The following is a 71,756-nucleotide window of genomic DNA, read 5'->3' as shown; positions in this document are numbered from 1 at the left end:
TTGCAATAGTCCAATCGAGATATAATAAGAGCATGTACTAACATTTTGGTTGTGTCATGGGAGAGAAAAGGTCGGATACGTGCTATGTTTTTCAGTTGGAAATGGCAGGAGCTGGTTAGGGAGTTAATGTGAGGAGTAAATGAGAGAGAAGAATCAAATATTACCCCCAAGCACCGTGCTTTGGGAACTGATGTTATAGACATGTTGTTAACATTTATTGTAATATCAGGCAAAGGGGTGGACAGGGATGGTAGAAACTCTTATCAAAAAAGTGCGCTCAATAGTGCAATAATTCCGCCCTCTGTTCAATCAAGGACCTTTATCATATCTATTACCAAAAAACCCCCCTTAAGGTGTCTGTGCACCTCCAGTCAAATGTCCACCTGTAAATACATTCTCTGAAATAAAGTCCACCTGTAAAAAAAAACCACATTAAAATCCTGTATTGGATCGCAGTCCTCTTGCACCAAACATACAAGTGTACCAATCTTATCTTCCCACGGACACTGCGCTCTCAATGGATTCCCAAAATTTTCCAATCCTCTGTGCTTTTATGCTCCAATTCTTGAGCATAGAAAAAATAAACAAATAAACATAGCGTGACTCTGTAATTAACATATGAATCCACCACGTGTTTTGAAATTCTCATGTGATGCCACCACAAACAGGTATCACAGCTCCTCACCCTCTATAGTGGCTGTCAACCCACAAACAGCTTAAGCGTTTAATTCTCCAGTGATTTTAAAGCCTTTCACCTTCCACCGCTTTGTGCTGCGTAAACATCACTAAGATCTCCAGCCTCTCACCTTATATAGTTGCTGCCAAACTATAGGTCAGCTATAGCGCTTAAGGAGTTCCACTCCCGTTGTTTCCACACCAGTTTCTATCTCCTTTCCAACAGTGATCCATCAAGTTTACACCTATTGACTAAAAGGAGTCTCCATAGCGTAAAACTGTTTCTTTAATTTAAAAAGTTTAAAAACAATTGCACTCACATGCTCCCATAAAGTTATGCGCATATAAGATCCAAGACGAGCTGTAGTCCAGTCCACGTCCTTAAGCTCCGCCCAGACTCCTTTTAGTCAATAGGTGTAAACTTGATGGATCACTGTTGGAAAGGAGATAGAAACTGGTGTGGAAACAACGGGAGTGGAACTCATTAAGCGCTATAGCTGACCTATAGTTTGGCAGCAACTATATAAGGTGAGAGGCTGGAGATCTTAGTGATGTTTACGCAGCACAAAGCGGTGGAAGGTGAAAGGCTTTAAAATCACTGGAGAATTAAACGCTTAAGCTGTTTGTGGGTTGACAGCCACTATAGAGGGTGAGGAGCTGTGATACCTGTTTGTGGTGGCATCACATGAGAATTTCAAAACACGTGGTGGATTCATATGTTAATTACAGAGTCACGCTATGTTTATTTGTTTATTTTTTCTATGTTCACGAATTGGAGCATAAAAGCACAGAGGATTGGAAAATTTTGGGAATCCATTGAGAGCGCAGTGTCCGTGGGAAGATAAGGGATGGTAGAAAGACTATTAGTTCAGTTTTATTCATATTAAGTTTTAAGAAGCGAGAGGACATGAAAGAGGAAATAGCGGACAGGCAGTCGGGAACCCGTGTGAGGAGGGAGTTAAGGTCTGGGGCCGAGAGGTAGTTGTGTATTGTCTGCATATAGGTGGTATCGGAAACCAAATGAGCTGATTAAGTTACCAAGACCGTGCATGTAGATGGAGAAGAGGAGGGGACCGAGGACAGAGCCTTGAGGTACCCCTACAGACAGACAGAGGATGTGAAGAGGAGGCCTGATCTGAATAAGAAACAGTGAAAGACCTTCCAGAGAGGTAGGAAGATATTCAGGAGAGAGAGAGGTCCTTTATTCCTATAGATGAAAGGATCTGTAGGAGTAGAGTGTGGTCGACAGTGTCGATGTGAGGAAACGCGGAAAAGCCGCCGTCTCTCATAGTGAGGCGGCTGTTTCCGCGTCCAGCAGGGCGTCACAACGCTGAAAAACCGCCGCGTGCCGCTTAGGCAGAGCGACGGAATCCGCATTGGGAACGGCGGAATCCGCATTGAGAACGGCGGAATCCGCATTGGAGGCGGCCCTCCTGAGGCTTTACATGCTTTTGCCACCCTGAAGGGCCTATTCTGTTCAGCACCCATCCTCAGACATGTGGATACGTCTTTCCCGTTCATTGTGGAGGTGGATGCCTCGGAGGTTGGGGTGGGGGCTGTGCTGTCTCAGCGGTCAGGCTTGCAGGGTAGAATGCACCCGTGTGCTTATTTCTCTCGCAGGTTCTCGCCTGCAGAGAGGAATTACGATATTGGCAACAGGGAGCTCCTGGCCATTAAATTGGCTTTCGAGGAATGGCGACATTGGTTAGAGGGAGCTGAGCATACCATCACGGTTTACACCGATCACAAAAACTTAGAGTACATCGAGGGGGCTAAGAGGTTGAGCCCTCGTCAGGCTCGATGGTCGTTATTCTTCTCCAGGTTCAGTTTCATTATTACGTACACCCCGGGGAGCAAGAATGTTAAGGCGGATGCTTTATCCAGATGTTTTGAGTCAGAGACAGCACAGCCCTCCGTTCCAGAGACCATTATTCATTAGAGGTTGATACTGGCGGCCACTGGAACTTGGGAGGATTGGAGGGAGACGTTGGCTCCCTTTCAGCAGGACATCCCGGAAGGGAAGCCCGCAGGGGTCCTGTTCGTTCCTCTGCCATTTCGCCTCCAGGTTCTTGAGATGTTCCATGCGCATAAGAATGCAGGGCATCCTGGGGCATCTAGAACACAGGATCTGGTAGCCAGATGCGCCTGGTGGCCTTCCTTGGCAGTGGATTGCAAGGAATACGTGAAGGAGTGTGTGATATGTGCCAAGAGTAAACCCTCCCGGCTGGCACCTGTCGGTACTTTGCAGCCTTTGCCCACCCCGAGTGAGCCGTGGACCCACCTGTCCATGGATTTTGTGGGTGAGCTTCCCAGATCTGAAGGTATGGCGGTCATTTGGGTGATAGTCGACCGCTTTAGCAAAATGGCCCATTTTGTGCCTTTGAAAGGACTCCCCCCCCGCTCAGGAATTGGCCGAGTTGTTCATCACTCATGTCTTCCAATTACACGGCATTCCCGAAGACATAGTTTCAGACAGGGGAGTCCAATTTGTCTCACGATTTTGGAAAGCTTTTTGCCAGCTCATGGGCATAAAGCTGTCTTTCTCATCTGGCTATCACCCACAGACCAATGGCCAGACTGAGAGGATAAATCAGTCTTTAGAGCAGTTTTTAAGGTGTTATGTGGCAGAGGCGCAGGACGATTGGGTCAGATTCCTGCCCTTCGCAGAATTTGCCCAAAATAATTTAAAAAACTCGTCCTCCGGATTCTCTCCTTTTCAGGTAGTGACGGGAAGATCACCCAAATTTTCCCCATTACCTATAGCCTCCACTCCGTTCCCAGCCCTGGAGGCCTGGCAAAGGTCATTTAAGGACCTTTGGGGGACGGTAAGAAGTAACCTGGAGAAGGCCTTTTTGAGTCAGAAGGGTCAGGCTGACAAGAGACAGTCGTTGGAGTGGAGGTTCCGACCAGGAGACTTGGTCTGGGTGTCCACACGTCACTTGACCCTAAGACAACCTTCTAATAAGCTTGGTCCCAGGTTTGTGGGTCCATTCCCAGTTGCCAAGAAAATCAACGATGTTACTTATACCGTCGATCTTCCCACTAGCATGCGGGGGGTAAGGTCCTTCCACGTATCCCTTCTTAAACCAGCAGTCCAGGTGGGTCCCACTCCTCCTCCTCCTGTCTTGGTAGACTGTCTTGGTAGATGCCCAACCCGAATATGAGGTGGAAAAGATTCTAGATTCACGCTCTGTACAAAACTCGGTACAATATCTCGTACACTGGAAAGGGTACGGCATTGAGGAGAGGCAATGGGTACCGGGGACGCGCATGCATGCAGACGAATTAAGGAGAGAATTTCATGCCTTACATCCCGAGAAACCTGGTGGGAGTTGTCCGGAGTCCACTCCTCGGGGGGGGGGTACTGTGAGGAAACGCGGAAAAGCCGCCGTCTCTCATAGTGAGGCGGCTGTTTCCGCGTCCAGCAGGGCGTCACAACGCGGAAAAACTGCCGCATGCCGCTTAGGCAGAGCGGCGGAATCCGCATTGGGAACGGCGGAATCCGCATTGGAGGCGGCCCCCGCAAGCGGTTCACAAGATACATTGCAAGACAGTACTGGTGTGGCTGGGACTGATAGTCCACCAAGATTCAGAGTGACGCGCGCGCGCACAGAGGCTGAGTTTAAATAACAGCCAGAAGTGAGTCAGCTGACCAGGAGGGTCAGCTGACATTTTCCACAACTCTCATTGGTCCAGCAATTAGGGAGGTCCTGGAAAGGTCCTTGTGTATATATACTGCTGGCTGTTCACTTGCTCTTTGTCTGGCGTTGCGATCACATACGTGGGAGCACCCAGATCCGTAGTCAGATCCGCAAGTGTGCCGGAACCAGCTGGAGCTGTAATCCTACACTTAGCTCGATTCTGTTGATAGCTAAAGTACTAGTTTGATTGTGATTATCTGTTATGACCTTTGCCTGCCTTGACTATCCCCCTGAACTCTGATCTTGTACCTCGATACTTCTGATACTCTGTTGCCGAACCCCGACTCATTCATAGACTCCGCTTCTGCCTCCTGATTCTGTACCTCGATATATCTGATACCCCGTTGCCGAACCCCGCCTGTATTTAGACTCCGCCTTTGTCTTCTGATCTTGTACTGTATCTGTCCGTGTGTGTACTACCTGGCTTGTCCGACCTCGAGAACCGACCTTACTATTGGAGGCGGTTCCCCGTCCTGTCAGTGACACCTCCTCCTGAGTGTCACTTTCAGACCATCCTTCCTACTGTCAGTCTGACTCCTCCCGTCTTGGAGAGCTCAGGTCTGCGGAAGGAATCTGTGCAGTACTCCTTGCTGCACTGAGGCCTAGTCCTCTAAACGTTACTGTTACACCAAACACTACACTCTAATCAGGTGAACAGAGGTTAGCTAGTATATCGGATTATCGGTGATACTGCAGATCACGTATAATCTGGTATACATCTGTATTCCCAGTGATACTGCAGATCACCGGTAATCAGATCCTCTCTGTGCTCACCGATCGTTACAATCGAATGCTGATGACAGATCTAGAAGGAGGAGTATGGAATAATAGCCTTTGGATTTAGCTGTGAGGAGATCATTAGCTACTTTGGTGAGGGCTGTTTCTGTGAAATGGTTTGGCCGGAAGCCAGATTGGAACTGATCAAGCAAGGAATTTGCAGATAAATACTGACTTAGTTCAGCATGAATGTGGCGTTCAAGTAATTTAGATGCAAATGGAAGAAGTGACACTGGGCGGTAGTTAGCAAGTTCGGTGGGGTCTAGAGATTGTTTTTTAAGTAGTGGTGTTACAACAGCCCTCTTGAGTGAGGATGGAAAAATTCCGGTGGAGAGGGATAGGTTACACAGCAATGTTAGGGCAGGGATGAGGGATGTGGATAGCTGTGGAATGAGATGTGATGGGATAGGATCCAAAGAACAGGTGGTCAGATGGGATTTGGAGATAAGGGAAGAGAGCGAATGTTCGGAGAGTGGAGAGAAACTGGAAAGAGAACAGTCAACAAGAGGAGTGGAGATGGAGTTTGATGTCTGCGTGGAAAACACACTACGGATTTTTGCAATTTTATCTGTAAAGTATGTTGCAAATTCTTCAGCTGATAAGCATGAAGGAGGAGGGGGTGGTCGGAGAAGGGAGTTGAAAGTACTGAACAGGCGCTTTGGATTGTGCAAGTGGGAGGATATGAGGGAGGAGAAGTATGATTGTTTTGCAGAAGAGAGAGCGGTTTTAAACTTGTTCAACTCTTTTTTGTAAGTAATGAAATCCTCATTAGTATTAGTTTTTCTCCAACGGCGTTCAGCTACCCTAGAGCACCCCTTTAACTGTTTAGTAGCTTTGGTCAGCCAAGGTTGGCGACTGGCACGGTGTGGGCGGACATTGGTGAGGGGTGTGATTTCATCCATGACTTGCGTGATTGAGCAGTGATCTTGGAAGAAAACCTCTTGGAGTCTGCAAAAGACTTGAGACTGGGGCAGAGGTTCACCTTCCAGCAGGACAACCCTAAACATAAAGCCAGGGCAACAATGGAATGGTTTAAAACAGAACATATCCATGTGTTAGAGTGGCCCAGTCAAAGTCCAGATTTAAATCCAATCGAGAATCTGTGGGCAAGATCTGAAAACTGCTGTTCACAAACGCTGTCCATCTAATCTGAATGAGCTGGAGCTGTTTTGCAAAGAAGAATGGGCAAGGATTTCAGTCTCTAGATGTGCAAAGCTGGTAGACACATACCCTAAAAGACTGGCAGCTGTAATTGCAGAAAAAGGTGGTTCTACAAAATATTGACTCAGGGGGCTGAATAATTATGCACAGCCCACTTTGCAGTTATTGATTTGTAAAAAAATGTTTGGAATAATGTATGATTTTTGTTCCACTTCTCACGTGTACACCACTTTGTATTGGTCTTTCACATGGAATTCCAATAAAATTGATTCATGTTTGTGGCAGTAATGTGACAAAATGTGGAAAACTTCAAGGGGGCCGAATACTTTTGCAAGCCACTGTATGTATTACAACAGTTTGTATAAAAATACAAAACAGAAATTTGTCTTCTTAAAGGGACTCCGAGCAGTGCAGAAACTATGGAAAGATGCACATCATTTTAAAGCTCTCTTTCTCCTCTTTCCAATGATATATAAACCGCTGCCCTACGCCTTTTAGTTTTTGCTATTTTCGCGATTGAAATTGCCGCGGCCGCGATTTCGATCGCGAAAATAGAGAAAACTAAAAGGCGTAGGGCAACGATGTAGGTGTCGTCAGAAAGAGGAGAAAGAGAGCTTTAAAATGATATCCATCAAGCCATAGTTATATTGTATTACACAGGCCGACTTTTTGTCAAAGTCAGCAGCTGCATTCAGCAGAATGGAGCTGCTGACACTGGGGAAAGTGTCGTCCTGTGTAATACAATATAACTATGGCTTGATGGATATCATTTTAAAGCTCTCTTTCTCCTCTTTCTGACGACACCTAAATCGTTTCCCTACACCTTTTAGTTTTCTCTATTTTCGCGATCGAAATCGCGGTCGCGGCAATTTCAATCGCGAAAATAGCGAAAACTAAAAGATGTAGGGTGGTGGTTTATATATCATTGAAAAGAGGAGAAAGAGAGCTTTAAAATGATGTGCATCTTTCCATAGTTTCTGCACTGCTCGGAGTCCCTTTAAAACAGTAGGTACCGCTGATTATTCAGTTTGGAGTAAGCATGTGAGGTTGCATCATTGCTGAATATGCATGCCCCCAGAACCACTGGAATGCAGTAATGCATTGTGGGAGAACCCATGTTCACTCCAACCTGAATAATTGCAAATACCGTATATACTCGCAAGCAGGCCGACCCGCATATAAGCCGACCCTCCAACTTTTGCCTAAAAAAAAAAAAAAAACACAGGAAAAAAATGATTGACCCTCATATAAGCCGGGGGGTAGGAAATGCTGGCCGCATAATCCCCCACAGTGTGTCCCAGTATAGCGCCTCAGTATAGTTAGTACCGTGCCCACGATAGCTAGTACCGTGCCCACGATAGCTAGTATAGTGCCTAGTATAGTGCCCAGGATAGCTAGTATAGTGCCCAGGATAGCTAGTATAGTGCCCAGGATAGCTAGTATAGTGCCCAGGATAGCTAGTATAGTGCCCAGGATAGCTAGTATAGTGCCCAGATAGCTAGGATAGCTAGTTTAGCGTGTCCCCCTCCGCGGCCGCTATTACCTTAGCTCCGCGGCTTCCTATTCCCCTGTCCTGCTCTTAAACAGCAGCTCGCCCCACGGTGGCTGCTGCGTGATGACGGAGGAAGTCGCAGAGAGCGGCTTCCTGGTTACTATGGGAACCTCTCTCTGCACTTCCTCCGTCATCACGCAGCAGCCACTGTGGGGCGAGCTGCTGTTTAATTAAGAGCAGGACAGGGGAATAGGTAGCCGCGGAGCTAAGGTAATAGCAGCGGCCGCGGGGGGAGCGGGTGGGAGAGGGCGGGGGAGTGAGGGGGGACGACCCTCAGGCACATCACTCGCAAGCAAGCCGACCCCCCAACTTTTGACCCACTTATTGTGGGTCCAAAATTCGGCTTGCTTGTGAGTATATACGGTACCTTCTGTTTTTAAAAAGCAAAATTTCTGTTTTGCATAGCATTTTTAGTAAGAGAGCCTTTGGGTCCTTTTAAAGAGGAACTCCAGTGAAAATAACGTAATGAACAAAAGTGCTTAATTTTTACAATAATGTATAAATGATTTAGTTAGCGTTTGCCCATTGTAAAATCTTTCCTCTCCCTGATTTACATTCTGACATCATATGGTGACATTTTTACTACTGGCAGGTGATGTCAGTGGAAGTAGCTGCTACTTGCTTTTTTTGCAGTTGGAAACAGCTATTTAAAGTGAACCTTAAGTCTAGGAAAAAAAAATGAGATTTACTCACCTGGGGCTTCCCTCAACCCCCTGCAGCCGATCGGTGCCCTCGCAGCCCCGCTCCGGCGCTCCAGGACACGCCGGCGAACACCTGAAGTGTTTGCCGGCGTGTTCTGGAGCATCGGAGCGGGGCTGCGAGGGCACCGATCGGCTGCAGGGGGCAGAGGGAAGCCCCAGGTGAGTAAATCTCATTTTTTTCCCCTAGACTTAAGGATCACTTTAAGACCATCGGTCTACCCTTAAGGCCACCTGTCCACCAGCTGAAACTCAGCAGAAGATTTGTGTTATTTCCCACAAGGCTCCCACAGTGTGATTTCTGCACCATGGTCTTGACATCACACTGTGGGAGGGGATTCATCACAATATCAGCCATACAGAGCCCCTGATGATCAGTTTTAGAAAAGGAAAAGATTTCTCATGTAAAAGGGGGTATCAGTTGATTGGGATGAAGTTCAATACTTGGTCACGGTTTCTCTTTAAGTGCCTAATGCCGGGCATACCCGGTGAGATTTATGCGCCAGATCGAGCTGCTGGCTCGATCACGGCGGGACCCCGTTCGTCCCCACCGGCGCCTGGATCGATCCCCGCTTGTCCCCACGGGCGCTCCCCATCTTCCGCTCGTTTTCTTCCCATTGTCGAGCGGGGATTCATCACAATATCAGCCATACAGAGCCCCTGATGATCAGTTTTAGAAAAGGAAAAGATTTCTCATGTAAAAGGGGGTATCAGTTGATTGGGATGAAGTTCAATACTTGGTCACGGTTTCTCTTTAAGTGCCTAATGCCGGGCATACCCGGTGAGATTTATGCGCCAGATCGAGCTGCTGGCTCGATCACGGCGGGACCCCGTTCGTCCCCACCGGCGCCTGGATCGATCCCCGCTTGTCCCCACGGGCGCTCCCCATCTTCCGCTCGTTTTCTTCCCATTGTCGAGCGGGGAATAGAGCGCCTCGCTGATCGAACCTGTCGGAAATCATCAATTGAGCCATCAGCGGTTCGATTGATAAGAAGAAAAAAAGGCCGCGTATGCCCAGCACAACACACTCCTAAAGTTGCCCATACATCTAGCAATGATGGGCAGATTTGACCAAAAAAAAAAAAAAAAAAAAATCTGTCAGCTGCCCATACACCTCTGGCCGATACCCGATCAATTTCAGCATGAAATCTCAGCAGAGTCCGCTGCCCCCCCTCCCCACAGGTGTGCATTTATACATTACCTGTCCTGTGCTGCCCACCTTTCAGTAGTGCTTATACATACCACCGGTGCATAAGTCACACACGAGCCACGTGCTGTACGCTGGTGGTGTGTATAGTGCTAACATAAAAGCGGGGGGTTTCCGAAGACAAATGGGCATCGCGCGCGGGGGGGGTTGGTTAAGGGGTGCGACACAGGACAAGTAATATATAAATGCACACGGGGGCCACATTTATACATTGGGAAACAGAGCCAGGGGTTTTGTCTCAGACGCTCATCATTACAGCTGCTAACCTGATCGATCACAACGGCCCATCATCTTGCACCGATACATGCAACCACTTTCGGCCTGAAATTGTTCAGTGTTGATTGGGCATGCTCTTGGCAGCACAGATTTTCATCTGGTTCGATAATCAAATCAAATGGTCGTTCTGCTGCCAAGTTGAGAGAAATATGGCCACCTCAAGAGTTGTGGTTCACCATGTGCTTGCTGGGCAGTCTGTAACTATAGTAATACAACAGGGATGTGGAGTCGGAGTCAGGGAGTCTGAGTAATTTTGGGTACCTGGAGTCGGAGTTAGTGGTTTCATAAACTGAGGAGTTGGATGATTTTTGTACCATACCTACAGCCCTGATAAGTATTAGACTAAGGAGTCGGAACCATTTTGGGTAACTGGAGTCGGAGGTTTCATAAACGGATGATTTTTGTACCAACTCCATAGCTAATGGTTACTTGGGTTTACTCTAAATATGTTCAGTACTGCATTCTCATTAAACTGTAAATATATACAAACATATACAATTTGAAAGTAGTATACTATAAATATAAAAACTTTATTAAGCAATTCAAAAAAAACAAAAAATATGTAAAAATAATGACTACAAATGGGTTTACAACAATTTCTCAGACACAAGATAATTCACTGGTTCAACAAATTCTAAACCAAGCACTTCCAAAACCATAGGGCTAGGTTCGCAGTGGTGAGTTGCTTAACCCAGGCATTATAATGAGCTTGAGGGCTACAACCCACTACATTTTTTGAGCGTTTAGGAAGCAATTCAAAACACTAGCGATTTCCCTAAACGCTCAGCTAATGTTAATGGATGGGCCAAATTCCACTGGAGCGATTGCGATTCGCAAAATCGCTAATGCAGGACATTGAGCATTGGCGTTTCTGCAAAGTCTATAAACGCTAGCGCAATTGCTCATGAATCGCTATACAGAGCGATTTGCTAGCGTTTTTAAATTACTGCACACTGTAAAATTGTACTTTAATTGAAAGGACCAATCAGAATTAAAAACACTAATGGCAAATCACTGCACAATCACTGGCAAAAAGCTTACACTTTTTAAAATTGCTACGGAAATCGGCAGAAAACGCTCATGAAATCGCTTACAAAATGCTCATTAAAAACGCTAGCGATTGCTATAGCGATTTGCGCTTTGTAGTGGGTTCCAGGTCTAAACTACTGCGGAGACTGGGCATAGACTTTAAAGCAAAGCCTGCCTGCCTGCAGTGAGTTAGAATAACGCGATCAGTTACAACACAGTACTGTGAACAGGCTCATAGAATTGTATGGGCAGTGAGATGACATGCAGATTTATTTTGCAATGGAACTGAGCACTGTGAACTAGGCCTTATAGTTTGTTTGCAGGGGTGTAAAGGATAATCATAGGAGCGTTTTTGAAAATTATAGAAGTCCATCATATTCATTTTCCTGTATAGAAAAAAATAAAAACTGCACACATATCTTTTACCTCTATTTGAAATGAGGGTTTTTTTTTTTTTTTTTTTTTAGCTGAGGGAAAAAACACAATTGCTTGTCTGGAAAAACTTTTTAACCAAGGATGGAGCAGAGTCCCCTTTTAAATTTTTATGTATCACGTGCATGGAAGAAATATTTTCATCAAGCTGCCTGGATGCTTTATGCAGGTGAGTGACTCAGAAACAACAAACATATGAAAGAGTCAGCAACCAGGCATTAGTTTGTTTAAAAAGGAGAAAACTTTTATAATTTAAAAAATTACATTACATGGACATATTTTCTGCAGTGCTTCACATAGAGCACTGCATCATTTGAAGTCATATCCCCAACTTTGGTAGTTTACATAACACAGGATCTTAAGATTTAAACTGCAACTTTGTATTTCTGATATACAACCAAATATTTTCTACCCTTATGTTTCAGAGGAGAGGTCAAAACCGATTAGCAGCTATAGTGAATTACTCACAATGCCAGACACAACCAATCACTAACCTCTCTGTTTAAAGTCAAGTTTTATTAAACAAAATAAAACGTTCTTCGCTAGTGATTTTTTTACACAGTAAAAAGCTGCAACAGAATGCCACATCCTTAGCGGACATGTTACATGCAAATGTTATCTTCTGTGAAGTTGTTTACAGTTGAAGGAAAAATGGAATGTTCTTCCAACATACATTTTTTCCGATGTGGCACTCTGCTTGTGTCCATTTTTATGAAGTATGAAAATGTACTCTCCCGAAAAGTTGGAAAACCAAGCCTGTTGGTATTAAAACAAAAAAATAAGAAGAATGTCATATCAGCAATTGGCCAAATGTACATACAACTAAAGCTGTATTGTACAGTATTATACATAGTTCAGATATGTGAGGAGCAAAGATTAGATCACTGGAAACAGTGTAACAAATTTTTTCCATTGCTTCTGTAACATTTAGTTTCATGTAAAAAAAATAGTAGTGTTAAACATGTAAAAAAATAAAAAATAAAGAAATAGTTGAAATAGATAAAATTCACCTCTAAGTTAAGGATTTAATCCTTAAATTAAGAGGAAACTGATGCGAGCATGCATCCGAATCGCTTAAAGCACGCACCCTAACCTTAAAGAGGTTCTCTACAAAAAAAGCCCCTGGCGGGGGGGGTACTCATCGAGAGGGGAAGCCTCTGGATCCTATCGAGGATTCCCCCGTCCCACGGTGGCAGCGACCAAGCTCCCCGAATGGCAGGCATGTAAAGATTTACCTTCCCGGCTCCAGCACAGGCGCAGTAGCAGCTCTTGGCTCCGAAATAGCCGATCCAGTCGGGTCTCCTGCACCTGCACAGTAGTGCAGACACAACTGAGATCGGCTATTTCCACCTACTTCCAAGCGCAGAGTCGCAACAGTGCCCCCGCTGGAACAGGGAAAGGTAAATATTGCAAAGCCTGAAACATTGTTGGCTGTGCATTCAAACAAAAATCGCGCTTTTCTCCTGCCGGACTCAAAGCACCAGAGCTGCAGCCACTAGGACGCGCTCTAAAGGCAGTAGCAGTGTTAGGGAGACTGGCCCAAGGTCTCCTACTGAATAGGAGCTGGCTTACTGAACAGGCAGAGCCGAGATTCGAACCCTGGTCTCCTGTGTCAGAGGCAGAGCCCTTAACCATTACACCATCCAGTAAGTGGGCTGCAGCAAGACCACCGTGGGACGGAGGAGGAGGATGGGGGAAGCCTGTACCCCTCCAGGGTTTTTTTATTTGTAGAGAACCTCTTTAAAGGTTAGGGTGCGTGCTGCACACGTCCAGACTTGCCCCGCAGTCCGATTTAAGCGGAAGGCCATAGTAAGAAGCAAGTGGATGGGCCGGTTTCCACTGTAGCGTTGTTGAGGTGCGTTTTTTTAGCGGTGAACAAACGCACATAAGAGCCGCAGAATTCGCCTGCGAGTGGAATGCATGCGAATCGCATGCAATGTATTTAATAGGGAAATCGCATGCGTTTTCCCCATGCGTTTTTTGCCGCGAATTCGCATAGGTACCTTAAATTCACACAGGCAGTGACATGGTTAAAATCGCATATACCCTCACCTATCCGAAATTGCGGCAAAAAACGCACGGGGAATCGCATCCGCATTCGATTTCATCAGGGGTGGAATCCAGGCGATTCCGCACCGCAATAGTGGAAACGAGCCCTTAACCAGTTCACAACTGGTGACAAACAGAATGGCTTTATTGCTCACCTTTAATTTAAGTTCCGGATAAGTTTGTTAATACCGTCTCCCCTGTGGCCAGGGTCACCCACTTCTGTAAGATAGCCTTTTCTATTAATTCCTGCATGCCGAGCCACTGACAGCCAGAAGGGGCAGAGGAAGCTATTGACCTCAGTAAAGTGTTCTCCAGCAGAGTATAGTTCATGGATCACATCCTCCAGGCATATAATGCCAAACTTTCCTGGTGAGTGAAGAAGACTGTCACAGTGAGTTTCAGAGAGTTAAGATTGTGTCATTGCTCATAAGCTTAAAGGGTAAAAAGAAGTTTCACTTCGCTGAAAGCATGGGAGAAATCCATAAACTATCTACAGAGCGGTCAGAGGATTAAACAATACAGGAAGTCCCTGTTTCATGAACAAGATAGGTACTGTAGGTTTGTTCTTAACCTGAATCCATTCTTAAAATCGGAACACTGTGCAATCTTCTGCCCCCTATACCTCCTATTTGCCCCTCCCCCACACCTTCAGTGTCCCCCTCTATGCTACCTCTGCCCCCCCCCCCCCCCAATGTCACATCTGTCCCCGTTTCCTCTGTGCCCTCCTTTACCACCTCTGTCCCTTTGTGCCTCCTTCTGTCCTAAAGGTGACCATACATGGTACAATTTTTCATTTTTTTCGATTAGATAATTCAGTTCGATTATTCCGTTAGATAATATAAAGATTTTTCCAGCATGTCCATTCAGATTTTTCTTGAAAAAAAATAAAAAAACGGGATAATCGTTCGAATTTCTTAATAAAAAAAAAAAAAAAATATTTTCAACTTTGTTGATTCGATCATTTAGATCGAATAAAAGGGAAAATCTAACGTTTTTATTGTATTGTGTATGGGCACCATAATGATGATCGTAATATGCAAATTTCTCTTATGCAACATTTTCCCTAAAATCTTGCAATTATGATTATAAGTACCGTATTTTTCGGACTATAAGACGGGTCTGAGCATAAGATGCACCTAGGTTTAGAATACTAAAACCAGGGGGAAAAAAACAAACTAAACCTGGTGCATCCACGGTGAAGGGGCATCTTATGGCTTATTCCCCCTTTGTACCTCATGCCCCCTTGTACCTCTTTTGTATCCCTGTGTCCTCCTCTATGCCCCTTTGCATCCCCATTTGTCCTCTGTTTTTCCCCCTGTGCCCTCCTCTGCATGGGCACAGTACAGGGAGTCCCCAACATTGCAGCGGGTTGGAGGTTCGTATTGGCAGGCGTTCACAAGTCAGGAACTCCCTGCACTTTCCCCCCCTTTTGGGGGGGAAAAAGCGAGTCTTCTAGTCCAAAAAATACAGGCATTACAATTTTGAAATTGAATTGATTTCACATAATCTACACAAACTTCCAGAGGGACCCAGTGCCGAATCACAGGTTTGCTTTGAGATGTATAAATACAATGTGTAGTCAAAAACTCAGAACTTGCCATATAGTATAGTGTACCTAAGTACAAAAAAATAATTTTACAGAGGTTAAAACTCATTTTTTCTTTGAATTTTTCAAAAAAGATTTTCTCAACAATCTACGGGCCATTTGTACTGGCGTGTCGTTTGCAAGTCAGGCGTTCATAAGTTTGGGACTAACTGCAAATAACTTTAAAAAATGAGCATGCATGCTTTTAACACTGTAGTCCTAATAATTATTTTTTCTATTAAAATGCTTTATTGAAAACAGGCTAAAATGAAATTGCTACAATAAGGTTAACGGCAGAGCAGTTTCCGAATATTCAGTATCAGATATTACAAAAAACAACAACGTAAATTTGGGACCAAATAAGTTTATGAATTAAAGTGGAACTTCAACCTCCAGGAAAATTTCCTATACACATTTCTGGCAATTACATTTTTTTAAATAAAGCTCGATACCCTAAAACAGATCGGAAAAGCACGCACGCACGCACGCACACGTCCTGTCTGAAGACTAAATTTTGTTATATTTCTAGAATGCACAAGTGAGCCTAGGCTGAGGACTCCAGTTTCTTGTTTTTTTTTCTTTCCTTTTGACGACAATAATTTAATTTGAAGTAATGCGTGTGTGTTTTTCAGATCTGTTTTAGGGTATCAATAAGACTTTATTTAAAGCACATTAAAAGAAATATGTTTAACCACTTCACCACTGAGGGGTTTTACCCCTTGAGCACCAGAGCAATTTTCACCTTTCAGCGCTCCTTCCATTCATCTATAACTTTATTATTACTTATCGCAATGAAATGAACTATATCTTGTTTTTTCCGCCACCACGGCTTTCTTTAGGTGGGACATTATGCCAAGAATTATTTTATTCTAAATGTGTTTTAATGGGAAAATAGGAAAAAATGTGGGAAAAAATTATTTTTCAGTTTTCGGCCATTATAGTTTTTAAAAAATGCATACTACTGTAATTAAAACCCATGAAATATATTTGCCCGTTGTCCCGGTTATAAAACCGTTTAAATTATGTCCCTAACAATGTTTGGCGCCAATATTTTATTTGGAAATAAAGGTGCATTTTTTTCAGTTTTGCGTCCATCCCTAATTACAAGCCCGTAGTTTATAAAGTAACAGTGTTATACCCTCTTGACATAAATATTTAAAAAGTTCAGTCCCTAAGGTAACTATTTATGGGTTTTTTTTAATTGTATTTTTTTTTTATTACAAAAAAATAAATAAATTGGGGAGTGTGGGAGGTAATGGGTTAATTTATTGTGTAAAACTAATGTATTTGTATATGTAAAATGCTTTAGGGTGTAGTTTTACAGTGAGTTTGTTTACATGCGACCTGTAAGTGTCCGGAAGGACGCTTACAGGAAGCAGTACGAGGCTGGGAAAACCACAATGATCGCGCTGTTTCTCAAAGAAGCAGCAGATCATTGCGGGGGCTTAGATCAACGAATGGGAATGGATTTTCCCGTTCATTGATCTCCGGGCGAGCGGGCACGAGCGGCGTGCACGAGCGGCGGGAGCGCGGACAGCGGCGGTAGCGCGGAAGGAACGGATTTCTCCGTCCCTTGGTTTTTTTAGGGGGGGGGGGGGGGGGGAGGGACGGAGAAATTCGTACATCTGGAGGTAAAGTGGTTAATAGCAGAGGCAGTTTACTTCAAAATTCTATGTTCTAAAACACAATATCGAATCATTACCCAGCTCCTCTTCTATTAGTGTATTGTCAGTTAGGGGAACTCTTTTTCCTTTTACTTTCCCTTGCCCACGTTTTAGGATGAGCTCTCGGACAGACTTCAGGTTTGGGAAGCTGCAGAAATGGGTCACAAAAAAAATACAAATAAATCCATAACAAAAATGATAAAAAGGAAGCAGGCACTAGATCCCAGCTCATCAGCCACAGCAAATAAATATATCAAACTGTCAATTAGAGGCAAAAAACAAAAACACATTTGATGCAGGATTTCTGGCCATTTTTATGCAAATGTACAGAGCTTAAAACAGACCAATGAAATCCTGCTGTGGCATTGGATTGGTCCATTGTCAGGCTGCATATATTTGAATAAATTAGCATAAAAATTGTATTATAGTAGCAGAATTATTTGCAAACTTATTGGCTACCCCTAGTAGATACATTACATGGTCGCCTTCCTCCTCTTCTTGAATGAGCATGGCCATACTGCACATAAAATATAGCAGTGCCTGAGCAGTACAAAACCGCTGCCTGTACACAAGCGGCTCCGTGTTACTACCCAGGCTCGTCCGTTTTGCACAAGTGCAGTATGGCCACGCTTGAGAAAAAAAAGTGTGAGGTCTTAATCATAAAGGGAGTGCCGGGCAGCGGCTTCCAGGAGGACATGAGAAACCTCTGGAAATTCCAGAGGCTCACCTCTTCTTAGGTAAGTAATCTAATTTTTGTCTTTAGGTTTGGCTTGGGTTCTCTTTGAATGTGTCCCATGGTGTCTGCCCACCTGTACAGGTTACTGCATTTTATCTAATGAGCACTCACCCCCAGGCAACGTAGGGCTCAATAACCTGCAGCATCTTTACTGTTTCTGGAGTCAACTTCACAAATACACCTGAGAACATTTTTCCTAGGCGAAGACTCTTCAAGATATGCAATACATGTCGGCTAACTCCTTCGATGCTGCAATAAAAAAATTATATTAAAAACTATAATTATCTACAAGGGGGAAAAATGGACACTACGATTTCTAATAAGACACACACAATTATGACCACAGGGTTGTTTTCATCTTATGGATGTGAGATTTTATTTATTTATTTATTTTTTTTGTACAGCAAATGGGACACAGAGGCATGTCCTCTGCCTAATGCCATGGCTCTGTGCCCCCCAACCCCCCCCCCCATTTTGCGACAAGATTTGTCGCCAACTTAGAAGTAAACACAGGGGAGAGGAATTCCCTGTTCAAAACCTGCCAGGGGCGTTCCTGATCATGCCTGGCTTTCACGAAAGTGAAAGTGGGCCATTGCGGCCCACAGGAGTGGCGTTTTTTGCGACTACCTGATCCACTCGATCCGCAGATCAGGTAGCCTACTTTTTTTTTTCCATTTTTTGAGCCCACCTTTGGCTCTCTTTCGAAGTAAATATTGTTAATTTTACCGATATTCTACTAGCGGCAGTTCTCAGCCGAAGTAGAAATCGGAGCATCAGATCATCTTGGCAAAGCCATTTGGGTCTCCACATCCACGAACAGACAATCCCTGTCCTTAAACTTGTTTACCAAGGCATTGAATCATGATCCCTCAGTCCTGTCAATTACAAACAAGGTAAATATTTCCAGATTTGACTTTGTAGGCATGTAAACATTTAAAAAACTATAATTGTTCACTGGAGAAACATTTAAGCTTGTTCTTAGCATTTAAAAAAAAAAAAACACAAAATAAGACTCTGGGAATCTTGGAAAGCACTACCTAGGATCAGAACTATAGCTATACCATATTTTTTAAATCATAAGACACTATCTCCCAAAAGAGTGGGGGGGTGAGGGGAGTCAGTCCCTTCTTTGTCCAAATGTGTGCCAGGTGCCCCCCTCCCCCAAGCAAGTTCAGAAGGCAGCGGAAGCCATTACCTATCCAGCTGGGCCCTCCGAGTCCCTCCGTCCCTAGCTGGGCCCTCCGAGTCCATAGTCTTTTTTCCTATCCTATTTACTGATGCCTTCTCAACGTGTGACCCCACCCCCTGTGGGTGAGTGAGTGTGTGCACAGCAGTGAGTGTGCACCAGTATCCAGAAAGGGAAACAAAATGGTGGGCTTGGAATGACTAGCTGGAGACGGACGAGGAAATGGAGGACTAGGAGATCACCGGCTGGATAGGTGAGTGTTTCCTCTGGGCTCTGTAGTTGTAGGAGTAGCTGGTGGGGTATAGCAGGAGTTAGTGTAGCTGCAGGGATTAGTGTAGATGCTGGGGCAGCATAGCTTAGTGTAGATAATGGGGGCAGCAGGGGATAGTGTAGCTAGTAGGAGTAACATAGCTTAGTGTACCTCAGATAGAAACAGCTTAGGAGAAGTTTTTTTTTTTTTTAGAGGGTTTTTGCCCTCTAAACTTAAAGGTGCATCTTATGGTATGAAAAATACAGTAATTGTTTATCAGTTTATTTTCACATTTCATTTGCTTTAACACTCTGCAGTTCATGGGGTAACGGATGTAAACAAAACAAAAAAACAAAAACTACATCGACAGTATTGTCTACTTAGAAGGGGGATTAAAAGTAAATACATATATATACGTACTCTGCAATGCGGACAACAAATGCAAGCCTCTGGTTTGTTAAATGGGGAATTTTCTTCCTGTGTACCTCCATTCTCCGTAATCTAGAATCATCTCTCATTTTTCTTCTGGAGTTCCGAACAAGGGTTTCCAATCGTTTAAATTTGATCTGCTTCCCAGGTTGAAGCTGGTAAATGTAAAAAAATAAAAAAAATAAAATAAAATAAAATTCAACAAAAAGCTCAAAGCTTCCTTTTTACCAAAATAGCGAAAACATTACTTCTTAATAGGTCCTTCTGTGCTTCCAGGCAGTATGTAAATTTGAGAGCTCAACAATACCCCTATGAGATCACGCATTGCTGGGCATGTGCCTCTGTACAGGTAAAAGACAGTCAAAAAGCACTCTAGGACACAATGGACATTAGGCAATGCTTAGAAAAGATAGCCCATGTAAAAAAGCAGGTGGGATTTGTACAGTTGTTAAATCCTTGTCTCCAGTTATAAAAAATACTTTCTGAAGACTGAGCGTCAATTATCTAGGCATCCACTGGGAAATTGAAACAACTAGAAAAAGTGACAGATTTTTATCCACATTGCAAGATCAAGAACAAGAGAGGAGTGTGGCCTCTATGTTTAGAGAGGCTGTGCAGAGTAAGTGGGTAGTTGGAGCACTGAGGGAAGTCTCAATATAATCCTGAGGCTTCCCTCTCTTTCGGTAAGTATCTCTTTTTGAACTGGAGCTTCAGCTAGGGATCCCTTTAAACTCAGCTAGGCAGTCAATAAAAATTGCCTCAGGGCAGAATCTAGTGTGTGTTTCTGCCTCCAACACACCACACATTGTCGAAAGATCAGGAATGTCAGGCCTTTAGCAACTTTCAACACCAAGTGACCCACCCCCCAAGCTCACTATCCTTTCACCAGAAGCTGCTCTCTATAGCGTGCCACCCCTTCTCCCCCCCTTTATAGTAACAGACATGTTGCTAGCTTCAATGCTGGTGATGCATCTGTGCAGAAGTCAGCAAAGAACGGTCACATGGGCGACAGTGATTTAAAGTGTGTACATAGTCTGCTTGTGACAATTTAAATGGAACATGAAATGAGAGGGATATGGAGACTGACATTTATTTAACCACTTCTCTACCACAGGGTTTTTCACCTAAAAACCACAGCAATTTTAACATTTCAGGGAGGCAAGGGTTAATGGGCTTAACGGGGGTATAATTTATTTTAAAAAACCCTCACTGATGCTGATCACTCACTAATGCTGTATTGGTTATCTGAGATCCTCTCACGAGTGATCTCAGTAACTGTAACAGCATAGTGACTGATTCAATGTTTACACACATTCTGAATGAATGAGCACTGTCATTGGCTTTGGCAGTGCTCATTCAAACTTGTAAGCACTTTGATTGGCTGACCAGCGGGTGCCGAACGCGGCCGCACATCCGCGTGCACACGACCGCGCATCCGCGTGCACGCGATCGCGCACGCGAACGCTCACAGCGGGAAAATAAACAGGAGATGCCTATCTACGCCCCTGTGCCCCAGGTGAATTTTAAAGGGGCGTAGATAAGCGTGACAAGGGTTGCTAAGTGGTTAATTTTAAACAATACTAGGTGCCTGGCAGCCCTGCCTCTAATAATTTTAGCCATAGGCCCTGAACAAGCAGGCTAAAATCTGACAAGGTTAGCTGTATGCTTGTTTTGGGTGTGCGATTCAGACACTACTGATGCCAGAATAATCAGGAGGAAAGCCAGAAAGCTGTATTTTGTTTTAAAAATAAAATAAATATGGCACCCTCCATATACCTCTTGCTTCAGGTTCCCTTTAAACTGTAGTATACAATCACCGCCATAATCAATATCATAGTTACCTTCCTCTTTTCTTCCAAGGCCCTCTTGGCTTCTGCTGCTTTTAGCCCCTGATACTTTTTTCTTTTTTTCAAAAGATTTTCAGGGACTCTCGGAAGCTTCCTAGCACTAAAACGAAAAGCAAAAGTTAAATTCTCCTACTTAAAGGAAACCAGAGCGGAGTTAAAATAAAAGTTTTATACATATCTGGGGCTTCCTCCAGGCCCATATGCGCATGGATCGCTCCTACTCAGCCGCCTACAACTCCAATATCGTGTACCGTTAGATCTGCCAGTCGCGGCCAGTCTGCGCAAGAGAAGTGTGCCGTCTACTTATCTCTCCGGCGGCTGCTGTAGAGATACGTAGAGGACGTACTTCTTTTGCACAAACTGTCCATGACTGGCTGAAGTTATGGGACCCGTACCAAAGAGGGAGAAGACTGAGGACGGCGGCGTGGAAGTGATCCGTGCACATGGGGCTGGAGGTACACTTTAAACAGATTTCCTAAACTCCACAAAGGTTAACCCCCTTGGCGGTATGATTCTTTACGGATTTTAGGGTCTAAAAGCGGTACAATTTTTTTGCACCCTTTCACACCCTAAAACCTGGAAAAAAATCATGCTGCCAAGGAGATCTGCACAGCCACAGTAATCACTCACCTCCCTGGGCTCCCGTGTTGCAGTTATGCCTCCATCCTCCAGGTGGCGCTGCAACTCTAAAGTGAAATTGCCGGCTGTCATCATGACAACAACTGGCGATCTCACCAGGAGGAAACAGAGTCATGGAGGATCGCGGTCGACGTCGGGATCCCTGGGAGGTATGTAGAAACGCTTCCGTTGTGCGCATTGCTCTGCATAGAGCCTCCAACTGCTACCCTGAGCAGAGGTCGGGATTACCGCACTCTTGTGGTTTTCCGCCCCGACCCTAGCTCGGGGTTACCACCAAGAGGGTTAAGCAAGAAAAAAGGAAAAAACAAAACACACAGAAAGAGAGAGTGTGAGAGTGGGGGGGGGGGGGGGGGGGGGAGGGTTCACACTCAAGCTGCTGAAAACCACATTCGCCTAGTGATTGAGATTTTGTGTTAAAAATTTGGCAATCTTTATACTCGTTTGGGGGAACGAGAATTGCATCACGTTTGTGGCCGAATTGCACATTAACATGCAAAGCCAACATCCAGGAACCACTGCTATCCAGGTAAAAGCTAAGTCTTCATTGCAAAGGTATATTTTCTCTTGCGTAATCACATACACTGCGTAGAGACTCCCCAGATTTTGTATGTGTCCTAACTCTGGCCCTGTAACATGCATAATGCAACATGCAAGCATACATTATACAATTTGTTTCAATAGTTTCCTTGTTTCAATGGAGTAATATACAACATCATAAAAAAACAAATTGAAAAGGCAAGTAAAATGCAGTCCTCTGCATCTCCATTGAAATACATTATGTGTGTTTTACATGCATTTCTGAGAAACATACAGCAAGTTGTGCGTTTTGAAAAAAAGCACATTGCAAAACGCAGATTTTTTTATTTTATACAGCCCATAGATTTTCACTATGGGCAAAAACGATTGCGCTTTCCACAATGCTAGCGATTGTGCCTAGTGTTTTCCTAGCCTCAGTCAACAATTCTAAGCCATCTCTAACGTCGCTTAACACTAATAATCTACCAGGACACACTGCTCTTGCTCAGTGTTCACTGTCTAAGAGCTGTAAAGAGGCATTTGCAACAGTTTGTAGCTTGTGCTGCCCTCCTCTACATAGAGTCCAGTGTTCTTATTAAAAAAAAAAAAAAAAAAAATTTCCAGCCAGGTGGCATGAAAAAGTTGCTGGGAGGGGCACAACCAGGGGAAAGCAGGGCGAAGGCAACTGCTTACAGCATAAGGGCCCATTCACACTTAAAAGCTTAAAACGCCGGCTATTTTTGCTGAGTGATTTTGCCGCGATCTCAAGCGGCAAAATCACTAAAAACTGCTGCGATTTTTCCGCAATCGCGTTTAGCGCTTCTAAAGCACTGAAACGCGATTGGCGGGAATTCGCCTGAAAATAGTGCAGACGACGCATTTGTGTTTTGCGTGCAGCGATTAGCGCAAATCGCCCAAGTAAGAACGGGCCCATAGGGTTTAATTACACTAGCACTTTTGAAAAGCGCTACCGTTTGAGCGTTTTGCCGAAATCGCGGCAAAACGCTCTCGTTTGAATGGGCCCTCAGGGGAGGCGAGGGATTGATGATGGGTGCTCCACAAAATTAGCCGGGTGGAGAACACAGCTAAAAGAGCCTGGGGAGAACACTCAACCATAAACACTGGTCACCGAGGGAATGATAGTTCCAAGAAATAATTGTGTATATAGCTTAAAGGGAACCTGAGACAAGAAGCGTCTCAGGTTCCATACTTACCTGGAGCTTCCTTAAAGCGGAATATAACCCTGCATTTCAACTTTGCTCTAAAACATTATTTACAGTATATTATATGCAACCAGCATTTTTTTTTTACTAGACCAGCATTGGAATGGTTACACACGGAGCTTTAAAGTTCCTGGAGAGAAATGCAGACGCATCCGAAGCTTACATAGATACATTTTGTTTACTTAAATGTATCTAATGCTGCATATACACTTGAGATAAAAGTCTTTGGAAAAGGCAAGATCACAGACCAATTTTACCCCATTCCATGTAGTATGAGAGACATACTCTACACAGTCTATTCTATGGAGCTGCACTCCCCATCAGCTAAAATCTTTGCAAGATGCTGCAGACAAAGATGCCCGTACACATTCAAAAGATTATTATCTGCAAAAGATCTCTTCCTGCAAAATGCATTCATAGTCTATGAGATCTGCAGATCCTCATACACACCTTGTTTAACAGACTTCATCTGCATATCTCGCAATCATCTGCAGATCTGAAAATCCATCCTGGTGGATCTGATCTGCAGATGATTGCCTGTTAAACAAGGTGTGTATGATGATCTGCAGATCTCATAGACTATAAATGCATTTTGCAGGAATGAATCTTTTGCAGAAACGGATCTTTTGCAGATAATGATCTTTTGAATGTGTACGGGCATCTTTGTGTGCAGCATCTGTGTGTGCAGCATCTTGCAAAGATTTTATCTGATGGGGAGTTCAGCTCCATAGAATAGACTGCGTAGAGTATGGCTCTCATACTACATGGAATGGGGTAAAATTGGTCTGTGATCTTTCATTTTCCAAAGACTTTTATCTCAAGTGTGTATGCAGCATAAGTGTGGAATGTGACTCACTCTCTCTGATGGTGCAGGAGCTGGAGGACAGCCAAAGAGTGTGTAACATTACTCACTTGTTACATTCTATTTAGTTAAATGTATCTATCTGAACTTCGGATGCGTCTGCATATCTCTCCACGGAACTTTAAGGGCTCGTTTCCACTATTGCGGTGCGGAATCACCTGGATTCCACCGCTGATGAAATCGCATGCGGATGCGATTCCCCATGCGTTTTGTGCCGCGAATTCGCATAGGTGAGGGTATATGCGTTTTTAACCATGTCACTGCCTGTGTGAATTTACATTGGTACCTATGTGAATTTGCGGCAAAAAACGCCTATTAAATACATTGCATGCGATTCGCATGCATTCCACTCGCAGGCGAATTCTGCGGCTCTTTTGTACCTCAACAACGTTGAAAAATTTAAATTAATTTAAAAATTATGTTTTAGAGCAAAGTTGAAATGCAGGGTTATATTCCGCTTTAAGCCCGCTCATCCCTCGCCTTCTCTCCGAGAAGCCTGGCCGAGTGGCAGGTGCGCTCCCGCAGCTGGGAGCATGTGTCTGGCCGAAATTCACGCATATGTGACTAAGCCAGGCTTTCGGGAGTCACCTGCGGAGATGGCGAGGGACGAGCAGCCTTAAGGAAGCCCCAGGTAAGTAGGGTACCTGAGACACTTCTCATCAAAGTACACTTTAATGGAAAAATTAAGTGAGGGATATGGAGGCTGACATATTTATTTCCTTTAAAACAATACTAATTGCCTGGCAGCCCTGCTGATCCTCTGCCTCAAATACTTTTAGCCATAGACCCTGAACAAGCATGCAGCAGATCATTCGGGTTTCAATACCACCTGTATGCAGACGATACACAACTGCACCTCTCTGCCCAAGACCTTAACTCCCTCCTTAAACGTGTTCCTGACTGCTTGTCTGCTATATCCTTCATGTCCTCTCGCTTCCTAAAACTTAATATGAGTAAAACAGAACTAAAAATGTTTCCACCGTCTCTGGCCACCTCTCTGCCTGAAGTAACTATAAATGTTAATAACACTCCCATAACTTCAGTTCCCAAAGCACGGTGCTTGGGGGTAATATTTGACTCTTCTCTCTCTTTTATTCCTCATCTTAACTCCATAACCAGCTCCTGCCATCTCCAACTCAAAAATATATCTCGCATCCGTCCCTTTCTCACTCAAGACATAACCAAAATGTTAATACATGCTCTTATAATTTCTCGTTTGGACTACTGCAACGTACTACTTTGTGGACTACTGCAACGTACTACTTTGTGGACTACTGCAACGTACTACTTTGTGGACTACCTTCTAACAAACTGGCACCGCTCCAGTCGGTACTGAACTCAGCTGCTCGTCTCATTCATCTTTCTTCTCGATCTTCCTCGGCTGACCCTCTCTGTCAAGCTCTTCACTGGCTGCCAATTAACCAGAGGATCCAGTTCAAACTTCTAACCCTAATCTACAAAGCTCTCCACAATCTCTCTCCCCGGTACATATCCTCACTAATTTCCAGATACAAACCCAATCACAATCTCAGATCTGCAGACGATCTTCTGTTGTCCTCCTCTAGAATCACCTCCTCACATTCATGCTTACAAGATTTTGCACGCGCTTCACCCCTTCTCTGGAATCCCCTCCCACAACACATCCGTCACTCGCCAACCTTTGTTACTTTTAAACGCTCTCTAAAAACTCATTTGTTCCGTCAAGCATAGGCGCTACCCTAGGCCACTTCCCTTTGTCCTAAGACCAAATTGCACTCCTACTAGGTAAATATGCGGTAAAAAGGTTGCATGAAAAATAGTAAAAAAAAAATTTCAAAGTCCACCAAGCACAGCACTTAACCTCCTTGCCGGTTTTCCCGACCTGAGCTCGGGGTAGAAAAAATAAGCTATAAGCGGTGATCCCGAGCTCAGGTCGGGGTAGGCATTGCAGAGCTTTACTTGTAGTTGTGGAGTCCCGCGCACGATCTCGCTGCGCAGCGGGACTCCAGCCTCTCTCCCTGGCAGTGTGGGGTCTTTCCCTGGCCGCCGGGATCCCCCATGTCCCCGCTATTCTTCTGGGGACCCGGCAGCCAGTTGGAGCAGCGCAGCCGTGGTGGTGGCGGCAGCAGAGCGGTGGTGGCAGCATGACGTCATCGGGGGCGGGGCTAATATTGAAAACGAACTTCTCTATATTAGAGAAATATAGAGAAGTTTGTTTATATGTATATTAGCGCCATCTTGTGGGCAAAGAGAAAACTGCAGCACAGGAGCCCAGGAAGGTACTTTTTTTTTTTTTTTTTTTTGCTGTAGATCTCCCTGCCAGAATGATTTTTTTTTCAGGTTTTAGGGTCTGAAAGAGTGAAAAAAAATTGCACCACTTTTAGACCCTAAAATCTGGAAAGAATCAGACCGCCAAGGAGGTTAAGCCTCCAGACATCATTAAAATCAATGGGATGCGAAATATATCACCTACTCTTGTAGGTGATTAAAAAAAAAATCGGTAATTAAACGCTGAAATAATGCGTCTGAAATATTTTGTGAATGTGGTTTTTTTTGCGAAAATACCGACTTTTGCGGAACTTTTTCCGCATTACTACCGCACATTTACCGCATGCCTTGCCTTTATATATATTTTATCGTATACTACCCCTCCCTCTTGTTTCCCCCCATTCCCCTTAGATTGTAAGCACGCAAGGGCAGGGCTCTCTCCCCCTTTTGTGTCTTGGAAATCATTATACATTTTATTCATCATGTTACTTTTATCACCACTTCTGTATTCTGTATCATTTTTTGTATTTTGTCACTAATTATGTATCTTGTATATTAGTGTACACCATTGTCTGTATTATGTACCCCATGTTTGTTTACTTTGTACAGCGCCACAGAATATGTTGGCGCTTTATAAATCAATATTAATAATAATCAGGTGTTTCTGACATTCTTGTAAAACCTGACAAGATTAGCTGCATGCTTGTTTATGGTGTGATTGAGACACAACTGCAGCCAAATAGATTAGCAGATGCCAGACAGCTGGTATTGTTTAACCCCCCCTGGCGGTATAAAAAAATCCGCCAGGAGGGAGCGCAGCAGTTTTTTTTTTCCTATATCATGTAGCGAGCCCAGGGCCTTCGGCGATCTCCGATCAGGAAATCCCATTCAAAGAACGGGATTTCCTGGAGGGCTTCCCCCATCGCCATGGCGACGGGACGGGATGACGTCACCGACATCAGGACGTCATTGGGAGTCCCGAACCACCCCTCAGCGCTGCCTGGCACTGATTGGCCAGGCAGCGCACGGGGCCTGGGGGCGTGCGGCGCGACGAATTGCGGCGATCGAGCGCGGGGCGGCGGCGATCGGTGTGCTGACGCAGCTAGCAAAGTGCTAGCTGCGTGCAGCAAAAAAAAATTTAAACAAATCGGCCCAGAAGGGCCAGAGAAAACCTCCTGCGCGGCTTACCCCGAACTACGTTAGGGGTTACCGCCAAGGAGGTTAAAGGGAACCAAAAGCAATTGAAATAAAAAAGTTTAAATTACCTAGGGCTTCTACCGGCCCCTACAGTTGCTCTGTGCCCATGTCCTCACTCTGCTATGTTCCTGTCATATAGCGTATATGTTCCTGTCCCATAGCGCCCCTCTTTCATCTCAATACGCAGCCCCGGGCCTGATGGCGCTGCTGTAGACAGGACCGGTGTAGTGAAACATTTTGCTACCCATCATATTTTGCAACTTGCCATAGAGGACAGTGTATGGCTGTGTAGGCGTGGCTCCTCTCTGTTAACACGCCTGTAATTTTTTGCAACCACAGATCCCATTGAGCTAGAAGGGGGATTGTTCCCTCCAGGGGGGGTTATTAGTTGGGCAAGAGGGGGGATTGTTCCCTCAGGGGGGGGGGTTATTCGTTGAGGAAGAGGGGGGATTGTTCCCTCCAGGGGAGGTTATTAGTTGAGCAAGAGGGGGGATTGTTCCCTCCAGGGGGGGTTATTAGTTGAGCAAGAGGGGGGGGGATTGTTCCCTTCAGGGGGGGTTATTAGTTGAGCAAGAGGGGGGATTGTTCCCTCCAGGGGGGGTTATTAGTTGAGCAAGAGGGGGGATTGTTCCCTCCAGGGGGGGTTATTAGTTGAGCAAGAGGGGAGGGTTCTGTGTGAGAATAGGGTTTGGTTGGGTTGCATTTTCTGATACAGATAGGTTAACCTCCCTGCCGGTCTAAAAAATCCGGCAAGGAGGCAGCGCCGCACATTTTTTAAATTTTTTTTTTTTTTAAATCATGTAGCGAGCCAAGGGCTTGCTACATGATAGCCGCTAAGCGGCGGCATCCCCCCACCCACTCCGATCGCCTTCGGCGATCAGAGTATGCAGGGAATCCCGTTGAGAACGGGATTTCCTGCAGGGCTTCCCCGGTCGCCATGGCGACGGGGCGGGATGACGTCACCGACGTCATGGACGTCGGGACGTCATAGGGAATCCCGATCCGCCCCTCAACGCTGCCTGGCACTGATTGGCCAGGCAGCGCAGGGCTCTGGGGCGGGGGGGAGCGACTCGGCGCGGCGGATTGCGGCGGATCGGCGGCGAGCGGCGGCGATCGGAAGTTACAAGCAGCTAGCAAAGTGCTAGCTGCTTGTAACAAAAAAAAATTATGCAAATCGGCCCAGCGGGGCCTGAGATATCCTCCTGCGCAGGTTACCCCGAGCTGAGCTCGGGATAACCGGCAAGGAGGTTAAAGTCAATGGTTAGGTTGCATTTTCTGATAGCTATACCTATAAATAAATGCAACCGGTTGCAAAATCTGATAAAGTTGCAAAAAATTTCACCACAGGGGCAACTGGAGCGTGTTGAAGGATGTGCGCTGCTGGGTCCGCTGGGACGATAGATGGGCGCTGTGGGGCACTAGAGCATCGGTCTGTGACAGCGCAGGCACAGGGTGGCTACAGAGGGCTGGTAAAAGCCCCAGGTAAGTTATACTGTTTTTTTTCTTTTTTCTTTCAACTGCTTTATGTTTCCCTTCAAAGGAAATAAATATGTCAGCCTCCATATACCTCTCACTTCAGTTGTCCTTTAAATAAATCAGAACAATCAGAGTTGCAGAAGCTACAGTAAACTTTTCTCCCACTCTAACAGCTTGATCCTTCCAATCACATGAGGAAGGATACTTCCCCATTCACAATATTCACTTGACAATACATAACATATAGTCGAGAGCCTATCTTCTTTACTTCACCATTAAGTTAAGCCCCCCTAAGAACTGATGGCTATAGATTGTAAAACTCTTCGTAACTTACGTAGTACCATCCATGTTGTTTCTCTCCACTACAGGAACCGGAAGTAACATTAACTTCCGCTGGAGAAAAACCTACGTAAACTGCCTCTATTAAGGGATTGGCAAGACAGCCAATAGGCATTCATTATGAGCAGTACTCCACTTCCGCCCTTACTCAAGTTACAGGACACATGAAGAAGTCACATGACGCGAGGTCACGTGATACGCACACGCAGACCTCTGACGGTTCCATCCTCATCTTCCCTTATTTAAATTGGGCTTAGAAGCGGATTCGAGGAGGTAAGATTCTTGTCATGAGGCATATGGCACAACATTGCACAATGCAATGGTGGTCATGGGCTGTCACCTCTCAGCATTCGTACATGCCGGGACAATTTCGTTAGCTTTTTTTATTTATTTTTTTCTTCTATTTTTGCAAAACTGCTTTCGATTATCCTTGGTTCTAATGCTTCCATTGATGTAGCCAATGAGGAGGTTACAGTTGTGTACTGTTGGCCAGCACTTCTGGATAACTTAAATTGAGAAGAAGCAATAGTATTGACTTTTACATTGGTCATGAGATTGGAATACACTAGAGCAGTTTTATCCAAGTTATGCATTTGTGTCCAAAGGCAAATTTCTGCAGACACTGAAGGTGCCCATACATCTAGCAATGTAGGGGCAGATTCGAGCAAGAGACAGATCTCTCTCTGATTGAATCTAATCAGAGAGAGATCTGCTGGCTGCCCATACATCACAGGCCCATTCCTCAGCATGAAATCTTTTGGTAATTGACCTTGTGATGTCACCCCTGTCCGCTGTACCCCTAAATGTTCGATGCCTGGTGCACTGGCATGTAAACACTTTACCTGCCCGCTATTCCTGAAAGTCTGTTGTACTTCTCCATTAATGCACCATGTGGCTGCCTGCTTTATAACACGTAGGGCCGGAGCAGTGCTTTTCAGCGCAGGTAGATTTGGGAGCAGCCGGCGCCACCATAGACTGTAATAGGAATTACAGCTATAGCGCGTTCAGTGAGTAACGGCGGCGCTGTCAGAAGACTGAGCTGAAGTTGCTTTTAAAACACAATAATTCGACCTCCAGCAATAGCTGGAAACCAAATAAAATCATTCCCCACTATCCATGGCAGCCTGGAGAGGGAATAGTATTTAACACGGCCCGGACTTGCGCAGAAGCAGGATCAGCCATATACCAGCTGTATCCAGCGCCCAAGTCTACCGGCGCCGATTTCAAATGTATGCCGTAGGGCGTGTGTTTGAAACCACATGCTATATGTTAATAGTCACGTGGGACTTGAAAGCGGAGGCACAGCGGACAGGTAAAATATTTACATGCACGGGCATCGAGGGGACACCTAACGTTTGGGGAGGCAGCGGCCAGGGATTCTGTTACAATATCGCACTCTGTTGATGCTGTACACCCGATCGTTCCGAGGTTTCCAAGAATGTCCGAAGTATACATTCGACCAATTTCGTCCCGAAATTGGTCAAATCGTTGATCGTTCATGCTTGTTGGGGCACCAATTTTCACAGTAATCGGATGGTCGATCAGTGGTGAGGACTTAGGCTGTACCAGAGGGGAACAGAGGAGAACGGGGGTGTGGTGGGTTTGAAGAGAGCCCACTAAGCATGCCTGCTCCGCCCCCCCCCCCCCCCCCGTTTTTAAATTGTATGTTGTGCTAAGGTATCCTTTAAAAATGAGTGGACTATGGTGGGTGATCAGATATTGAGTATGTCCCCAGTGGATCTTAAGAAGGTGGGGAAAATCTCTATATGACAAGTTTAGGTACAGGGGGAGTTAGAAGTAGTCCAGAGGGACATCTAGCCAACAGACACTCATGTTGGGTTAGGTCTAATAATCCTAAACTTTAAATTTGAAAGGGCAGAGGGATTAACGCCTACATTTTTGTAATGTGGTGTTAGCAAATGTAAAAGGGTGTTATTCATAGAGCGGTGGTTTCCTCAAACCATATTGAGCACAAATATACTCTGGCTTCAAATGCTACATGCAGGGGGTGCATCAAGTTGACCTTGATGGAAAAATACACACAAGAGAAAGACCTGAGCCTGTAGTGTAGTATTTAGAAAAAAGTGAAAGCAGTTATGTAGATAAAAGTACTCATAAACCCGGGTTGCTAGATAGCAACGACCTTCAGCACATGTGTGGAACACCTACCCATAGGAGGATGAACTCTCAATGGCTAGGCTGCTCTCTAAAAAATTGAAAAACGTGTAAGGGTAAATGGAGGAGGGAGTACACTCCAAATAATTCAGTATATTATAAAAATACAAATTTTATTGACATCCTTAATAAAATTCCATAAAAGGTGTACACCCACGAGGTAGTCGGCCGACCCTCCACTACATAATATCCTTCTTATTCATCCATACACACACATATACAACAAACAGAATTTAATTGCAGTGATCACTGAATATGTTAATGCCCAGATGTCCATAGAAAATCCGCCTCATGCTCTACTGTTCATGTTAAATAACTTTTCATTTGAACGAAAGCATAGTCACCAGACTGTCAGTACCAGTGAAGCACATCAAGCAAGATAGCAAAGCCTTATTGCAATATTCAGGAGCCTGTTCAAGAGTCATAAGCTAAAAAAACGGCACAGATAGCATGCAGTGTATCAACACATTGATCTCCAGCCTAGTCTGTATACTCTACCAGCTTCCTGGGGTTGCAGGGTACCATATGTCCCATAAGGATGGTTGTGCAGTTCATCTGGTGTGCAGTATAGTTGTCAGCATTTGTAATCCACAAACGGCATCTTAGTCTCACAAGGGATGATCGCGGAGAGACATTGGGTTACGTCCTGACAAAGTAGCAGAGCAGGAGCAGGGCATATCCGACAAGCGGCAATGGCCCTGACTCCGACTCCTTAATCTAATACTTAACAGGGCTGTGGAATTTGTACAAAAATCACCCGACTCCGACTCCTCAGTTTATGAAACCACGGCTCCAACTCCGACTCCGGGTGCCCAAAATTGCCCAGACTCAGACTCCTTGACTCCGACTCCACAGCCCTGATGCTAACATTCAAATCCCTACACGACCTAGGCCCTGGATACCTGAAGGATTTGTTTGGATTAACGCGAAACGATAATGTTTTCGCGCGCAAACACTAATTTTTGTGCGAAAACTTTATCATTTGCACTCAAATTCACGTTTGCACGTGAAAACATTATGGTTTCGTGCGAAAATTCGTGAGCGCACGAAACGCGAAAATTCCTGTGAAAACGGCCGTGCTATTAGTTAGTACTCTTTTGTGAATCAAGCCCCTAGAGTCCAGCTAAAAACCTTTGGAGTCAGACCTTTCTGTCATGCTGCCCCTACCCTTTGGAACATCTTGCCAAACTTAAAGGGAACCTTAACTGTGAGGGATAAGGCCCATATACACGTCGGATTTTTACGAACGACGGGTCGTTTGAACGTCCCGTCGTTCAATCGTCCGCACGCCAAATCGGGCGTGTGTATAGACTGTCGTTCTTATCACCCGAACGACAGTCTGTACACATGCCCGATTTGGCGTGCAGACGACTGAACGACGGGACGTTCAAACGACCCGTCGTTCGGAAAAATACAACGTGTGTATGGGCCTATAGGGTTGTTTTCTTTTAAACCATACCAATTTCTTGTCAGTCCTGCTGATCTCTTTATCTGCAGTTGGCTAAATTGCACACTTGAAACAAGCATGCCGCTAATCCAGTCTGACTTCAGTCAGAGCACCTGATCTGCATGCTTGTTGAGAGGCTGCGGTTAAAAGTATTAGAGAAACAGGATCAGCTGGAGAGTCAGGCAACTGGTATTCTTTTAAAGGGAAAAATCCATATCCTTCTCAGTTTAGGTTCCCTTTAATCAAGAAAGCTCCAACCCTGGACATGTTTAAATCAAAACTGAAAAGCCACCTGTCTGCATTTATGATCACATAACTTTTTCTCCTTTGCACATCACTATGTACTGATCTGAGACAAGCTTTTGCGCTTTGGGTCCTACAGGAGAAAAGCCCTTTACAAATGTTTTGTTCTTGTTATTTTCACTATTATTTGGGCAGGGAACCTCAATCCTTCAGCCTGCTTCAGGTGTGATTGCGCTGTCCTTGCCCCTCCCCCATGCCACATCCCAGAAAGCCCTGTGCCACCCTGCTGCATAATACTCTATATCTATACCCCTACCACTTTATGGAATGGGAATGTGTAAGTTGCTGTAATTGCCACACTTCCTGTCCAATGGTTGATAAAGTGCAGGGATGCATTTGCTAGAGTACATTTGAAATCGGCGCTGGTAGACTTGGGCGCAGGATACAGCCGGTATATGGCTGATCCTGCTTCTGCACAAGTCCGGGCTGTGTTAAATACTATTCCCCCACCAGGCCGCCATGGATAGTGGGGGAATGAAATAATTCGGCTTCCAGCTATTGCTGGAGGCCGAATTATTGTATTTTTTAAGCAACCTCGGCTCCGTCTTCTGACGGAGCCGACGTTACTCACTGAGCGCTGCAATAGGAATGATTCCTATTGTAGTCTATGGAGGCGCCTAGCAGCGCTGAAAAGCACTGCTCCGATTTGCTATGCCTGTCTTGAAAATGACTGTTGGCTGTTGCAATATAGCCCCTTTTTTTGAAAGCTTTTAGGGACCTAGCTAAAAGGCATTTTGGGAGAGGAACTGTGAGGTGGAAGGCAGAAAGGCATGAGCTTTAACAGGAGAGCTTTGGATTTAGTTAATGCCCCACAGCTTCCTGGTACCAAATTTGTTACTCATGCTCTACTGTAGTTCCCATTTTGATGGCAAAATACCAACATGCTGTTGCCCGAGTATGTTCACTATCTGAAGTTACCTTGCTCCTACATACGATATTTTTACAGCACATACCGTAACATTTTTATTTTCTTCCAGCCATCAGACATGTTCCTGCTTGTTTTGTTTTTGCTGCAAATTTCAAAAGGTACCAGTGTGGATGGAGATTGGGTCCATTTGCCCAGTAAATGTGAAGGTAAGACTAGTGAACATATACTGTACATTTCTGATGCTTTTTCAACCAAACTAACTGAGGAATTATGTAAATTAGACTATCTCCCCTTCCTTCTTTCTTTTTTTTCCTCCTCCCTCTCTCTCTCTCTTCTTTGAGTATTCAGGGAATTGAATATTAATTGTTTGCAGCTCTGTCTCATCCTGTAGAAGAATGGCAGAAGCTGATGCAGACCATGCTAATTCTGCCCATTTAGCTCTCTTGTAAGGTCGCATCTGGCATATGGAATACAGTTCTGAGCACCATGTTATGCTGGGAATACACTATACGTTTGTTCGGCAGATAGATGGTTTGATAGATAATTTCCGACATGTCTGATCTTATTTTCAATTGTTTTTCTGATCGATTTCTCATAGAAGTGAATGGAAATAGATAAGAAAAGATAAGAGAATCGAGCGGAAAAACGAATAGAAAATCGATCGGATGGAAAATTCACAAAAAAAATGCATCATGTATTCCCAGCATTACAGGCAGGACCCCGAGGCGGGGTTCTTACATCGCAATCCCCATACAGAGGCTGGGTCTGCCTATGCCACTGTTGCTATATAGCTTCCCCCAAAGCCCCCCCCCCCACGCGCGCTGCGAGACCCCATTAAACACAGCTGTGCTATGCAGCTGTGTTTACCTCACTAATGTCAGTCTCCGCTCTCCCCCGCCTCCTGAATGTCTCGCCTGCATACCTTCCCTCCAATCAGCGGCGAGGGAAGGGACGTGGGCGGGGACCGGAGTGATTCAGTAGGCGGGGGAGCGGCGATACTGGCATTAGTGAGGTAAGCACAGCTCGCTGCGACACGCTGCATGTCGCCAGCGCGGCTGTGATTTATGGGGTCTCACAGCGCGCAGGGGGGGCTTTGGAGGAAGCTATATAGCAATAGAGGCTGGGCTCTATAGGCAGACCCAGCCGCTGTATGGGGATTGCGATGTTCTCTTTAAGAGTTTTAGAGCAGCTGCAGACACATGCAACACAGTTTGTCACAAGTGTGGAAGGAATCAGGAAAGATTAGATAAACTGAGCTTATTTAGTCTGGACAACACACCTTAAAGGTACCCATACACTAAAACGATTTCCCGTCGAAATACAGCAGATTCGATCACTGTGATTGAATCTGTTGTGAAATTGTTACGCAAATGTTGACCGATCGACCGATTTCCACCCAAAATCGATCAATTCAGTCGATCTGCCCAGGCAGAAAATTTAGCTTGATCGCCGGCAAGTCGGGAGCACATCGTTAGCGCCGTTTAATACGGCAAGAACCGACACAGCAATAAATCACCTGTGCATCTGCGCGAGTCCCCGGGTCCCTGCAGTCTCTCACTTCTTCCGGCGTCTTCTCCGTCTTCACTTCCTGTCCTGTGAGAAGGCGAAGTTCAAACAGTAGAGGGTGCTCTACTGTTTGAACTTCCTTGTAACAGGACAATACAGGAAGTGAAGAGAAGATGGAGGAGGACTCTGAAAGAAGTGAGAGACTGCGACGACCCGGGGACTCACGCCGGTTGACAGGTAATATCATTGCTGTTGGCAGGGGGCGGCGAGGCAGCAGCAGTTCCACAGTTTGATTCAAAATCTGTGTGCAGTGTATGGGCAGCCAATAGATTCCTCTCTGATCAGATTCAATCTATCTGTTGGTTGATCTGTTGGCAATCGACCAGTGTATGGCACTAAACAACATACAGTAGGTCCCCTTGGGTGTCATCGCTGGGTCGGCCTGTACAGATGCGTGTCAGCGCGTTTTGTCAAAACAGCCGTGTAGCTGATAACGCGTTATGTTGCTATGCGGGGGGGGGGGGGGGGGGGCGGAAACATTACAAGATTGTTGTGTTATTGCTATTGTTAGTTAGGTTGTGTGGTTTTCAGTGCCCGGGGCTGGAATTGAAGCTGTACACAAAGGATTGGGTGAGTTGTCGCTGAGTGAGAACCTTTCGGTACAGTATAATGTATAATGAGCCTTTGGGGAAGTGCATTAGATGTTCCACTACTGAATCTAAACAAGACAACCAGTGAACTGGTAATGTTTAAAAAAGATATGGCAGTCTACATATCCCTTTCCCTAATGGGTAAAGTGTACCCAACACTGAGTAAAATAAAAAAAAAAAAACACCAGTCCTCCTTAGATGAAAAACAAGTATGGAACATGATTATAATGAATCTACCGTGTTAAACGTACATTTGCAATATACTTTTTATGTACGGTAAGCAATTCTAGCACACAGAGTGAAAAAGGCTTTAATTTTGAATTTTAATTTTTGTGGTTATAAGCTTTCACAGTATTTAGTGCTGAATGTTTTCTTTTACAGTATGCAAGTATGTTGCTGTGGAGCTGAAATCCTCATTTGACGAGACCTCTCGGACACGTGAAGTGATTGATGTTCGATATGGGTTTCTGGAGGAGAAAAACAAGAAGACTGTCAAGTACACAAGCTCGTAAGTTTTTTTCAAAATGATTTCTCCCTTCATTTATTCCTTGAATTTTTTTTTACTTGCAACTTGTAGTATAGAAATACTATATCTATATAATCATACTAATAGCCCTTGTAAAGAAAAAAAAGATCTATTGCACACTGCAAGCAAATCAGATTCAGATTCAGATTTTTAATCTGTTTTTACATCCGATTCCGATTCAGATTTTTAATCTTAACTGCATGCTGCGTTTTTTGATCCGTTTTTCTGTTGAATGTATTCAAGGAAAATCGGAAACGGAATCGGAAACGGAATCGGAATCGGAAAACGGATTTGCAGTGTGCAGGGAGCCTTACTCAGGCCAGTGGATAAAAATAGGTAATGTATTTAAACACACACACACACACACACACACACACACACACACACACACACACACACACACACACACACACACACACACACACACACACACACACACACACACACACACACACACACACACACACACACACACACACACACACACACACACACACACACACACACACACACACACACACACTTTTAATCACATGGTGAGTAGCCTCTACAATATAATATGCATTTAGGGCCCGTTTCCACTAGGCGCGAATTTGCATTGCACCGAAACTGAAGCCAATACATGTCAGTGGAATAGTTTCCATTGCATGCGAATTTTGCAGTGTTACCCGGGAACAGAATAGGATGCATGCTGCAGATATCTGCAGCTCACATCCGGATCCCATAGGCAGGAGTAGACGGCTGCATTTGGACTTCCAGACATCATCCGTGGCTAGCTGTGGTGCAATGCGATCGCATCTGTGCAATAGAAACGGGCCCATACAGTTTATAGCTGGGTAGATGCAGTGGCATTAGCAGTGAGGGTGACAGTGCCAGCTGTTTCACAATTAAACTCACCTGATGAAACGAGTTTAATCACAAAACAGCTGTTAGGCATTCTGTCATCCACCCAGCTGAAAATAAAGGGCTTCTATGGAAGCCGTGCTTAGTTTACCCCCTTCACTACAAATCAGTGTGCCAATTGTGTGGAAGCACGCTAGCTCTGCTGTTTGTCAGTTGTTTGGCTCCCTTCCTGCACCTGGTGCGGATACCTGCTTCTTTGCTATTTCTAGGTAACCTTTAATACATCATATAAAAAAATCTCAGGACAGATGCATAAAATTCAGTACACTTCTGGTTGGCAATGCAGATGCACTCTACCCAGGTCATGTTGCCAGCTAGTAATGCGGTCTCCCTGGCGATAAATAACCAAAAGTAACACTCTGCTACTGTTCTCTCTAACTCACCCTCCGATTCAGGCCCACTCCTGCTGCTGCTGCCACCACCTTTCAGTACTTCATCCATGCTACTCGTTTGTACACTTCTGGATAGCAGTGCACCCAGCTCAAGCTGCCAGCTAGCAATGTGCTCCACACAATGGGCATGATTCACAAAGCTTTTTCACCTGTTTTCCTCTGTTTTCACCTCATCTGTGTTACTTTTTTAAGCTCCCAAGGAGCAAAAATATAATATAATAAGGTAAGAAAAGTAATATTGAAATGAAGTTCATCGGAACAACTTAGGGCTCTTTTCCACTATGTGATTGCGATTGAGCTATTATACTGAGTATAGTAGAGTCCATCTCATCCAAAACGCAGCAGGACGACGATTGCACTTTGACCAAAATCGCATCGCAATCGGATCACACAAATGGAAATTGCTGCCGCCGTTTAATGTACCTTGCATTTTGCGAATAGAATCAAATCGCAGGGTAATGGAAAAAGGCCCTTACTTTGAGTGATTATTTTGCTTGTAAATATGCTGAAAGCTTATTTTTTATCAATTCGGTGAAAAATAAGTCATTTATGAGATGTTTTGTGAATAGAGTCCATTGTCTCAGGCCCTCCTCCTCTGCTGCTGCCTTTTACTACTCCATTGACACTGCTTGCATGTACACTTCTGGGTGGCATTGCTGATGCAGTCAAGCTGCCAACTAGAAATCTCTGGCTATAGATGGGCCGAGGCCACACTCTGCTACTGCTGTCGCTGACCCACACCTCATCTCAGGCTTACGCCACTTGTATGTTCACTTCTGAGTGGCAATGCTAAAGCAGTCCGCTCCGGTAATGCTGCCAGCTAGCAATGCAATAGCTGAACAGAGGCTACATTGTGCTACTGCTGTCACTGACCTATGCTCCATCTCAGGCCCACCTCCTGCCGCTGCCGCCATTCACTACTCCATTCATTCTCGGTGTCTAGAGGGCACACTCTGTTGCTGCTCTTGCTAAATATCAATAATAAATCAATCATTTTTATAGGGGAGTACTTAAGAAAAAAACTAAAGCCCATCCTTTACTTGCAGCAAGACATACAGTTTAGTATTGTTGTTAGATAATGTCCAAGAAAAGCTTTACTATGCGTATATAAAAAAAAAATTCCAATATATTTTGACAGTTAGTGCAATGGCACCAGTCCATTTCTGGCTTCCACTAGCCCTTTATCAAGCACAGAAAATGCAAGTTAGCGGAACCATCAATAATAATTATTCCCGGATGGGTGACTCCAACCAAGACAAAAAAAAGACTGAACACCAACTGCACAAGAAGCCACAAGTTATTTATAATTCTGCTCTATTTAAAAGACTGAACATTTTTGAACATGCATATAATAGGCCTTGGGAGACACACTGTTAATAAAGCAGATATAATACACTGAAGTGAGTGTGGTTATGTGTATTCAGTGGAGAGAAAGGTTAGGTTGGTGACTTTGGTTTGCTGCGTTGTCTAGACCTATGTAAAGGTGTGCACACAGCCAAAATTCACAGCCAGTCCTCAGCCAAATTTAGTCATGCGTGTGTTTGCAGCTTAACTCACATGACTAGCTGGTCAGAACTAAGAATCGTTTCCTACTGAGTATGTACAGAATGGTATAAATACACATTCTTGAGTAGTCTGCTAGAAATACAAGTATTAGTTGATACAGAGATCTAGTTGTGGCTACATTGCAATATAATAGCTGTGATCTATAAAGAACTGTTTTGTCCAAGTTTTTTAGTTTTATTGGTAAAGATGATAGTCATGTGTCTGTCTTTCTGTTATGTAGGGACATCCGTTTGATTGAAGTCGTAGATGGCCTCTGTGAAAGATTGTTGGGGTACAACCTTCATAAGGAACGGACTGGCAGCAATCGCTTTGCTAAGGTAGTCTTGCTATACTAATAAAAACCAGGGCTGTGGAGTCGGTCCAAAAATCCACCGCCTCCGACTCCTCCGTTTAGGATTCCATCGACTCCGACTCCTCTAATTTGCATATTACAATTTTGTTGATGAAAAGTATGTAACATGAAATTCGTCTCTTAACTGCCAACGCTTAGGAATTTTACAAGACAACTGAAGTGAGAAGGATATGCAGACTGCTATATTTATTCCCTTTAGACTAAAACTAGTCCTTGGTAAGAGTACTTGTAAAAGGTACAAACCGGAACAAAAAACATCTATCAGGCCCTAGGCAATGTAAGTGTGGGTACATGTAAGAATGATGTGCAGGTACACTGCAGGGGAATGAAGAGATTGTAAACAGACAACACCTCTGTGTTCAATTTGCACAGCATTCTCAGTGGATTCCCTGCAGCTCTGTGGGGAGTGCATATGTAGAGTATAGTACTACTGTGTAACAAAGTAAACCTGAGACAGATGAAATTAAAGTTTTATACATACCTGGGGCTTCCTGCAGCCGCCTTCAGGATAATCAGTCCCTCGTTGTCCTCCTCCACCACCTGGATCTTCTGCTATGAGTCCAGGTACATGAGCCAGTCGGGCGTAGTGCGCATGCACACACTCCGCCGCCAGGAGCATACTACACCTGTGCAGCACTATTGCGCAGGTGCAGAATGTTCCTGGCTGTGGGAGCGGCATGCGGCCGGACAGTGCTGACTGGCTGAATTACCAGGACTCATAGCAGAAGATCCGGGTGGTGGAGGACAGCGAGGGACTGATTAGCCTGAAGGGGGCTGGAGGAAGCCCCAGGTATGTATAAAAAAACTTTACTTTTCATCCGTCTCAGGTACCCTTTAATTTGTAGTCACCAAACCAAATTTTAACAACATATCAAATTATTTGATTTCATCAGCAAAGGGAGTGCGTACATTTGCATAAATCAGCATCAATGCAGAATTATTTCCATCTCATTGACCATCTCTATTAGTGACACAGCTACACATCAGGCTTTATTCTTACAGCATAGATGTTATTTAGTATATATAAGAGATTCCTGTGTACTCATCATATATACAGTCACAATCAGATATGTATATCTGACCTTAAAAATACGGGGACTGCTTTATTGAAGCAGCACAAGTAACTAATTTTAATTGGTTTATTTCATTTTTGTGGACTAAGCACAGCTATTACTGTATATATACATTATTTTTTAAGACTACTATCTGAGAAATAGAACATTTTATCATATTTTCTATTTTAATTACAGTTACAAATTCATTAGGAGTCGGAGTCGGTGCATTTTTTCCCGACTCCGACTCCAGGCACCCAAAATTGCCCGACTCCACGACTCCGACTCCGACTCCACAGCCCTGATAAAAACATACCCATTTGTAGAAGAGCATACAATTTAAAATGTGTGTGTTAATCATATTTTCCAAATTTTTACACTGATCATTTTCACTGTGGCACCCCTTCTAGATTTTTTTTTCTTTTCTTTTTTTCACGCAGGGGATGTCTGAGACCTTCCAGACTTTACATCACCTTGTTCACAAAGGAGTGAAAGTTGTGATGGACATTCCATATGAACTCTGGAATGAAACATCTGCGGAAGTTGCTGACATGAAAAAACAGGTAACTGAAGCTAACATAGGTGTAAAAAGTTCCTGCTAAAATAAAAACTTTTGCTAAAATTTTCACGACTAGAAAAATTCAGTCTTGTTGGTTCATGTTTAGAGCTTGTGCATACTGCATCTGCATCTTTTAATCATATTAAATGTCTATTATGATGTAAGAACATCATAATAGCAGAGGAAATTGAGGGAAGAAGATGGATGATTTTGATTGTATGTTTCTCCTTGTTTGCCTCTAAAGAAGCAGTGAAACTTGTGTCAGGCAGTCATTAAATTCTGCTTATGGAGCTACATGTTACTCTTCATGTTATATGTTACCAGAAGATATTTATGTGCAGCAATATGGACTTCTATGTGATGCAATAAAAGTGATAATGTTTTGAACACTGAGGATTTATGCTTACTCCATGTAAAGCGGACCTGAACTCAGAACGTCCTCTCTGCTCTAAAAGATAAGCAACAGCATAATGACCTTTAAAGTGTACCAGAGACCAATAAAAAAAAACCGTTTTATACATACCAGGTGCTTCCTCCAGCCCCATGCGTATTGCTCCCCCTCCGCCATCCTCCTCTACTTGCAGCTCCAATATTGTGTACCGTTAGTTCTGCCAGTCTGCGCAAGAGAAAGTGCGCTCTCTACGTATCTCTCCGGCGGCCAAGTGAAATAGCCTGTATACCAGTGTCCTGTAGACTGACACCATAAAAGGTATACTACATTTAATTTTGCCGTTCTGGGTCACCATGAGCTGTCTGGTTATTCCTCAGTACTTTAAAAGTCACTGTATGCAGCCACATTACAAGCCAGGGAGCGACACAGGGCGATTGATAATGGCCGAGGCTGACAATCTGTTACTCAATTTAAGCAGTTTACTTATGGTTTTTTTCCTCAGATGCCATGAGACAATTTGCAATTAAACTTGTTCTATTTATTTTTTTTTTATGCTCAGTGCGACATCATGATGGAAGAGTATGAAGACGTCATTGAAGACTGGTATCGAAATCACCAGCAAGAAGATCTTATGGATTTTTTGTGTGCCAAACATGTTTTAAAAGGAGAGGACAAAAGTGAGTCTCTCCTTAACTGATACATTGGCTGTTTGTACACTGCTATTCGTGGAAACATACATTACTGTCAAACAGGATGTTACACATGTTGCTATATATAAGCTGGCCAACTGTCAGCTAAGGGCCCTTTTACTCTTAGGGCTTGTTTCCATGCTGCGCGTCACTCCCAGCGGGGGGTGGGGCTTGTGATCCCATTCATTATACTGAACAGGATTACGGGCTGAAGCGCCCCGAAAAGCAGAAAACCATGCACCGCGATTCATTGGTGAATCAGCACGCATGAATTTAAATGGAAGACAGTGCAGTCTATGCAATGTCTGTTGACCCTGCGATTATGTTTCCATAAGCGCGCATGAAAGCACGCTATATGGAAATTAGCCCTTAATCAGTTGCTCTCAGTTATAACTGAAAGGACAACTGATTTTCAAAGTAATGTCCATGTTTTCCTATGGCTCAGTTCACACTATACACATTTTAACTGAAAGCTTTTTCACAATGCACTGCTATGGAAAAAAAGCGGGTACTAACGCATGAAGTGTAAAAGGACCCTTAGTGTATGCACTAGCTCTACTAGGAATCAGAGACAGCATTAACGTACATGAAGAAGGGGTGTGAGGAAATTTGAGCTCCCAATTTATAGGAATATAATCTCATCACAATTTACTGATATTTTAAAAGTTTAAATTACCATAGTAAAATATTGGTAATACTGATATATTACCTACAACCTAACCTAACTCTATCCTTACCCAGAACCTTCCCTACCGATGCCTTACCTTAAAGAGAACCTGTACTGAGTAAAAATATTTAAAATAAACACATGAGGTAACTTCAAATGAACATTACATAGTTACCTTGCCATCAGTTCCTCTCAGAAGCTCACCATTTTCTTCTGACAATAATCCCTTCCAGTTCTGACAATATTTTGTCAGATCTGAAACATATCAGTTGCTGTCAGTAAAATATCAGTTGCTGTCAGTTATAGCTGAGAGGAAAACTGATGTACCAGGTAATGTCCATGTTTCCCTATGACTCAAGTGGGCGATGTTACAGTTTAACTGTGTGCTGACCAGAAAGCTGTTATGGGTAATGGCCATTTTCAAAATGGAGGACGGAAAATTCCCTTGAGCACAGTGAATAAACAGGACGCAGGACAGGAGAAGGACTCTGAGGAGTAGACTACATGGAAGGTAAGTATGACTTGTGTATGCTTATTTTGACTTTCATTTTCAGTACAAGTTTTCTTTAAACACCCCCCCCCCCCTTCACACACACACACACACACACACCCACACACCACACCCCTAACCCTTAAAACACCACCCATGCCTAACCTTAGCCGCCCCCCACCACCCATGCGTAATCTTAACCACCCTCGCTGCCAATTCGCCACAATTGCACTAATCTTAGGGTGTCGTTATAGGTGCAATTATAAATTGTGGCTTTACTGTGAAATTGGGGCACCCGCATCGCCTACTATACATTGGGCGCCCAAAATTTCACTTTAACCACAATTTATAATGGCACCCATGGTGGCGCACACGTTTCTGCCAGTAGTGGGTTCCCAAATGTCCTGCTTCCTAGCAATCTTACATTGTGACAGGTTTCACAAAGTATCCCTGTTTATATTTCAGAGATAACAGATTTCCTTGAGCAGCAGTACAAAGGGGTAAGCCGGAAATTAACACGTGCCGCTTACACCGTCAGACCCAGAGGCGGCCTTTGGGGGGGCCACTGGGGCGGTCGCCCCAGGCCCCGCGTCTGAAGGAGGCCCCACGGTCAGACAGTACTATAGGCAATACTACTGGCTGCAGATACTGCCTTCCGTACATTTGTTTACTAGGAGAGCCCAGTGCTGCCTCCATACACGCCCCCCTCTGCTCCTGGCCAATAGAGGCAGACCAAACTGCACTCTGCTTCAGCCTCCTCCCCTAAACCCGCCCTGTCCCCATAGCAGCAGGCAGCCATCAGCCTTCAGAGTAGTGTTTACCACTTTCATGAGGCCCCGCCTCTAACTCAACCCCCCGCTCGTTATTCTAGGCATAAGGGCGATAGAGAGACTATGTTCCCCTGCGTGGCTGTGCCCCCCTGACTGCCCCAGACACAGAGAGACTCGAGAAGGAGCTGCAGCCAGTGAGTGGACACAGGCAGGAGGACACACACGTGTGTGTGTGTGTGTGTGTGTGTGTGTGTGTGTGTGTGTGTGTGTGTGTGTGTGACAGGCACTGCCAGCCAGCTCTGAGGACACAGGCAGCAGCTGCAGAATTACCAGGGATCCGTGGTGGGCACAGACAAGGTGACAACAAAGTCAGAGTGTCATACACACTGCTTGTGTGTCTGATGCAGCAGCTTCAGCAGTAGGAATAAATGATGAGCATGGAACAATCATGCTGAAGCTGCTGCATTGCTTCTGAGTGCTCTTTTTTTTATTTTTTTTTACTGATTTTAAAATAAAGTTATTCGTTTTCTGAGTAGTTTTCTCTTATATACATGTGTGGTGTTGGAAAAGAGGGGATTTCTGGTGCTAAACCTGACTGATAGCATCATATTGATAAGCTGCCTGCTTATTAGTATCATGCTGTGGCCCCAGAAATCCCCTCTTCCCCACTGAGACCACCCATGTATATAGGAAAGAAAATCTGAGCAGGCCCCGCTCCTCTTCACACAGCTTTACTGTGCCTGTGGAACTCACACTCTAATCCTTTCACAGTCAAATGTCCTACCATATTATTAATATCTGAATTTGACCTGTGGGGCATGATATCTGCATTTGATCTGTGTAGGGCATGATATCTGCATTTGATATGTGGGGGACATGATATCTGCATTTGACCTGTGATGGGCATGATATCTGCATTACGATTATTTTCAGGCAGGCGGAGGAGTTGGGGATGGGTACTAGGCTGGCTGTGGAGCATGTCTGGATAGAGATACAAACTTTGGTCTCCAAACCTTGTATCTCTATCCAGACACACTCCCCAGTCAACCTAGCACCCATCCCCAGCCAGTCAGGTACACACCCCTAGCTCCCCAGCCAGCCAGGTACACACCCCTAGCTCCCCAGCCAGCCTGTATCTATCCCAAGTTCCCCAGCCAGCCTTTACCTATCCTTGGTTTCCCAGCCAGCTTAGTACCCACCCCAGTATATTGGTTGACTTAGTGAACTTTAACAAACTTAATTGCTTTTAAATAATAATAAGGCATACTGCATTAGAGGTGGACAACCTTGTGAGCGTGGTGGTACGGTACATGGCCTACACTTATGGCTCTAGGCCCCGCGTATGACACTCGCCCCAGGCCCGCATACTCTAAGGCCTGGTTCACACTTGCGGTTCTCTGCCAAACGGACTGGATGACCTGACCGGATCCGGATCGGAACCGTACGGTTCTGATCCGGATCTGGTCAGGTTGCATCAGGTGTGCATCAGGATGCGATCCGGATCCGTTTGGCAAAAGAGAGTAGAAATAAAATAAAAATGTTGGGGTCTGGGAGGTCAGCAGAAGGTGGACCTGTGGAGTCAGGCCCTCCGCTGTTTAGAACTCACCTCCACCTCCGACATACTGCCAACATCTCCAGCACGTTAAACGTCACTGCTGCTCCACTCCAAAATGCTTGCCCATGTGTCCCCATCCAAAATCGCTGCTACAATACGCATAGGAAGTGGGGTAGAACATCCGGATTTTATAGCCAGTGTGTTGTGCGCTCTCCGGTTCTCATTGGTTTGTATTGGCCGGATGCAACAGTCCGGCTCCGCTCCGGATACGTCTGCCGGAGGAGCCGGACCAAAAAATAGCGCATGTTGGATCTTACGCCGGAGTCCGGATCCGGTCCATGTGAACGGACGCATAGACTTTCATTGCTATGCCGTGCGTCCGTTCTGTCCGTTCTGCATGCGGTCCGGCTCCGGCACGGCGATTCCGGACGGCGACAGCTAATGTGAACCGGGCCTAAGGCCGCCTCTGGTTAGACCCATTTTCAGGCAGGCACTGGCACTTTGAGGGAAGTGCTACTTACCTGTAATAAATCTTACCTTCTTAATTCATAAATCCTAATTCATACATCAGTGGGAGTGGCTCAGTCTGGAGTACTTCGTTGGAAGAGGGCACAAACTATAGCCGCAGTTTGCATAGCGGGCGACCCTGGCCATGTAATGTATGGTGTATCAGCACACAATTTAGAAATTCCCTGGACTACCGGGGATATTCCAATGTAAATCACTGTGTTTATGCTAGTGTTATCAACATTTTTTAAGTCTTATCATGGGGCTTATTTGCCTTATTATATGAAGTTGCCTAAACTTGAAATGGTACTGTGTATATAGTGGATCATTTACAGCATATAGTAGCATATTCACAAAACCTCTATAAAATAATCTTTGTAATCTTGCTCAGTCGCGTCAGGCTGCGTCTTCTACGCATGCGCAGAAGACCCCGACTGGTGCATTGAGCCAGTTGCTGGGACTGATATCTGGAGAACAGAGGCATTCTGGAGGACGGCGAGGGACTCATCGGTGCTTATGGGGCTGGAGAAAGCCCCAGGTATCAAACCTTTCTGTATTCGCGTCTCAGGTTTACTTTAATATGAGGTGCTATATTTAATAGAAAGCATGTGCACTGCAATATACAGAAACCTAAAAGATTCCTTTTGCGTGCTCCTAGGAGATACCTGAAGGAAGGGGATAGCTCAATGTTTCTGTTATATCCATGGAGGCCCACCTCACACTAGCATAGAACACCATGAAGTATTAAATTGCATAAACTGATAAAGGGCACCAGGACACCAATCTAGGTCCACAAATCAGTATACCTAATAAACCATCAATAATGTGTTACATATCTCTGTGTACTGTTCTTATCCTCCATCAAACTTCACTCAGTAGCCTTTCTCATTCCACACTACATAACAGCCTCATGCACTATGCCAATAGCGTAGAACCTTTCAAAGGGCCAGTACACAGACAACCTCAACCAAAAGAGAGGTTTCTTTAGAAGGTATGATACAGTTCTCAGCACACTTATCCTTCAGGTGTGGATAAGTGTTCTCCAAGTTAATTCGTGTTATCCCGCCCAAAGGATGACGGTTCCTAGGCTTTTCTTAGCTTTCTCTCAGTCTCTGGCCCTTTCCTCCACCTTTCTGCCTTTTCACCTGCTCAAAGCACCCTCCACTTCTCTCTCGGGTGTGTCTATCCTCTGATCACGTTTGGTTTTCTGCAGCCAGGCTTTTTTTTTTCTTCTTCTTTATTCTGAACTGAATTGCAGCAATCCTGGAAAGGATTAACGAACTGCTGTCCCTCAGCTTTGTTATGAGAATGACTGTCACAGGAGTATCCCATCTGGTTTGTTTTCATTCCATCCACATAGAATGTCTTCTCCTGGCCTTCATAGCTTGAAGAGTAGGTAGTAATCATCTGACATGTTTTGGATTAGTCTGTTTCCTTATGGGGGATTATTATTATTATTCTGTGTAAATCTGTTTACTGCATCATGTAGACTTACATAATCTATATACTGTATTGTATGACTAATGCTTTTATAAGTTTCATTATGTCAGTATTTCCCATTAAGTGCCTTATAACTTATTAATCCATTAAACACTGATTGACCTGAAGCTATGGATTGAACTCCATGAAACAGATTGTTTTAGGCCCTTTCAGATGGGCGACTGAACTGGGCATTTGCCGAGCAGTTCAGCCTCTTGGTTGTCACCTGCCCGTGCAATTTAAATGCAGCTGTATTGCAGTGATTGTAACACCAAGCGTGCCAAGCATTGACACATGGTGGTGCTACTGGCCGGCAGAGAGCTGCCACAAGCTGCCGTGCTCAGATCTCACTCCGTGGGGTGGCCACCTGTACAGCGCCGGTACCGGGTTCTAACAAGTGCCTGGCTGGTGCACGAGAGCAGCTGACAGCAGGTGACTTCACTGCCTCGTCAGATACCTGTGTGAAAGGGCCACTATCTTTTTTTCAACAAAGCTTTGTGGCCTAAATGTGTGTTTCCTGGAGGTAAAGTAATGCTTAAAGTAAACCGGAAATTGGCCAAAAAAAGTTACTTACCTATGTAATAATTCCAATATATAATGCTTTTCTCCTGCCAGACTCAAAGCGCTTGCGAGGAAGCTACTAAAACCCACTAAGTAGCAGTGTTAGGAGGTCTTAGCCTACAACTCCTTACTGAATCGTTTCTGGCATAATGTAGAGGGAAGGCTCTGGATAGTATAGAGCCATATTTAGGTACCTTCATCACTAAACTACATTAACTCTCTGTGTTTCCAGAAATGTTTGTCTTAGCTGTTCCCCACTTGCCAATCTATTTAAAGTTATTTTGTAAAGACTACATCATTTTTTGTGTGTTTTTATCTTGAACGTGTAATACTTTGTACCCACAGGCTGCCTGAATGAGGAATGGAGTGATAAAAAGGGAGACAATGCCCCTTCCACTGGTAAAAAGAAGCCGCAAAATAAAGGAAGTAAAAAGAAAACCAAAAAGGTCAAAGACAACTCAAACAAGATGAGCCCTGAGAAGCCAGCAGAAAGAAATCTGGAGGAACCTGAAACACAGATTTCTGAAAATGGGTCCAAGGATGAACTTTGATATAGCATGGATAATTCTAGACCAAAATGCAACGGATTTTATTTTGTGTCTTCAGACTGAGGATGCCCATTACAGGAAGACAATGGGGGAATGTTGAGTATACTGCCAGTGGCTGTTGTGCGCTCTGGCTGTTGAGAATGCAAGGATGCTGTAGGAAAGAAGAAAGTCACCAATTGAAACTACAAATCAACTGGTATCCTGTGCAAGTAAAAAGCACCAATCCAACTGCTTTACAGCCTGTGCCACATTGTTAAAAAAATAGCCGTGGGCAGATGAAGATGGTGTGGTTCAAACATTTTCCCATTAAATCTCTTCTGGAAAGATTGCTTCTCCATTATCCTACCATGGCTATTATGATCTTGCTTGCTTCTGGAGTCCTTCATAATTTTGTATTATGTACAGTCAAACATGAAAGTGGCTTAAATGCTACCTCTGTGAAGCTGGCCCCCCTACAATCAGCACAAATAAAAATTTCATCATGTTTGGCTAGTGTCATACTTTTGCCCATTTTTTGCTGCGACAATAAAGATTTGTGCTGCTTTCTCTTTTTGAAGATACTAGCACTTATTTTTTCCTAGACAACAACATCACCCAGCCCCCTGCGCGGCACTAACATGGAACTGTTAGGCCTGGAACCCACTAGCAGTACATTACTAAGCCATTTCTAAGCAGTTGTGATTTGAAAAGCTCTTGCTAATGTAATGCTATGGGTGTGATCCCACTTGTGGGATGGGATTTTATAAAAATCACCCACAGCATGGCATTAGCAGGCGCTTTTCAGATCTCTAGCGCTTTGAAAAGCTACTAGAGAGTCCCAGACTATATGGTTGGGTAGTTTTGTGTTAGTGCTCATTTGTGCTGCAAAAATCATAATTTCTATCTTTTATAGTTTGTGAGATATATTCAAGATTTTATAAAGGTCAAAAGATCAATTAGCCCACCACAACCTTGCAATAGGCTGAGTGAACTTTTGACCTTTATAAAAACTTGAATATCTCACAAACTGTAAAAGATTTAACAATGTTTTTTTGAGCACAAACACATACCAACCATACCACTTTCATGTCAGTGCTCCGTTGCAAGGGGGCTGGGTGATGTTATTGTCTGGGGAAAAAATAAGTGCTAGTATCTTCAAAACAAAAGCAGCACAAATCTTAATTTTTGCGGCACAAACGTAGCATTAACCAAATGTGATGGAATTTTAATTTTTGCTTATTGTAGACTTCTGCTGTGAGAGACATGCAAAGTGGATGAATGCAGTAGTGCGATATTTTCTCTGGGATCCTTAAAATAAAATCTATAAGAAGTTTATATTTAATCACTTGCACTGGCATCAATCCAAGACTGCAGGCGGCTGTGGTTGAAACTGACTAGGGATAATCAATGATATGCAAATATTTGAGTTTGTGCAAATGTATGTAAATTTTGCAATTATATGCAGCTTGAAAATGGACCAATCAATTTAAACCTGGGTGTTATTTGATTGGTCCATTTCCAAGTTGCATATATTTGCATAAAAAGTACAAAATTTGCTTGGAAATATTTGCATACTATTCATCATCCCTAAAACTGACAATCCTTTAGATTACTAAAAACTGTGTTCCCTGTTATTGTCTTGGCAATTCTAGATCATTGCTGTACACATAATACTTATTGCTTCAGATCAGAAGTCCATTCATATAGTATCCCTTCCTTTTCTGCCCACTGAGCTCTTCTAATTCTCTGGGTTCTGGATAAAACTAATGCACCAAGCTTTATTTACTTTATTTACTTTAGTAGGGCTTTAAAGAGAACCAGAGACGAAGCACCCTCTTGTATTTTACCTTATAAATCAGTGGGAACATGACAGTAAACACCTAATCTGCCCTTTGTTTCATTGTTCTCTGTGTAATCTGACTGTTATTACCTCTGATAAGAATCCCCGACTGAACAGTCAGGCTGCTCCGTCTAGCTTTGCTACAGAAAGATTATAGCTAAGTCTGTCTTCTGTGGTGTTATTTCAAGCCCAAGCCTGCCCCCTTGTGGCTTTGCTATAATGACTCAGCAATAATCATTCCCAGCAAAGCCAGATTTAATTGCTCAGTCTGGGTTTCTTGTGACTGCTGCTAACAGACACTTTTAGCAGTGAGGATGAAACAGACAGCATGGTAAGTGTTTTCTCTAATGTTCTTACTGATATACATGGTAAAATACACAAGGGTGCTTCGTCTCTGGTTCCCTTTAAACATACATTCATAAATACCCACTCTCACTTCTGATGCTCAAGTGATAATGATGTACTATTGCAAAAACATAATAATGTTGAGGTGGTCAGACTGTGTTTTTTTATTATTTACTTGTAGTTTCAAGCTAGTTTTTATCTTGTGTTTCCCGGATCGTCACTCGGACAGCACCCCTGGATGAGACTTGTCTCCCTCCCCACCGTGGACAGGAACTGCAAAAGAAACAATTTGCATAAGCAATAGGCAGCCAGGTATATAAGCTACTTACTTGCCACTATACTTCAGTATAGTTTCCTGTCCCGGACGGAGCGGAGGGAGAGGTCTCCAGGGGGCCATCCATGTCAGTTTGGCAGGGGCAGCGTGTGGCAGGACTCCCAATAGAGCTGAGCAGTGATCAGTGGGGAGTCCTGCAGCGTTTGGGAGGCTTCTCCGGAGAAGGCAGCAGTATTATGCGTGCAGGCGCGCGCATGAAGAGGTCACTTCCGGTTTACCCGGAAGTAGTCACGCGCTGGCGTCCCGCGTGATCTGAGGTCTGCAGAGCGGCAGGGGCCGCGGCGGGGAATACTAAATCAACGAAACAGCTGATTACATTTGCATCACAATGACGCTGGACTAATTAAGCGGCAGGAGCCGCGGCGGTGTATGGTAATCAGCTTCAGCTGATGCATCAAGGTATGTGAAGCTGATTAATTATGCAGCAGGGCGGCGTTAGCTGTGGTCAGCTGGGTCTGTTTGAGGGTGTATATGTGGAAGTAAGTCCATGATTCAGATGTGGCTGGCAATCATGGAGGACGCTTCAGGTTCAGCTCCTTTGCAATCTGCTAAGTCTGGACAAGATCCCTCTCTGGCAAGTAGATGTGGTACCTGTATACTCCTGCTTGTTATGGTTTTTTACTATGTAACCTTTAGTAACGATTGTCCCTTGTTTGTGTTTTTTTATAGCCTAAAAAACATGACAAGTCGGACAAATCTGATAAAAGTGAAAAAACTGACAAGGCTGCTGTTCAGACCAGTCAGCATAGTTCAAGCAGGTCGGAGAGGAAATGCGCAATTTGTAACAGTCGTTTTTCTTCATCTTCTTCTAAAAGATTATGTCAGAGCTGTACAGAGAAAGTAGTCAAGGATGAATCTCCGGTCATACTTAAAGATTTAATGGGCTGGATGAGATCTGAGATGTCTTCAGCGATTAAAGAGATCAAAGATTCTGCCATTGCTTCCAATTCTATAGTTCCTTCTGATGTCCCAGGAACTACTGGAAATATGGACACAATACCTGCAGTTGCTATCCCTGCTTCCCCTGTTTTGGCTCAACCAGGGCCCTCGGGATCCAAACGTAGAAGAGAGAGTGAGGTGGAGGGTTCTGAGTTATCTGAGGGGGAGATATCGGAGCTAGATCAGCTATCAGATATGGAGGAAGAGGTCTCAAATGTGGACAGATCAAAATTTGCTTTTTCAACCGATTTAATGAAGGATTTATTAAGCGCTATGTATGATACAATGGGTATCAAGACAGAAAGAAAATCTTTGACACCTTTGGATGAGATGTACAGGACTTTGGCGGACCCCCAGCCTCAGTTTATCCCAGTCCATTCCACCCTTAAGGGTATGATTAAGAAGGAATGGGATAACCCTGAGAAGAGAGCTTTTTGGCCGAGATCCTTGTCTAATCGTTATCCTTTTTTCTCCGGAAGATCAGGAGTTTTGGGGTTCTCCGCCTAGGTTAGACCCGTCTTTTTCTAGGGTGTCAAAGAAAACAGATCTGTTATTTGAAGACTTTGGTTGTCTGAAGGACCCAATCGACAAAAAAATGGACAATCTCCTGCGGAGAGCATGGGAACCCTCTTCCTTAACATTCAAGCCTGCAGTAGCGTCCACGGCAGTGAGTCGATCATTAAAAACATGGTTATTAGAAATGCAGGATAAGATTGCTTCTGGGGTCCCGCGAGAAGAAATTCTTAATGATTTTCCGAAAGTTTTAAATGCCTCTAATTATATGGTAGATGCATCAGACGACACTGTTAAACTTACAGCCAGAACTACTGCTTTAGTTAACTCAGCCAGAAGAGGTATATGGGTTAAAACCTGGAATGGGGATAATTCCTCAAAATCTAAGTTATGTGGTATACCATGTGAAGGCAGGCTGCTTTTTGGATCCAATTTAGATGATACTTTAGATAGGTCATCAGATAGAAAGAAAAACTTTCCAGAAAAGAAAAGACCTTTCCAGTATAAGCGGCCATTTCGTCCCCCCATCAGGTCTGACCAAAACTCCAAGTCCTCCAAGGGTAAACGTTGGGTCCCATACAGATCACAGAAACCGAAACCCAATTTCAATCCTGCCAGGAGGCAGGATAAGCAATGACGTCAGGATTCCAGTGGGGGGGAGAATTGCAAACTTTTTAGAAGTATGGCAGCCTCAGTTCACAAGTCAGTGGTTACTAAGGATTGTATCAGAAGGGTACCGGATAGAGTTCAATCATCATCCTCCTCTGAGGTTTTGCATTACTCCCCAACCACAAGATCAAAGAAAGTGTCGTGCACTACAAAGCGAGGTCCTATCTCTAGTAGAAAAGGGGGTGATAAGATATGTACCGAGTTGTCAGAAACAAGAGGGGTTCTATTCGCCAGTATTTCTCGTAAAAAAACCAAAGGGATCTTACCGATTCATCTTAAACCTAAAGAAATTAAATCTAGATGTAAAATACAGAAGATTCAGGATGGACAATATAAAATCTGTGATTCATCTCTTGCAGAAAGACGATTTTCTTGTTTCTCTAGATCTCAAGGATACATATCTTCACCTACCTATTCATCCGTCATCACAACAGTATCTAAGATTTGCAGTCCACATGGGGGAAGAGGTAAGACATTTTCAATTTATTGCTCTTCCTTTTGGACTTTCTTCTGCCCCTTGGCTGTTTACCAAAGTCATGTCTGAGGTTCTAGCAGAGCTTAGGCTGATGGGAGTTAATATCCTTGGATATTTAGATGATTTTTTTAATTTGGGGACCTACAGCGGAAAGGGTAAGATTGCAGATGCAGTCAACGTTAGATTATCTGCAGCATTTAGGTTGGCTTATTAATTGGGAGAAGTCTTCACTAGTTCCTTCCCAGGTTCTTGAGTTTATCGGATTTAGCATTGATACTAGGAATAAAAGAATCTTCTTGCCTGATAGAAAGATTACTGCAATTCTAAATGCTATTTTTTCCTTTCAGAATGCAAGGACAGTATCACTGAGGAAAGCAATGGCAGTCCTCGGGCTCCTAACAGCCTCGTTTCCCGCAGTTCAGTGGGGGCAGTTCCACACAAGGATTCTGCAGTTATGGATCCTCAGATCATGGAACAGAAGCCTCACGGTATTAGACAAGAAGATCCCTATCCCTCACAGCATAAAAGTGTCCCTACTTTGGTGGCAAAACCAAGTTCATCTTTCATCAGGCCGTGTATGGAGTTATCCAGAGCAGAGGATAATTACAACAGATGCCAGTTTATGGGGTTGGGGAGCACATTTGGATGCTCTTCTGGCTCAGGGACAATGGTCAGTACAGATCAGCTCAAGATCATCCAACAGCAGGGAACTAGAAGCTGTATGGAGGGCACTGCTACACTTCAGGGATCAGATCAAGGGAACGCATGTGACGATAAGGACCGACAACAAGTCTGTGGTAGCATTCCTAAACAGACAAGGAGGCACGAAGAGCCAGATGTTATGGAAACAAACATCAAAAATTTTGTTCTGGTCAGAAAACAATATCATGTCATTACAAGCACGTCATCTAAAGGGGACATCAAACCAGTTGGCAGATTATCTAAGCAGGGAGAAGCTGGACCAGAACAAATGGTCACTCAATCCGAAAGTGTTTCAAACGATAACGTCACAGTGGGGATATCCAGAACTGGATCTATTCGCCAGGAAAAGGAACTCAAAATGCCGGAAGTTTTGTGCCCTGTTTCAGGAGGACTTACCTTGGGCAATGGATGCGTTCACAATCAGTTGGGGAGGCAGGATGATGTATGCCTTTCCGCCAATTCCATTACTTTCCAGAGTATTGAAGAAAATCATTCAGGACAGAGCGAGAATCATATTGATTGCTCCAATGTGGCCCAAACGTCCATGGTTCACATTACTACAGTCTCTAGCGATATCAGAACCAATAATCCTCCCACTGACTCAGGACTTGTTATCCCAGGGGCCAGTATTACATCCAGATCCGAGTCTACTTCACCTATCAGCTTGGAACCTGAATGGGAAATACTGAAGTCTAAGGGTTTCTCAGATGATCTGTCAGAAACACTACTCAATAGTAGAAAGAAGGTAACTCGATTAATTTACCGGAAGGCTTGGAGAGTTTTTAATCACTGGTGTATAGATAGATCCTGCAACAATAGATCGCTTAGATCAGTTTTGGAATTCTTACAGTGTGGCTATAAGAAGGGTCTTAGTATTAGTACTTTGAAAGTTCAGGTGTCAGCCTTGAGTGTGTTCCTAGAAAGGAAATTAGCACAGGAGGATTATATAATCCGTTTCTTTCAGGCTTTAAGAAGACTAAAACCATCTATACGGTCAAGAGTTCCTTCTTGGGATCTTAATACAGTGTTACAGGGTCTATGTGAGTCTCCGTTTGAACCCTTATCTCAAGTTTCGGACAAATTCCTGACATTGAAAACCATATTCCTTCTAGCAATTACTACAGCAAGAAGAATAGGTGAGCTACAAGCACTATCGATTAAGGAGCCGTACTGTGTTGTTTCAGAGGATAGAATAACATTGCGTCCGGACGCAACATTTCTTCCGAAGGTGGTTTCTTCTTTCCACAGGAACCAAGAAATTTATATCCCGTCATTTTGTGAGAATCCGGCAAATGATAAGGAAGAGAGACTACATTTGTTGGACGTGAGGAGGTGTCTCTTACAGTATTTAGAAAGATCTAATGCCTGGAGAAAATCAGATGCAATTTTTGTCCTGTTTGCAGGAAAAACAAGAGGGAACAGAGCTTCTAAGACAACCTTAGCACGCTGGATCAAACAGACAATTGTATCAGCATACCAGATACGGGGAAAGACGTTAACCTCTTCGGTCAGGGCTCATTCTACAAGAGGCATTTCTACGTCATGGGCAGAGAGGGCAGGGGCCTCCATTGAGCAGATATGCAGGGCTGCAACATGGTCAAGTCATAACACTTTTGTGAAGCATTATCGACTTAATGTATCGGCAGCTACAGATTTATCCTTTGGAAGAAAGGTTCTGCAAGCAGTGGTCCCGCCCTAAGCCTGATCTTTAGTATATCGTCTCATCCAGGGGTGCTGTCCGAGTGACGATCCGGGAAAGACAACTTTACTTACGGTAACGTCTTTTCCGGTAGTCAGGAGGACAGCACCCCTACAACCCGCCCTTATTGGGTGGAATATCAGAGGTTTGTATAAGCATTATTAAGTCTCCGTATTATCTTTTATATTAACTGAAGTATAGTGGCAAGTAAGTAGCTTATATACCTGGCTGCCTATTGCTTATGCAAATTGTTTCTTTTGCAGTTCCTGTCCACGGTGGGGAGGGAGACAAGTCTCATCCAGGGGTGCTGTCCTCCTGACTACCGGAAAAGACGTTACCGTAAGTAAAGTTGTCTTTTCTTGCCTCATCTGCATAATGCATACTATGTCCAAACTACAGATGAATTGTGGGCACACTTGAGGTGTAAATGATCATGGTACCTCTAAACTATATTTTGTTCTCTCTCTTGCAGACCTTTTAACTCTTTTGTTGTTCATAAATAAACAGATTTTAAATAAACTGTCCGGGCTTACTTATACTAACTCAGATGGACCACTTTTGACAATGGCACACTCCACTTCTGCAGCCATTAACAAATGTCAGCCTCGTGTCACTTTAGTCAACATTTGCCTCAAAGAAAATTAAAAAGCCTTCATCGCATAACAACATTTATAATCATTAAAAATATATTCAAAATTGCACTCACGCTGAGGTTCCTTGACAAGAGCCATGGAGTTTTGCCTGCGGGCTCTCTCCTGCTAGGTCTCCTGGGCTGACCAACCTCTGTCTCAGAGTCCCGCCAGCGTCCCTCATTCTCCCGTCCTTGGCTAACTTCCTTAAGTGTGTATGGTGCCACCTCTGACTGTCATTCAGCCCTGCCCTTTAATCCTGTCAAGTCCAGTTTGTCCTCTTTTTTTCTAATCCTAGTCCTGATATGAGTCAGTTCTGCTACTTGTCAGTCCAGTTGCCATTTCTGTCAGTCCAATTTATAGCCAGTCCCGTCATTAGTCCGTCCTTCTTTTCTTATCGCTAGAGATGGCCCGAATGGTTCGCCCGCGAACGGTTCCAGGCGAACTTTAGGTGGTTCGCGTTCGCTGGCGAAGGCGAACTTTTGCGGAAGTTTGATTCGCCCCCATAATGCTCTATTAAGAACAACTTTGACCCTCTACATCACAGTCAGCAAGCACATTGTCGCCAATCAGACTACACTCACTCCTGGAGCCCCAACCCCCCTTATAAAAGGCAAGGTTCTCCGGCTGTTTTACTCTCTCGTCTGCCTACAGTAATTAGTTAAGGGACAGCTGCTGACAGACTCTGCTAGGGAAAGCTTAGTTAGGCTCTTGTAGGCTTGTTAGCTTGCTCCTGGCTGATTGCACCCCACCACAGCTCCCTCCCTCCTCCGGAGGAGGAGGGTCTTGTCTTCCAGGGAATTGTAGGATTTCAAAAGCCAGCTTACATACATTGGCCGGGAATCAAACCCAGGTCTAGTGCTTGGTAGGCAGCTCTCTTCACCACTATACCACCACCAACACTACATACTGAAGCCAGCCTAGCATGTACCATTATGATCTATCCAAGAGAAAAATGAGCTTGCTTAGGGATTTGTAGGATTTCAAAAGCCCACTCACATACATTGGCCAGGAATCTAACCCAAGCCTACCGCGTGGTAGGCTGCTATCCTAACCATTATACCACCAACACAACACACTACAATGCTACATGCTGTAGCCAGCCTAGCATGTACCATTGTGATATACCCAAGAGAAAAATGATCTCTCTCTCTCACTCTCTCTCTCTCTCTCTCTCTCTCTGACTTGATGCCATTGAAGTGAATTTTCAGCTTAAAACCATCAACGGATACCGGCAGAATTTCACAGGCAATTTCGGAATTCCGCCAGATTGAAAAAGCAATTCCGTTCCGACCAAACGGAATGTAATGACCAATTTCCGCCCAAAATTGCGGAAAATACAATTCCGCGGAAAGCGGTGACCATCCCTACTAGAGAGAGAGACTGTGTACCACAAAGACTGTGCACGCAGTTGCTGTTGAATGATTTTATGGGGATGTTTGTGTGTCTTTTGAAGGGATGAAGTAAGTCTGCTCCAAGAAGTTTCAGCATGTAGGGTTGGTGGTATAATGGTGTGGATAGCAGTATGTGAGTTGGCTTTTGACATCCTACAAATCCCTAAGCAAGCTAATTTTTCTCTTGGGATATATCATAATGGTACATGCTAGGCTGGCTTCAGCATGTAGTGTTGGTGGTGGTATAGTCGTGAGGATAGCAGCCTATCAAGCACTAGACCTGGGTTCGATTCCTGGCCAATGTATGTAAGCTGGCTTTCGAAATCCTACAATTCCCTGGAAGACAAGAGGGAGAAGGGAGTATTACACTTCCTGATGTTGTAAAGCAGTGTAGGCCTGCAATTGAACATTCAATGAGATTTATGACCTTAAAACACTGCTTTGTGTTAAATCCAGATTTGATGTCTATTCCACTCAACCATATCTTCCTCCAGGTATTAGACCCCTTGAAACATCTTTTCCATCACTTTTGTGGCCAGCATAATTTTTTCTAAGTTCGCCTCTCCATTGAAGTCTATTGCGGTTCGCGAAAATTTGCGTGAACCGAACTTTCGCGGTAGGTTCGCGAACCTAAAATCGGAGGTTCATGCCATCTCTACTTATCGCACGGTTCACTGCTCCTGTTCCTCTCATCACTGGTGGGGCACCCATGGATGTCGTGATCTGGTAGGCACCAGGCATAAAAGTAGTCGTCACCCACTAGGGGTGTCTTCCCTTGCAGGGTGCGCTGTTGAAGACCCGTTCCTACTTAGACTCCATGCCCTAGTGGTGCCCACAACAATCACTGATGCTGAGATTAACGGGTCCTTGACATATAGGGATTAGCAAGTTTTTGGTGACCTGACGTGTGTAGGTATGTACACATGTTGCTTTAGTACTGTCCAATATTTTATTTTGCTTTTTATATCTGTAGTCGAGGGTAATGGAGCATCGGCTGTGCCTCCAGACATGTGGATATCGTAGTAAAACAAAGGCAAAAGATTCCACCTACACCTGAAGCTATCCCATAAAAGTCTTTGTGGGATAACTTCAGGTGTATATTGTTTTTGCCTCTAAAGAAGCGGGATTACCCGTGAAACAGCCTGTTAGGCTGTCATGCCGAGGATGAAATAAAGGTGACTTGCTATTGGACTTTGGTTGGTGCCTGGAATCTTTTCCCTTTGTTTCACTGTGTAACTTTTTTATATAAAGCCACATCTTTAATCAGTGAGGGCTGGAACCCACTATGGGCACCTTTCTGGCAAACGCAATGGCCCCATGATTTGCTTAACCAAGTGACGCTATTTCACAGAGTGATGGTGATTTGGTTATTGTAGCCACTCATCTGAACGCTCCTGGATCAGTCACAAAATGCTGCAAGTTTTGTTTTGCAATTGCTCTGCTATCGCAACACTGCTAGTGGGACCACCCCCATAGAGATCCATTGGCATAGCATTGTGCCGATCGCCGGTGATTGGCAAGCACTGCCAAAGCCCTCCTAGTGGGTTCCAGCCCTGAAGATAAATTTGTATTTTATTCTCAGTTATGGTACATTTGCAAACAAATGTAGCGCTTTAGACAAATGTTACTAAAACTTCAGGGAGATGCTGTAGTGGCAAGGAATAAATACACAAGCATTTAAACTAACTGTAATCAGGTTTTTGACCTTTTTTACAAAACTATTTTAATGAGAAATACCTTTGTTACACTTGCTCCATACAAAAGCATACTTGCAGTAAAAGTTTCAGAAACACAATGCTCCTACTCCTGCATTCCATATCAATACATGCATGTTCTCATTTATGTCCCACAGTTTATTGGCCAAAACACTTGGAGTCATTTATTCGGGAAGTAGGGCTATCCAGGTCACCAGGAGGTCAAAGATTAATAGCTTTAAGGTGATTGTTCTGGTGGCCAAAACAAGCAGGAAATCTTGTGTCATATGAAGACCTGAGGAAAATGGAAACACCATTTAGTGATGTTAGATAAGCCCAGTTAAACATAAAAAGCATGTCCTATCTTTTCAGACCATAAGATGCACAGAGGTTTAGAGGACAAAAATCAGGGGGAAAAATATACTAAACCTGGGGGCTATATGCAATTAACTTTTTCACCTGAGTTTTCTCCTAGGTGATATTTTCACAACTTGTAGATAAAATGCCTTTTACACCCCAAGCAAGCAAACAAATACTTAAAATAATTTTGACAATACTAACTCATCTACATTTTTGTAAGTTTTCCATTGCGAAGTGCTAAAAAGTTAATTTAAATTGAAGATGAAAAATGATCTCCTAGGAGAAAAGGTGAATTGCATATGGCCCCTGGTGCATCCATGGTGCAGGGGTATCTTGTGGACCTTCCCACACCAAGCTGGAAGTCCTCTGTACTTCCTGTTAGGTAGCAACACATAATTCAATAAAATTATCCAATTTTACTGCAATTCGATAAAAACGATTGGTTGTACAGAGAAAAAATTAAAGCTTTTTAATTTATTAATTTGATGAATCTGATTGCGTTACCCTTTTTTTTTTAAAGTCGATCAACAATGGTGGATATTTCTGATCAAATTTCAGTTGAATGGTGTAGGGTAGATTAAAAAAATTGCTTGGGTCTAAACATTAAGAAATTGACAGATTTTGCGATATTTTTTTCATAAAAATGTAATACACATGTAGTACATTGGTCAGATTTTTCAAATGTTACAATCAATCAGAAAAAAATGATTGTTGGTTGTTCTTGAATTGAAAAGAAATGTAAAACATGTATGGTGTTTGCTTAAAGCTAAAGTGAAGGGTTACAGAGAAGCAGAAGCTAGCAGAGAAGGATTACGATAGAATGGGGCCCAAGGCAAGTTAATGGATTTGGTTTCCCATGCTAGTCTTTCTGGTAAACAGACATGAGAGAAGGGTCAAAGGAGCTGGCAGCTGGGCCCCTTGTCACCACTAGGCCCCAGTCACCTGCCTAAGGTGCCTTGTGGCTGATACTGCTCTGCTACCTAGCATTAAACAGCACTCCAACTTCATCCAACTGTTGAAGAATGTGATTTATTGCACTGGTCTATTCGTATTAACAGTTTGGTTGAAAAAAAAAAGACATCTGTTCATCAGGTTCAACCAGAGAAAAATTTACAACACTGTCCTCTACCCTCATATATCCTAAATGATACAGAGTCTATTCACAAAAAAAAACACATTTAAGTGTGCAGAAAGTGCATGTAAAGTTTATCAGGTGTTACACCTGCGTAAGTTGCTTGTGTAAGCCAGCACCTATTCAGTAGGAGACCTTGGACAAGACTCCTTAACATTGCTACTGCCTATAGAGCGGGTCCTGGTGGCTGCAGCTCTGGCGCTTTTAGTCCGCCAGGAGAAAAGCGCAACATAAATGTTATTTGTCTTGCCATACAATAATTGAGCAATGTATACATTGTGTGTATAAAACGAGCTACACAAAGTATGTAGCGTCCATTGTGTAATTTGGGTAATGACCAATAAATTGTGTGTGCACTGTCTGCACATGTACATTTTTTTTTGTGAATACATCCTTAAAGAGGAACTCCAGTGAAAATAATGTAGTAAAAAAAGTGCTTCATTTTTTACCATAATTATGTATAAATGATTTAGTCAGTGTTTGCTCATTGTAAAATCTTTCCTCTCCCCGATTTACATTCTGACATTTATTACATGGTGACATTTTTACTGTGGGCAGGTTATGTAGCTGCTGCTAGCTGTTTGGGCTGTTAGAGACAGCTGTAAACAGCTAATTCCTGTCTGTGAACCTTGTTACATTGTAACAAACTGCCAAAAGTACCGCGGTACTCAGAGCTTCTTGTGGGAGGGGTTTCAGCACAAAATCAGTCATACAGCGCCCCCTGATGGTCTGTTTGTGAAAAGCATATTTCTCATGTAAAAGGGGTATCAGCTACTGATTGGGATAAAGTTCAATTCTAGGTTGGAGTTTCTCTTTAAATGGCATTGGCTCTGGACATATTAAGACTTAAAACTAGTTTGATTGACGCTAGATTCACATTGGTCACTTGCATAATGCACATGTTATAATGAGTGTGAACTGCAATGGAGACATATAAGCTTTAATACAAAACCTGCATGCAGCATGTTAGAATAACGCGATCATTTATAAAGCAGTACTGTGAACAGGCTCATATAATTGTATAGGCAGTGAGTTGACATGCAGAATTATTCTGCAACGCAACTGAGCACTCTGTACTAGCTCTGATAGTTTTCATTTTTTTATTGTAGTTAAAGCCAGTGGTTACCTATTTAAAAACCAAAAAGTCAGATACTCACCTAATGAGAGGGAAGGCTCGGTCCTAATGAGCCTTCCCTCTCCTCTCCCGGTGCCCTCGGTGCTGCGCTGGCTCCCCTGTTCGCGTCCGCCGCTGCAGGGACTTCGGAGGTCTTCGGGAGCACTCGGGCTTCCGAAGACAGGCCGCTCCATACTATGCACGCGCGAGTGCGTCATAGAGGGCGCTCGCGCATGCGTAGTATGGAGCGGCCCGTCTTCGGGAGCCAGAGTGCTCCCGAAGGCTTCCGAAAGCTCCCTTCAGCTGCGGAAGTGGCAGTATTTGACGGAACTGGTCGAATACTGGCACGGGGGATCCTGCGCGGGACCAGGCACCGGGAGAGGAGAGGGAAGGCTCATTAGGACCGAGCCTTCCCTCTCCTTAGGTGAGTATCTGACTTTTTGGTTTTTAAATAGGTAAACATTCACTTTAAGGAAACAAATTACCTGAGAGAGGAATATTTTGTCTGCTGTCATTTTCATCTCCAACCACAAATCTGGAAACCATGGAGTCAGATGATCCGAAGTTATCAACAGGTAGACTAAACTGGGCAAGTATATGGACAATTTCATCTGATACAATGTAACGGCCTATGACTTCCTGTTGAGAATTTGAGTGAAGGAGAATAGTTCTGACATCGTCAGCGTATGTTGGCAATATAGTAAGTGTACTTTGATCCAGACTGAACAATGAAGCAATAAAAGTATTGACTTTGCTTGTAGTTGGGAATCCAATATAATAAAGAGGCTTGACTAGTGAAGTTGACAGACTGTTACTGGGCAGGGTGTAATTTGATGGAGAGACAGAAAAGTGTGGTCTTAAATTCACAGTGGGAGGAAGTGAAAAAATACTTTCTGGAGAAAGGCCTACAAAACCAGTAGATGGGTTGTTTTGGAATGGAAGAAACTCAAGCTGTTTTCTGTTGGATACAGGCATGGTATACAGCCTGAATGCTTCTGAAGTCATTTGATTGCTTTCATTACTAGCTGATCTCCACAGGGTGATGAGTACATCTGGTCTGCTGTTCAGCAAACAATAGATATTGGATGGATTCTGTCCATTTTGTAGCACATGCCAGACCAGAGTCAGAGAAGATGGGAGAGGTAATGCCCAACATCCTAAAAAGGAAAGATATATCTTAGTATAGATGTTTACAAATAATCCTATAAGCAGAAATAGCAGACTGATGTAGACAGCATAGTGCCTAATTGGACAAGAGTGCTCTCTTACCATGCATTTGTTCTAACATCAGTTTCCACAGGGGTCATTATGTACATGGAGTTTGTATGTAGAGTAACTTGGGTGTACCAGATCTCATGGAGAATCATGTGACCACGTAGTAGGCTGCTATCCTAACCATTATACCATCAACACAACACACTACAATGCTACATGCTGAAGCCAGGCTAGCATGTACCATTATGATATATCCAAGAGAAAAATGAGCTTGCTTAGGGATTTGCAGGATGACAAAAGCCAACTCACATACATTGGCCAGTAATCGAAACCAGGCCTACCACTCTGTAGGCTGCTATCCGAACCATTATACGACCAACACAACACACTACAATGCTACATGCTGAAGCCAGCCTAGCATGTACCATTGTGATATATCCAAGAGAAAAATGAGCTTGCTTAGGGATTTGTAGGATTTTAAAAGCCAACTCGCATACATTGGCCAGGAATCAAACCCAGGCCTACCGCTTGGTAGGCTGCTATCCTAACCATTATACCACCAACACTACATGCTGAAACTTCTTGGAGCAGACTTACTTCCTCCCTCCAAAAGACACACATACATCCCCATAAAATCATTCAACAGCAACTGCATGCACAGTCTTTGTGGTACACAGTCTCTGTGGCACAATTGGTTAGCGCGTCTGGCTGTTAACTGAAAGGTTGGTGGTTCAAGCCCACCCAGGCATGGCCTTGCCTTTTGTGTTCAACAGTTGTCTGAAGAGAACCCCAGATAGCCATGTAGAATCATCTCTCTCTCTCTCTAGTAGGGATGGTAACCGCTTTCCGCGGAATTGTATTTTCCACAATTTTGGGAGGAAATTGGTCATTCCACTCCGTTTGGTCAGAACGGAATTGCTTTTTCAATCCGGCGGAATTCCGAAATAGCCTGTGAAATTCTGCTGGTATCTGTTGATGCTTTTAAGCTTAAAAGTTCAATGGCATCAAGTCCTAGAGAGAGAGAGAGCTAATTTTTCTCTTGGGCATATCACAATGGTACATGCTAGGCTGGCTTCAGCATGTAGCATTGTAGTGTGTTGTGTTGGTGGTATAATGGTTGGGATAGCAGCCTACAGAGTGGTAGGCCTGGGTTCGATTCCTGGCCAATGTATGTGAGTTGCCTTTTAAAATCCTACAAATCCCTAAGCAAGCTCATTTTTCTCTTGGATATATCATAATGGTACATACTAGGCTGGCTTCAGCATGTAGTGTTGGTGGTGGTATAGTGGTAAGGAGAGCTGCCTACCAAGCACTAGACCTGGGTTCGACTCACGGCCAATGTATGTAAGCTGACTTTTGAAATCCTACAATTCCCTGGAAGACAAAACCCTCCTCCTCCCTCCGGGAGGAAGGGAGGAGAGGAGGAAAAAAAGGACTAGGGGAACAGTCAAGGTTCCATTTGCGATTATTTGAATTTTTCCGCCGGAATCCGGAATTCCACGGAATTTCGCAAAAATCCAGCTGAATTTTCATAGCGACGGAATTAATCGCTAGCGGAATCCGCGAATTCCAGCGGAACGGAATTTGCTCTTTCCGATCATCCCTACCTCTGACATAACATTTAATAAAAATGTGTTTTCCTACTTTTGCTTGCAGCTCAGTTTCAGCACTGCTGCTAATGTTTACTAATTTTAGCTGACAAAGGATTGTAAACAAAAGATAATGTAATTAGCTCTTCAGATTCAGCAGCAAGCTTTTCCACTGGAAAGAAAAGTGCTGTGTTTAAGTCTCGATTCCCACTTGAGCCAGACCACATGCAGCCAGCGGGAGCGGACAGTGTAGTGTCCACTCTGATGGTCCGCTTTGGTCCGGCTGTAGCCTGTGGCAGATGCGTTACCACCATGCACTATTTGGGGGAATCCATCCCCCTGCCCGGGATTATTGTGGACTGCACAGAAGTGTGGCCCACTTACCAAAACAGATCTCACGGATCCGTTGCAGAGTGACAGTGTGAACGGCTCCTATTTATTTATTAAAGTGAACCTCCAGACTAAAAATTGACTCAGCAGCACTGAAAAGGCCTGGTGTTTCTTTAACAGTTTCACAGCATCAGAACTTTGTTTCTCTTATACAAGCCTCATTTTTAGCTTCACAGAAGAAAACTGCCCGGGCAGTTTTCCCCTTATGCTGTGCAAAGCATGATGGGATTTCTGATGTTGTTCTCGTTCTGCTGTTTCGGTGCAATTTTTTTTCTTATATTTTGTATTTGACATTTGAAGCCTAGCGTGTGCAGCTGGGAGGGGTTATCAGGACACAGGGCAGTTGGAACTATGTCTCATGCTCCTTGTCACCTCCTTTCAACCAAAAAGATGGCTGCCCCCATGACAAAGATGGCAGCCCCCATGAATCACAAACATTTGCCTGTTCTTTTAAAACAGGGTGGGTAAAAGATTATATTACCTATCTATTCTAATTAACATAACTAATGTAACTTAATAACAGTATGTTTGTTTAGGCTGAAGTTCCCCTTTAAATAGAAGCCATTGACTCAGTTTAGCAATAAGCAGAGAATGGACAAAAAAATGTATGTACTCAGCTCAAGTGGGGACACAGCCTTACTGTTGGAATGCTGTTCTGCAAACATTTTTTTTTGTGGTAATACTGTAGGTTTTATGCTGTAAATAATTCTTTAGAACAAAGAAAATGCTGTGTTTCATACCATTAACTTTGGTAAGGACAAAAGGGCAAAAAAAATGTCAGTGACAGAGGCATTGTGTGTACCATTGCTTAACACTGTAATGCCCCTGTGTAACATTGTTAAAGTTTAATGTCTCCCCTATCTATTGTACAGTGATGTGTAATATGCTTGCACTTTATAAAGTTTATAATAATAAGGTTCTTTTACCTCTACAGTGGTAAATGGACATTTTTTTTGTCCTAAGTACTGCATTTCAAAACTAACAGTGAATGGATCCTAATTTTATAAATAGGATCCGTTCACACTTGTCAGTCTGAAGTCGATCCGTCGGATCCATTGCGGTAAGCAGATTGTACATCTAGGCTGTGTGCGATTTTTCCATATAGCCTATGGTTGGAACGCATCTGCCCTGGGCCCCAACCCAACCTTTCAGAGCTGACACAACACTCTCTGCCCCCGCTGGCCATTTATGGTCGAGCTGCAGATAGGAATCCAGCCTCATAAATGATTGCTACCTGTAACAATCTCCTGTAAAGTTTGCACTTTTCAGTCTCAAGGTTTTCTAGATAGTGGAGCAGCAGGAAACTTTCTCGATGTCTTCTTTTCTCAGTCTTAGGTATTCCTCTAATTATCTTGGGGGAAAACATCAAGGTATTAGCAACTGATTATTCCCCACTTCAGCAGGGGAAACAGTGGTTTAGAACTCCAGTGGTCCAGATAACTGTGGGGGATTCCCACCATGAAACTGTAGCATTCTGTGTCCTTCAGATACCCTCTTCCCCAGGGCTGGGTATAGGGATGATAAGGCCTTGGGACAAAATTAACCTGCCCCCCATAAGTAGTATAAAGGTAGGGGGTCGTTATGTAGTGGTACCTCAGTGCACTGTGCAGGTGTCTCTCCCTGACCAACCCCACCTCCCAGCATGCAGCACGGAAAAATAGCCAGGTGGTGCATGCATTTTTTACTGGGTAATTTTTATGGAATCTGGTTTTGTGTCTCTTTTGTGCCCAAGGAGGATCACGCATGAGTATTGCCTTTCACTTGTCCTTTATAGCACTCATAGATTTATTTTGTCCATATCGACCAAAAATCAAATCTTCCATGATAATTAGGACATTGAGGTGTTCATGTTATGGTCTTGGCACTGGTGCCATGTTTAGACATAGTCTGCAGTACTGAAGATAGCCACTGCACCACCTGTATCTACATCACAAATGGCTATGGATTTAATATTGATAAGAGTCTCAACCTCATGCCATTTATTGGATACTGTTCCAAGGTGACTACCAGGTCCTTTTCCACAAAATCCTGAAATGCATCAACTGAGCTACTTCTAGCGCTACTATTGGTAATAATCTGGGGCTGGAAGAAGGTATGGGCTTACCTCATCCATAGTAACCAGTTCTATACTTCAAGCTGATAAAGAGACATACTGACACATTTCAAGCGAGCATGTGCGGCATATTTGACAAGTGCTTGTCGAATGTGTTCTAGTGACCTAGCTCTTGTCCATGCAAGAGCATGCTGTACAGATGCAAATACGGCCCAAACCTACACAGTAACACAGCAGCTCATACACAGCTTTTTCCAAAATGCACAATTGGCTGTGTGCTACTGCAGGGCGCAGGCCATACTTGCGCCTGTAGCAAGAAGGAGATGGCGCACAAAAAAGTACAGCAATTGTGCTGTATTGAGTATGACCAGGAGGTACACAGCTAGCTTCAGGTGAGGCCATTTGTCAGGTTCCAAACCTGCGCCTGCACAGAAGGGTCATTCTGATAAACAGACAAGTGCTACTGTGAAGAAGAAGGTCCCTGCAAGCAGTGGTTTGGTGAGGAGGTTCGTAGAAGCTGCTTGATCATCCAGTGGCTTCACTCTACTTAGGTCAGTATTTATTTATTTTTTTTCATCTTTGCCACAAGTTTTCTTTAAGAATGATCACTGTTACTGGTTGTAACAATGTTCATTCACAAAAGGGAAAAAAAAACAGGCACAGCTTGGCTCAGAACACATTCTCTTGCACTATTTAGTGTTGCCTTGGGAGTCTGTAGCGTGCATTCACGTGCAAGCTCATAAACAAGAGTGTGTGTATGTGCACTAGGGCCTGGGAGAGCTTATGCATGCATGCGATCGTGCACAAGGGAGTGCATGCAGAGCAACGCCAAAAGCAGTGCTGCTCGGATACCCCTTTTCAAACCCAGATATCCGGATCCAAATCGGATATCCGAATCCGAACTTTTGGGTATCCGAGTAGAATCAGATATCCGAACCCAATATCCGGGATATCCGGTCGGATTTGGATATCCTTTAACCACTTGAGGACCCACCCTTTACCCCCCCTTAAGGACCAGCGCTAGTTTGATTGATCTGTGCTGGGTGGGCTCTGCAGCCCCCAGCACAGATCAGGGTGCAGGCAGGGAGATCAGATTGCCCCCCTTTTTTCCCCCCTATGGGGATGATGTGCTGGGGGGGTCTGATCTCTGCTGCCTGCGAGTGGCTGGCGGGGGGGGCACCTCAAAGCCCCCCTCCGCGGCGAAATGCTCCCCCTCCCTCTCCTACCTGGCCCCCTTTGGTAAGCGGGCTGCACAGGACGCTATCCGTCCTGTGCAGCCAGTGACAGGCTGTCTCCTGTCACATGGCGGCGATCCCCGGCCGCTGATTGGCCGGGGATCGCCGATCTGCCTTACGGCGCTGCTGCGCAGCAGCGCCGTACAAATGTAAACAAAGCGGATTATTTCCGCTTGTGTTTACATCTAGCCTGCGAGCCGCCATCGGCGGCCCGCAGGCTATTCACGGAGCCCCCCGCCGTGATTTGACAGGAAGCAGCCGCTCGTACGAGCGGCTGCTTCCTGATTAATTAGGCTGCAGCTGGCGACGCAGTACTGCGTCGCTGGTCCTGCAGCTGCCACTTTGCCGACGCACGTTATGAGTGTGCGGTCGGCAAGTGGTTAAAATGCTTCCAAAACGTTTTTGAATGTAAAAAATTTCGCCATTGAAGACTTCTACTTGGATATCCTAACTAACTATCCACTCGGATTTCAAATGGAAATCCAAGTCTGCTCATATAGTGATATTCTGATTTACAAAGATATCCAAATTCCGATTCAAAGTTCGGATAGTGGAAAAAGTTCGGATTATCTGGGTAGTTAGGATACCCGAATATTGGATGAGCACCACTGGCCAAAAGTACAAGGTGATGAAACACACATCCTTGCTCAGCTGAGGCACAGAAAAGAGGACTTCAGTCTCACGTTCTAAAGAAGATTATAAAATAATTGATATTAAGATCACATCTGTATGCTGAAATGCTGAAAAAGTCAAAAGTTCCCATGGAGTATAGGTATTTCCATGACTGTACAGTATAATCATAGTGCATTAGATTTCCTACCCTGTTATTAATGAATTATTTTTTTAAATATGGTTTAAAAACTACAGACATATAAGATGTAATATAGCAACAAAATGTATAACGGGGCACTTTTCCCCCTTTAAACACACAAACAGTGGAATCAACCTGAGGGAGCCAACCACATGTGCATTCACAATGTATAGACAAAATATTGAATTCGGTGCTCAGCTGTATTTTTTTTTTTTCTTACAAGGTACGGTAGTTCCCCCGGATTGCTCCTAGGAGTATCATAACTCCCATGTCCTTAAAAACAGGAATCAAGCTGGAGACCTAGACCCTAGCATCTGCCTGTGCTAACTGGACCAGTTCCACACCACACACATTTTTTGTGCCAATCACCACAGTTCTGAAATGTAAACAGACCATTATTACAGGAGCAATTATTAGGTAACATAGTGAAGTTTTTTTTTTTAGAGCAGGGACCTTATTTACAGTTTTGTATAGCATCAGGTTTTGCAATTAAACCACTTGTACCGTTTCAATGTATCTGTTTATTAACTTGGCAGAATCACATTTTAATGGGATCTCTAAAAACCCCATCTGCTGTGTGTATATGTGTGCTGGCAATGCTTTTGGTGTACTGTATTTAACAGAGAAATTACTTTGAAAAATATCTAGGAAAATATTGTACAACATAAAAATATATGGTTTAAAGTGTATTTAGGAAAATGTAATGCTTTTCTTCTATTGATGCATGTGATAATAACTCTGGATAAAGGGATCTGTCTCATATAAGCACGGTTTTTATTTAAAATCTACATATAAGAATGCAAAATTGTTTATGATAGCTAGGATAAACTGTAGATATGGATATACTACATGACACCCCACAATATAAAAATATCTAAAAATGTACTTACCCCGCAACATGAGAAGCATTAAGGGACAAGCAGAGAACATAGTTCG

At 44.0% G+C, this 71,756-nt stretch overlaps 2 protein-coding genes and 1 long non-coding RNA gene across 4 annotated transcripts in view; 1 reads left to right on the top strand and 2 right to left on the bottom strand.

The window, feature by feature from the left end:
• Window positions 1-12,005: 12,005 nt before the first annotated feature.
• RPL7L1 (ribosomal protein L7 like 1) lies at window positions 12,006-29,847 on the bottom strand. The gene is made up of 7 exons (XM_068255512.1): window positions 29,749-29,847; window positions 21,249-21,354; window positions 19,399-19,562; window positions 17,654-17,791; window positions 16,845-16,954; window positions 13,713-13,923; window positions 12,006-12,264 (listed from the first exon to the last, which is right to left on the bottom strand). The coding sequence occupies exons 1-6, from the start codon at window positions 29,796-29,798 to the stop codon at window positions 13,715-13,717; spliced, it is 777 nt and encodes a 258-aa protein (XP_068111613.1). The 5' UTR covers window positions 29,799-29,847; the 3' UTR covers window positions 12,006-12,264; window positions 13,713-13,714.
• Window positions 29,848-29,893: 46 nt separating this feature from the next.
• Window positions 29,894-52,133, top strand: CNPY3 (canopy FGF signaling regulator 3). Of its 2 annotated transcripts, XM_068255510.1 has the most exons (8): window positions 29,894-30,026; window positions 34,656-34,752; window positions 37,084-37,210; window positions 37,472-37,564; window positions 40,310-40,406; window positions 41,934-42,056; window positions 43,003-43,120; window positions 49,507-52,133. In XM_068255510.1, the coding sequence occupies exons 2-8, from the start codon at window positions 34,665-34,667 to the stop codon at window positions 49,710-49,712; spliced, it is 852 nt and encodes a 283-aa protein (XP_068111611.1). In that variant the 5' UTR covers window positions 29,894-30,026; window positions 34,656-34,664; the 3' UTR covers window positions 49,713-52,133. The 2 variants fall into 2 exon arrangements, with proteins under 2 accessions (XP_068111611.1, XP_068111612.1); XM_068255511.1 differs by lacking the exon at window positions 37,472-37,564 and having other exon boundaries at window positions 29,901-30,026.
• Window positions 52,134-60,951: 8,818 nt separating this feature from the next.
• LOC137534133 (uncharacterized) overlaps window positions 60,952-71,756 on the bottom strand; it is a 42,261-nt gene continuing 31,456 nt past the window's right edge. Inside the window, exons 2-4 of the long non-coding RNA XR_011024317.1 lie at window positions 71,711-71,756; window positions 64,013-64,684; window positions 60,952-61,216 (exon numbers count right to left, since the gene is read on the bottom strand). The exon at window positions 71,711-71,756 is cut by the window's right edge and continues 153 nt beyond it. This is a non-coding gene — a long non-coding RNA (uncharacterized lncRNA). The remainder of the gene's footprint in view (window positions 61,217-64,012; window positions 64,685-71,710) is intronic.

This window comes from Hyperolius riggenbachi, chromosome 10 (assembly GCF_040937935.1).
Source record: "Hyperolius riggenbachi isolate aHypRig1 chromosome 10, aHypRig1.pri, whole genome shotgun sequence".
Classification (NCBI taxonomy): Eukaryota; Metazoa; Chordata; class Amphibia; order Anura; family Hyperoliidae; genus Hyperolius; species Hyperolius riggenbachi.
Note: the sequence above shows the minus strand (reverse complement) of the source record. Positions and strands in the feature narration are given on the sequence as shown.

Bases quoted from the DNA above. Each gene is read 5' to 3' on its own strand.
- RPL7L1 (XM_068255512.1), bottom strand. From the start codon at position 29,798: ATGTTACTTCCGGTTCCTGTAGTGGAGAGAAACAACATGGATGGTACT. The intron at 21,355-29,748 runs GTAAGTTACGAA...TTTTCGTTTTAG, and splicing joins AACAACATGGATGGTACTAC to TGCTAGGAAGCTTCCGAGAG. The intron at 16,955-17,653 runs GTGAGTGCTCAT...CCATTTCTGCAG, and splicing joins GAGCCCTACGTTGCCTGGGG to CTTCCCAAACCTGAAGTCTG.
- CNPY3 (XM_068255510.1), top strand. From the start codon at position 34,665: ATGTTCCTGCTTGTTTTGTTTTTGCTGCAAATTTCAAAAGGTACCAGT. The intron at 37,211-37,471 runs GTAAGTTTTTTT...AATGTATTCAAG, and splicing joins ACTGTCAAGTACACAAGCTC to GAAAATCGGAAACGGAATCG. The intron at 37,565-40,309 runs GTAATGTATTTA...TCTGTTATGTAG, and splicing joins AGGCCAGTGGATAAAAATAG to GGACATCCGTTTGATTGAAG.